The sequence below is a fragment of the Amborella trichopoda genome, chromosome 8 (assembly GCF_054954075.1).
Source record: "Amborella trichopoda isolate Santa Cruz 75 chromosome 8, AtrichopodaSantaCruz75HAP2 v2.0, whole genome shotgun sequence".
Lineage (NCBI taxonomy): Eukaryota > Viridiplantae > Streptophyta > Magnoliopsida > Amborellales > Amborellaceae > Amborella > Amborella trichopoda.
The window spans coordinates 31,123,023-31,195,111 of record NC_142343.1 but is presented as its reverse complement, the minus strand read 5'-3'; the positions used below and the strand labels follow the sequence as shown (position 1 = coordinate 31,195,111).

Sequence of the window (72,089 nt, the reverse complement as noted above, 5' to 3'; positions counted from 1 at the left end):
ATTTGAAGCCCCTATAAACCTGGGCCAGGTTATCACTGTAAAGAGATGATGGAGAGGAAAGTTTGAGGTCCATATCTTTGAGGAGCCCAAATACCTCCTAGTAGGAGAGGATAGGTGGGGGCTATTATTTTATGCATGAAGGGAGTCAATTATGCTAGTGGGTTTTCTAAGGAGGTCTCGATATTTTGTGGAGGTTGGACTAAGAGTGACACTGTTCTCTATCATATTTCAGTGTTGAGTTTCTAGTTGGAGGAGGTAGGGGTACAGAGCTGTTGCCTTAAAACACAACAAAAAGAACAATGTGACACAATTTAAAGTTACTGGTTAACAACACCGACAAAAATCACCGCGTTTAAGAGTGAGAAATAAAAATCGTGAAGGAAATCACAAGAAGAAAGAACAAATGCGCGGGTCTGAGTCATCCGCTACGGGCCCATAAGCACAAGAGGGAAGAAAATACCCACAAAGGGGCCACTCTCTCTCTACACGATCTATAAAGATCAATTATTTTTCATTAACCAAAAATCATCTGTTTACATTGTATGATGCACCTTTTATAAACTCAACTTCGTTTACTTCCTTGGATAGCCACATCACCCCTAAAGATACATCTCTTCCTACTAAAAGGAACCTACCAATTAATACCCTACCATTTATAACCAAAATATTTATCTTACCAACTAACAAACTACACTCTTATCTCTTATTCTCACTACCAACAACTACCCTAATACCAAACTATTGTAGTATTTATCTTTTGTTTTAAAACAAGACTCCAAAAAGAAATATTCTAACTTGCTTAAATAAATCCCACGTAGAAAATACAGACACCTTCCTAAAATATAACTCTATCAAGCCAAACTAAAATATCCTTACTCAATCCTATTTCTAAAAATTGATCCTAATAAAATAAAAAAATACCCCTAACTTCTGAAAATAACAATAAAAAATATAAAAATTTTTTAGTGAAGGGACAAGTCAGCTTGGTCCCAGCTCTTTTTCAAAAGGTTACATCCTTGGTAACCTTTTGGACGTCAAACCATCACCACTTCAAAGGAATCCCAACGAATTCCTTCATATCTCAATGGGAGAATATTCTTCTACACAGACCAAAGGAAAAGAAAATCTCAGGCATCTGGAAACCACCCCCTCAAGGAGCAATCAAACTATGGGTGCTCTTTGGGAAACCTTGGCCATGCAGGTGCGGGTGGTGCCCTTAGAGACCACCAACACAATATCCTATTCACCTACTCAGAATACCTACGCGTCCAAGATTCACAGTATGCTGAATCATTGGCTCTTCTCAAAGGCCTGCAGAGCTTCGATTAATCTTGGGGACAAAATCTTATAGTGGAGGGAGATGCCCGAAACATCATAACTTGGGTCTCCGGAAAGCTACTCCTCCCTGGTACCATGTGCTTCTGTATGACGAGATTGAACACCTTTGCAGGGATATACCCGTCTCATGGATGCATACGTCGAGGACGTCAAATGAGCTCACGGATCTGCTGGCGAAGGGCGGAGCCAACGTTCATGAGGAAGACTAGGCCTTCAACTTTTTTTGCATTGGGCAGGCCGCATACCATTTTGCAAGGATAACACTTTTCCTTGAACGGGCAATTTTTTTGTAATTTTGTGATAATTGTTTACTTTGTAAGGGGGCAAACCTATAACCCCATTTTTGTATACTCTGTAAAAGGGAAAACCTATAACCCTATTTTGTATAGGGTCTGCTGGCCTATTCTTTTTTGTCGAGAGTCCCGTCTAGCAGGGCACTCTCAGGCTAAAACTTGTAACTCTTCTCTTACAGTAATACAATCATCAACATTTAAAAAAATATATATATATAAATTTTTTTTAATCAACTAATTCTTGATATGCATCATTATCCGTTGGTTGGAGAAAACTTGACCTCGAGTTTTAAAATGCGCTAAGATCAACTTTGTATTAGCCCCGCATCCTTCTTCGACCCGAATGTTGTAAACACGATCCTGAGACCTGTGAGTTACTGCATTGATCAAAACACAATGATTGTGCACTCTAACTGCTAAGCCCTCGAGGAAAGGGTCTTTGTATGTTGATTTTTGAGCCACATAGACTTACTGAAATTGGTCAAACTTCACCTTAGGGTACATCACGTATACTTCTGTTTCTTTGACATGCATCTCCAAAAGCTCAATCTCCTCTAGGTTCAAGTCAACATCTTGAGTCTCTACCTCTCTTTTGATAAGAAAATTAGATATTCTTGCTGCCTCAGGGATAACTTCTTTTCTTTGATCTTGCTCTTCTTCAAATATAGGAACTTCATCAAAGATGAGATCACTTTCATCTGGCTCTTCATCAAATATAGGACCTTCATCAAAGATGAGATCATTTTGGAATGATGATTCCAAATGAAGATCCAAACCTACTGGTTCTTCACCTTGAACTGGTTCTTCATCAAACTTAACTAGATCGCACTCCTGACCATGAGGAATTAGATCACTCTCTCGACCATGAGGCTCCCAATACAGATTATTGGCATGGAACGGGTTCTTGAAAATATCATCTAACTCACTACTGTCATCATAGTGTGTTGGGGCTAGTTTTTACGCCAAGCGCAGGGTCAGCTCCTTTACTTGCCTTTGCAAAATTTTGTTCTCCATCTCTCATAGAGCTCGGAAGTTTCTTTCTCATCTGATGGGTTGAGTCCTGATACCTGATGATAGACCTTGTCCACGAGCCATAGTGCTTATCGACGAACACCACGATTCACAAGAATCGCTTATGCTCTAATACCACTTGACGCAGTATAAAATTATCGGCGAACAAAACACCCTGCAAAAATAACCGCATTTTAGAGAGAGAAATAAAAACCACGAAGGAAACGCAAGAAGAAGAGCAAAACGTGCGATTCGAGTATTCTCTATCTCAATCCCTAATTACAATTCACGTGCTCCTTTTAAAGGAGTTTGTTTTCACAAACATAAAAATAACTACCAGTGTTTCAAAAAGCACTAGGCGGGTCCTAGACGGCCTGGGGGGTCCAGGCCGCCCAGCGCCTAGGCGGGCGCCCAGAACATGGGCGGCCCAGTCGAATCCAAAAAGGATGCCCAGTCAAAGATGGTTTTAAGGACTCAAACTCTTCTAAAAACCTCCCCCAATAGATTTATAAAACATCAAAAATTAAATCTAATATCAATGGGTGATGTTTTGATCAATTTTTGTCAACTTTGAAAAAAAAAAATTTCCGCTTCTGGGCAGGGCACCCGCCTAGGCGGGGCGCAGGCCCTAGGGGGCCTCCTTGGGCAGGGCGCCCGCCTAGGTGGGTTCCATACCGCCTAGGCGGCCGCCCAGGGACTGCCGCCCAAATTGACCGCCTAGGCCGGGGCGACGCGCCAAGGCCTTCTGGACAGCCTAGGCGCTAGGTGGTCTGCTCTTTGAATCACTGATAACTACTAAAAAAGAATATAACTAACAAAAGACCATTAATCTATTCCTACCCATGCCACTTTTCAAAAACATGAACCTTTCCTTTCTATAAATAAAAAGATAACTTCCTTGTAGATTTTCCTACTATCCTCTTTCCAACTTTCGAAATAAGATAATTACTAGTATTTAAACCGTTATTTCCTATACTTAAGATAACTTATGAAAGATATTTCAAAAAGGTTATTCCATGCACTCCACGTTTATATCTAAAGACCAACTCTTCAAAAATGGATTCAAACCTTCCTAAAACTACTCCATTCTTTTAATAACCTAATATATTCATTCTTTTAAGATAATTTCAAATCCACGTGCCTACCCACACGATAGGCATCTATTCAAGATTAAAAGATGGCTACAAGAAAAGTACCGACCTACCAAAAATAAAGAAATACTTCCTAAAATATGGACTTTACCAAACTAACCCAAAACAAATCTCTATTAATCTTATTTCTAAAAATTGATCCTAATAAATAAAGAAAAAGACTTCCACATCTCTAAAAATAAAATGAACAAAAATTAAAATTAAAATTTGTAGCAACTAGATCTTGATCTGCCTAACCCCCAAGTTGCAGGATCGTGTTTACAACATCCGGGTCGAAGAAGGTTACATGGCTAATACAAAGTTGATGTTAGTGCACTTTAAAATTTGAGGACAAGTTTTTTCCAACTAGGGGAGAATGATGCATATCAAGATCTGGTTGCTACAAATTTTGATTTTGATTTTTGTTAATTTTATTTTTATAGTTGTGATAGACTTTTAATTTACTTTATTAGGGTCAATTTTTAGAAATAGGATTACTAGGGATTTGTTTTGGGTTAGTTTGATAAAGTCTATATTTTAGGAAGTATAGTTTCTTTATTTTTAGTAGGTCCGTACTTTTCTTGTAGCCATCTTTTAAACTTGAAGAGATGCGTATCGTGTGGGTAAGCATGTGGATTTGAAATTTTCTTTAAAGAATGAATAGATTAGGTTGTTAAAAGGATGGAGTAGTTTTAGGAAGGTTTGAATCCATTTTAGAAGAGTTGGTCTTTAGATAGAAACGTGGAATGCATGGAATAACCTTTTTGAGATATCTTTCCTAGGTTAGCTTAAGTATAGGAAATAGTGGTTTAAATAAAGTAGTTATCTTATTTAGAAAGTTGGATAGAGGATAGTAGGTATCTTTTTAGTTATAAGAAGGAAAGGTCCATGTTTTTTGAAAAGTGACGTGGGTAGGAATAGAGTAATGGTATTTTGTTAGTTAGCTTCTTTTTAGTAGTTATTTTTATGTATGTCAAAACAAACTCCTTTTAAAGGAGCACATGAATTGTAATTGGAGATTGATTTTGATTGAATGAAAAAGAAAGATTTTTTGTAGAGAGAGAGAGAGAGAGCCCTTTGTGGGTGTTTTGTTCTTCTCCTTTGCTTGTGGGCCCGAGCCGGAATACTCGGATCCACACATTTTGTTCTTTCTTCTTGTGTTTTCCTTCGTGGTTTTTATTTCTCTCTAAAGCGCGTTTATTTTTGCCAGGTGTTATTCACTACTAATTTTATACTGTGTCACAAAGCCTCGTTTCTTTTTGGAGTTTCAAGGTGTTTCTTGAAGAGAGACAGGAGTAACAACTCCCGGGTGCCTGCACCTTATGTGGGACATTGGTCTTTTGTCTGCCTGCAGTCACTGGTTCTTGTGGTGGCCTTCTTGTGATCCATCATGAAAGGAAGGGGTACCTCAATATTTCCAAAATGCAGTGTTTCAAAAAACGGACTGCTCAACCCTTAGGTGGCCTCCTAGGCGATCCAGAAGACCTGAGCGCATCGCCTAGGCCTAAGCGGCCAAATTAGGTGGGTATCCTCGGGCACCTGGGAACCAGCCTAGCCCAGGGCCTGTGCCCCCGTCAAAGGGTAGAAATGCTGCTCGTTGAGGCCATTTTTGGGTCATTTGTTTTAGTACTAAAGGTGCAAAATTGTGGGTTTTAGGTTTCAAATGAACCTAAAACCCATTAGAGGCTATTTTTGAGAGAGAAAAACCCAAAATTTTTTTTTTTTTACTAAGCCGCTTAGGTTTTGGGCGCCCGCCTAGGCTCTGAGCAGCCTGGACCCCCCCGACCGCGTAGGTGCCTCCTGGCGCTTTTTGAAACACTGCCAAAATGGTATAGTTATGAAGAAGAGTTGTTAAAAGACTGATATAGTCATGGTTTGTGATTCAATATCAGCTCGGGAAAGAAGGGGTGAGCCTCTTAAGTTGCACAGAAGACAAACAGTAGGGGCACTTGTCTTCACCTTGAGACATAGACCACAGGTGGTGATTTTGGAATGTTGGAATTTGTTCATCTGAATGTTGAAAAAATTGTTAGTCTTTATAAAAGCAAAATTTACTAACAGAAAAAAAAAAAGATTTCAAAATCAATGATATTTCTTTTGGAACAAATGGTTTTTCCTCCATAGTATGATTGTGCCGGTTAACTGCTACAGTTGCATAGTTTTTCAATGTAGAAAGGAAGCAACTGAACTTGTGCCTTACTTCCAATATGACAATGTCGCGGCTTACTTCCAACATGACAATGTCGCTAAGACTTTCTTCAGATTGGGTGACACTGTTAAGGTCTTTCCCTATGGAGAGGGTGATTAGCTAGTATGTCTTTTGTGTAACTCCAGTCGCTATTTTTTCCACAAATGGAGATTTGCTTTCCATCACCATTACTGCTTCTGGAAATTAGATTCAACTTATGTTACCATTCACAAATTGCTCTAACAAATTTATTTGTATATTTAATTCTGTTTCTTTTGCAGCTTTGCAAAACATTTTGTCTAGTTATTTGTCTTATAAGCCAAAAGATAAATCATCTTCTATTCCTTTTGGAAAATAAGGTTGTCGGTTATCTTTCCATCTTCCATAGACAAGTACTATTCATTTATTGAATCTATTGTTTTCTCCTGTTGTTTCATATATTTAAGTGTGGCTGCAACTAGGAACTGAGGAACAAGTGCATCTATTACTACTACATTATAGCTGTGCATCTATTACTACTACATTATAGCTGTGGCTGTATGCTTATTGAAATTACAGCCTAGTTAAGGTCCCTGTTTCTGAATCAGGACTGATAGCACAGAATGTGGCTTATGAATGCAACAGATTTAGAAAATGAATAAGTTTCAGTGTCCATGGATGGTTGTAATTTGCAGATTGTTGATTATAGCTCACACTTGCATGAGCGTGTCAGAGAGAGAGAGAGAGAGAGAGAGAGAGAGAGAGAGAGAGAGAGAGAGAGAGAGAGAGAATCTTTTAGGACTTTTTAAGACATACTCTTCATGGACTTCTTCTTCTTCTTTTTTGGGTTTGTTTTGGGGTGGGCAGGGGGGGTGAACATAATTAATTCTTTTATTAATTTTCCAGTGAATTTAGATTTCGGTCTGTAGATTTTCATTTTACAGCCTTCAGTTTTATTTGTTTTGATGGTTGGAGTAGGAGAACGTATTGGCTGAGTCAAGAATGATGATTCCTGATTGCCGCAAGCGCCTAGAAGCTGCGCTGTCAGATCTACATGCAATTTTGGTTTGTGCATCCTTATCACATTGAAACTAGTGGGGTCTTTTCCATCTACGGGTCCCAATATGAACTTGAATACTCCAAGACTGAATTGCTGACATTGGTTTCAGGCTGAGATGAAGGAATCAGATCAGCAAGGAGTAGAAGTTAAGGAAGCTGAGAGCACCGTTGCAGAGGTTGAGGCTCTGATTCAAACGAACGAGGCTTAGTATATTGATGCTCTCCACTTAGTTTTTTGGCATACAACTCATGAAACTTGAAGCATGGAAAAAGTGGTTGTTGTGATCCACTAAGATCCTTGTATGATCATAGTAAATGCGCTTTGTACTGGTTTCCATGATACGATATAGCTAGATTTGGGTCGTACTTGTAAAAGAAACAAAAAGGGGAAAGTTTTTGTTCATTGATCAGCATATATCTCCAGTGTATCAAAAAGCGCTAGACAGGTCCTAGGCGGCCTGGGGGGTCCAGGCCGCCCAGCAACTAGGCGGGCACCAAGAACCAAGGCGGCTGCTCAGTTGAAAAAAAATACCAAACTACCAAATACCATATTTCAAGCTGAAGAAAAAGATAGGTGTCGAGAAATTTTTTTTGATAATCCATATTGTTAAAACAGTAAACTTTAAAACCATACACGTGTATGATGTAAAAGTCAACACTCAACATAACAGTAATATACAAAAATTTAGAAAATATAAAGTCTAACAAAAATCAACATTCATGATATAACACAACAGTCAACACTCTAACACTCAGAACCAAGAGGCAAGAGTCTTCAGTTGTCATCATCATCAAAAGGAATATCGATAGGGCAAGTTTTATCATATGTATCAGAGTTGAGGCCATCATCATCAGAGTCATCTTCCTCTTCAATATAATGCTCGTCTTCCTCTGTTTCTTTGGAATCTGTCTCTTCGTCATCATCTTTTTCTATCTTCTTGTTACTAATATGTGCAGTTTGTGTAGATGATGCCTTAGGACTCTTGGCTGCTCCATCCTTTTCTTTGTGCTTCTTTGAACTCAAATATTGTATAATTTGCTCCCTAGTAGCTTCGAGAACATTTTTACGCGGGGTAACATTCCTCTTAGTACTGGCAAGGTGTTTTTTAAAACGGTAAATGACTCCATTAGTATTATTTTCACAATAATTATATTTAATATGATTTTTATCACTTGGATTCGGGTTATAACCATACTTCCAATCCGGATCACCACTCCAACTAGAATCTGGAGAAGATACTTCAATTACAAGGCTTATTTTTATTTTAACCTTTTCTGGTTCTTCTAAATTCAGAAGATGTCTAATCTCATCTTGAATTACTTCAGAAACCTTGAACAAGAAGCAACGTTACCTCTAACACCAGCAAGGTGTTTTTTGAATTGGCTAATACCCCTATTGGTATCTTTTTTACAAAAAGTATACCTTATAAAATTTGTATCATTTGGTTTTGGGTTGCATCCATACTTCCAACCCGGATCACTTCTTCTAGAAATAGCAGAAATAGATCTAAGATAAGGATTTTGTTTTTGTTTTTGTTTTCCAGGACTCATATATTGCTTAATCTTCTCTTTGATAGCTTCAGGAACATTTTTACAAAGGGCAACAACCTTCTTAATACCGGCAAGATGTTTTTTAAATCGGTTTATACCTCATTTTGTATCTTTTTCACAAATAATGCATCTAACGCAATTTTTGTCATTTAGATTCAGGTTGTATCTATATTTTTAATCTGGATCTCCACTCCGACTAACTCCTAAAGAACACATCTCAAAATAAAATAATCAATCTAAAAATAAAGTTTTGCACTTACTTTGCGCGAACTTTAAACTTGGAGACACTTCGATCCAATGAAATGTAGTTTTTTAGAGGTTTCTTTCTCTCTAAAATGGGTTATTGTGGGTTTAGGTTTCAAATGAACCTAAATCCCTTCCTTCTATCCTTTTTATATCTTTTAAAAAAATAAAAACAAAAGAAAACATTTCCACCTCTAGGCGGGGCACAGGTCATGGGCGGCCGCCACCCAATTTGGCCGCCTAGGCCTGGGTGTTGTGCCCAAGCCTTTTGGACTTTCGTTGTGCGGTCCGTTTTTTTTAACAATGGATATGTATATACCTAATTCTTGGGATAATTTTCTAAGACCCTCTAAATTACCAAATGAAGCATTCTCTTCTTGAAACATCTGAGTTAGTTTTGACGCTCTCTTGAGACTTCCTTGATTGAAATCAAGACCATTGTAGGTTGCCCTAGGGTTTTTTTGTCTAGCGACTTAAAATCACGCCAGAAATAACTTTGTACCCCACATCACAGCCACAGAACAAGTGGAGCTGCTCAGCCTCGAGTTCAGCCTGCCGGGCTGCTGCCCTAGGGAGGGATGATAACAATTTCATATGTTAGGCTTGGTAATCATAACTCTTGAAAAATTCTTTCTATGGCAATTCGCTTTCATTTCAACATTTCAGGATCTTGCTTTTACTCTTAGGATTTAATATGCCTTACTGCATTTGACCGACATCCATCATATCATAAGGTATCATCATTAATGGCTTGCATGTGTTCTCATTGTGGCTTCCTCCGTGAACTCATTATGTTTTTGCAAAAGCATAAAATCTCGTATTAAATTGTGTATGTAACGACATTTAGGTTGAGGAAGGTGGAAGTCTAATTCCTAGGTTAAAAGGGAGAAAACAAGTAATGCTTTGTGACGGGAGGAAACACCATATTTGTTGATGAATGAGTAAAGTCGTGTAAAACCTTACCCCACCCAACAAGGTGCCGCCTTGTGACACTAGGAGTTCGAGTTTTATGACGTTTGCAGACACCAATATGGGTCAGAGTTTTGGTGTTACTATGAACGCTCAAACAGACCCTCCTGGGCATTCTCTAAAGCATCACCAAACCAGGATTCAACAAAATGATGTGAAAGTAGTTTTTATATGAACAGAATATTGGAAGGTTGTATGCAGTGTTTTAAAATACGGGATGCGGTCAAAAGCGGGGGGCCGATGAGGCTCGATGCGGTCCAGATGCAGGTATATCGCATTGATGCGGTCAATAAATGTAAAAAAATTCTAAAAACTCTAAAAAAATATGTTAATGAATAGAAAAAAAATATGGATGTGATATATGCGATAGTATGTATTTTAGTTTAATGATTAACTTCAAAATTATTAGTTGTCGGAGATTCTATATCCACTATTCCCAATTTTAGTGCTTAATTTCTTCACAGAAACCTTCGATTTCTTGTTACAAATTCACCTAAACTTCCCCAAATCAACAATCAAAATGTTCTAATCAATATCCAAGCATCAAATAATCCCCAAATCCAAAATCTGAATGAAAAACAATTTCCTTGATTTGATCCCAAAAAAGCCATGAAAGTGGTTGTAAATGATCGTTTAGGGGGTTTAATACCCTCCCAAACTGTTTTCCCCAATTTTTAATGGTCAAAAAGATCATTTTGCCCCTCCTCGAGGGGCACAATCGATATTTTTTTTGCAGAAAACAATGCGGCAAAATGCAGCCGCATAACTCAAAACCGCATATGTGGTCTGTGCAGATGCAGTACCCACCGCATATTGCATGATGCGGCCGGCGAAGTGGCCGCATTTTAAAACACTGGTTGTATGGGTCATACAAAAGGTTACTTGCAATAGGAACAAGTTTAAGTTGTCTTAATTTAAGGTGCACATAAAAAATCCATTGCAAATGACTATTTGGATGCTAGAAAACCATCTAATTGATAGTTTCGATGTCGAGATGTATAGATATTAAAGAAAAAAGTTTCAAGTCTAAGGATTAATTGTGGTATCTTATTCTTGGTGCTAGATATGGTGTGGACCGTTTTGGTTTCTAGATTGGAGGGGGAAGAAGTAATTTGAAGAGATTTGTTTTTGGAAGGATATTTTTCTTTGCAAAAACCTTGTGTCAAGGAATGTTTGATGGTGTGTAGATGTGGGTTTTAAAGTATCTTTTTTGCATCACAAGTGAGTAGGAGCCATGGCACTAAAATTTTCATATCCGAAACTATTTGAGAACGTGGTAAATCCTGAGGCAAAGGTGGCTGATATCTATAATATCTTGGGCAGTCAAGTGGTATGGACTTTGCAGTTTCCGCACAATAGATGATAGACTACTGTCACATTATATCTCATTGATGAGGGAGTTTAATGAGATCTTCTTCTCTCGAGGGATGGAAGATGAGATCATTTGGGATGTCGAAATGGATGGCCAGTTCATAGTTAAATCGATCTACTCTCTCTTATTTCATGATAGATGGAGATGTTCGTTGTCCCAAATAGCATAGATCTGAAAATGGCTTGTTTCCCACAAGGTGCAAATTTTTATTTGGTTGGTTGCATAAGAGAAAGTGCTTACAGTTGACAATCTTATTAAGTGAGGTAAAGTTTTGGCCAATGTATGCTTGTTATGCAAGTTGGATGGAGAGTCTTGTGCCCATTTATTTGTTTAATGTTCTTTCGGTACTAAGATTTAGTATGTTTTTTTGAATTAATTGGGAATGAGTGCAGCTCTACCTCGAAGTGTTTTGGGCATTGTCTCTCACTTAACTTTTCTTTGTTTATCAACTATTGGTGGTCTAATTTGAAAAGTTGTAAGATGCTGTTTAATAGGGTTCTCAATAATATCAATCATGCTATTTGGAGTTGGCGGACTGTTACTAAAGCGTGTCAAGATATCTCGAAAGTGGATGTATTGTTGAACTTCCCCAATCTTATCCATCTAAAAGTTCTCAAGAGTAGGCATGTGGATAGATGGATACCACCAATACATGGTTCTTTTAAACTAAACTTTGATAGGAGTTATTTTGGTAATCCAGGAGAAGCAAGAATAGGAGGAATAGTGAGAGATTCGAATGGAAGGGTTATCTTTGGTTTTATTGGGCTTTTGGGTCATGCTACGGCCAATCATTATGAATTAGCAGTACTTCTACAAGGATTAAAGCTATTTAAGTCCAAGGGTGTAGGTGCTTGTTGTGTGATTGAGGGTGATTCAATGAATGTAATCAATTGGTGCACAAACAAGCAATGCCTTGAACCTTAAAGGCTATGTGGTGTGAGATCCTTGATTTGGCCGGAGGGCTTACGGTATCCCTCTAACATGTCTATAGGCAGATTCTTTACCTAGAAGGGGGTTGCCTTTGTCTATGCTTTTGGTTTCTGATGATGTAAATATGTTGTAATTCCTATTTTAAAGCAGTAAATTTATTAATATTGGTAAAAAAGAAGAAGATTGTAACCTTATATAGACTTTTTCCTTTATTAATAATGGATGTGAGAGAATATTAAAGCTTTCCAATTATTTCCAAACCTTGAGTTCAACTGACACCACTCCCACCTCCCATCAGGTCTTGGGTTCGGATCCATTGCCGCCCCTAATTCCAAACCTTGAGTTCCACTTACCACTCCCACCTGTGGAAACCTATTGCTTTCTCTTTAAATCTCTACAAAAAAGGGTCCTTCAGAACAATGTGTAAGGCTTAGGTCTACTCTCTCTCTCTCTCTCTCTGATATAGTTTTGAAACAGGCTGGTTTTTCTATATTTAAAGGTGGTTCATGCTTTCACCATCCCGGCTTGATTCCAATACTAAGCAAGCTACATTAAGAAGGTCACAACTAATTGGATGCTTGTGTGAAAACTTCCACTAATTGGTTAGGAAAATTAGTGATCTCATGTGTGTCAAGGGTCAATAGTTGTCTTGCCCGAATAGGTGTCTTAATGGTATGAGCTCCGCGAAACCAACCTTGCTGCATTTCCATTAGAATTGAGAAAGGGGAGATTTACAATTCAGCCCATCAAAATGATCATGTTTGACCAAGTCTTAGTTGATTTACAAATGCCATCCTGAGTATGTCAAAGGGAAAAGTTTATATGGAGCCTAGGCTCTAATTTGATGCCTAGGCTCCAAATAATCAAATTAGAGCCTACGTCAAAAATTTCACTAGAAGAGGTTTTTTTGATGCCCAACTATCATCAAATTAATTATCTTGACATCAAGATGCATGGACATGAGAAAAAAATGGATTTCAAGTTTTGGAAATAGTGCATCTTTTAACGCATTTTTGGACTGTCAATTTTCAAGATTTTCAAATTTTCATAGATATGTCGATCTACACTATTTTTGAAGTTTTAAACTTTATAAATAAAAATAAAAATATATTTTAAGGCTATTACAAAGATTTCCAGTATTGAAACCACATTTCTCGATACTATTTGAATGTAGGCTCTAATTTGATTGTTTAGAGCCTAGGCTCTGTATAAACCGCACCTTTTAAGCAATGTATCTTAAAATTGTTTAAAAATTGGAAGTTTTATAAGGAAAGCAAAATTTCAATATTTCAAGAGTCGAAATCATAAGATGTTTAGAGCAAGGTTAACAAGAACCGACTGAACTGGTGGTCCGTCTGGTCGGATTGTTGACCGATGTCTTTACCGGTCTGGTCTATGGTATATATATAATAAGATGCATATTCTTATCATGAGTATTCAAATGGCGTATTGGTAAAAGGATATGAGCCTCAACAAGAAGTTAATGTATTTTTTAATAAAAAATGGAATCCTTCTTAGATTGTTTGATTAAATTATAATGGTGCTTATTTTTTAATAAAAAAAGAAAAGAAAAATTACATACATATCCGTTATAGTTTGTATTATTACGGATGTACCGAATGGTTTCCGTTATTACCATCCTGTTCATTTTTTTCATGTCAAAATGGAAATTTAAAAAAAATACGACTTTACTCTTTTTCGGTCGTTGAACAAATGAATTCAAAATACACCAATTTCGATTATTTAAGAACCGAAAATTTACGGATTTTTAATAACTGAAATTTACTACTCCTATCCCTACATTTCCGTAATGTAACGCCTGTCTATGGTTATGGGCAGGGCGGCAGTGGTGGTGGTCATTTGGCAAGGGAAGGAGCGACACGCACCCTGCTGCTTAGCTTGGTGCCCATCGATGCAAATGGGGCGGCTTTGAGGCGGGAATTGTAGGTCCATGGGCTGCTGAGGGCACTGTATATGGAGAGGATGAGGGAGGCGATCTACGGCATGCTCAGCGCGCTCTAGCGGAGATACAGGCCCAGGCCCAGCATGTCGCATACTTTGCTATGTCGCAAAGGGCGACTGCAGCAGGGCAAGGGTTTGGGCATGGGGTTGGCCAGGGTCAGGGGCATGGGGTTGGCCAGGTCCAAGGGCATGGGGTGATATTTTGGAGGGGAGTGAGGGGGCAATATGTGGGGGCGGGTGGGGAGGGGGTGGAGAGGGGGAGAATCAAGGGGCGCTGGTAGTGTTCAATTTGGCGGAGGAGGTCACCATGGGGAAGCTCAAGGAGAATTTCGAGGCTTTTGGTAAGAGAGAGAAGATTGGTTTTGTGCTTTTTTAGAGAGAGAGAGAGGATTGATTTTGTGTTTGTTTAGAAAGAGATATATGGGAGATTAGTTTTGTGCTTCTTGTTTAGAGAGAGAGAGCCGCGTTAATTTTCTTGCTTAATTCTCTGGCACAGTGCTTTGGCTTTTATTGCTTTATGATGCCAATTGGCATTTTTGAGTGTTTTGCCTGCAGGTTGTGTGTTCGAGAGAGAGAGAAAAATGGGGAATGTATTGAGGTTAGGAGAAGGATTCATATTTCAGATTCCTTGTGAATTTGATTACGGAGTCTCCACAGATTGATTGGTTTTTTATTTCTTCTATGTCGTCCTAGATTGGCTTCCTGTTCTTGGCGATGTTTGGTTTAGGAGAGAGAGAGAGAGAATTGACTATGTAACTTGTGTGGTCTTTGTACGTGGGGTGTTAGAGAGAGAGAGCGCTTTCAAAATCGTAAATTTTCGGTTCTTGAATAGCTGAAATTGGTGTATTTTTGGTTGTCGAACAATCAAAAACATTGAATTTGGTTGTTCAACAACCGAAAAAAGGTAAAGTAGTTTTTCTTTTAAATTTTTGTTTTAACACATAAAAACGGATACGGAAGTAATAACAGAAATTATTCGGTACATCTGTAATAACGTAAATTATAACGGATATATATGTAATTTTTCCAAAAAAAAACCACCCTCTTGATTGAACCCCTTGTTTAAACTAACCAATAGTGTTTATTTTTTAATAAAAAAAAAGGAATTCCTCTTAATTGTTTAATTAAATCAGAATGGAGTTTAGTTTTTTAATAAAAAAAAAAGAGTCCCTCTTAATTTAGGAAAAAGTTTATATAAGGTGTCCACTTTGTACTGCACAAGTAAAATGCACATCAAAACCCATTGGAAAATATTGTTTTATCATTAAAAAACCCTCCAAATGATCATCTTCACTACGATATGTATGAATATGTAAGAAAAATTGAATTTCAAGTATCAATAATAGTACATTTTGTAACACATTATCTAGACCGTTCATTATCAAGATATTTAAGTATTCATAGATTTGTTAGATCTGTATCATTTTTTGAGCTTTCAATTTCATAATAGGGGTAAAAATACATTTTGGGCTGAAAAATATATTTTAGCGTGATTATAGGAGTTTTAGCTCCTAAAATACATCTTATAATGAGCTTTTGAGGCGCACCTTACCGTGATTATTAAAGGTTGGCACCTTATACAAACCTCACCCCTCACCCCTTAATTTAACCTAGTGTTTAAACCTCAGCTTAATGGTGCGTATTTTTAATTAAAAAAAAAAAAAGGAACCCCTCTTGGTTGTTTATAAACCATAATGGTGCTTATTTTTTTTATTAGAAAAAAAGGAACCCTCCTCTTAATGTTTAATTAAACCATTGCACCTTAAGTAGGCTTATTTTTTAATCGAACCATAGATGTGAGACTGTGGAGTAGGGGTGGCCATGGACCTGGACCTGACTTGGGACCCACTGGTATGCTTGACACAGGTCTAGGTATAGGTTCAACATTTGGACCCGGTGGGTCGGGTTCAGGTCCAGGTTTTAGACTCAAACACTATTCGGGTTCGGTCCCCGTTCTGATTGGACTCGCCCGTACCCGTAAATTGATGGAAATAAAATACTTCAAGCCCTATCCATTTGGGTGTATTAATGATCATATACAATAAGAACTCGTAGTTATCTTTAGCTATTAAACGACAAATCTGATGGCTTGAAATTTAATGGTAGGTGATTATGACATTGTTACCAATAATATGGGTATCTGATGGTAAAAAAAGTGCAAAAAAAATAAAATGATGCTTGAGGCTGGCAATGGACCGGATCAGACCCAAGACCCGATGGGTGTGGGTATAAGTCTAACTTTTAAACCCGACGGATCAGGTCTGGATCCAAAACTTGGACTCAAATACTATTCAGGTCTAGATCCGGGTCCAAGAGGACCCAACCCGTTGCCACCTCTACTGTGGAGGCATGCATAATAACGAATAAGTCAATTTGACCCCTTGTGATTATTGCTGGGGATATAAAATATCTATCATAATTGCTACATGGTACTCACTACTCAGCATTGCCCATAGCCCAAGGCCGAGTGACACGGCCGATTCCCAATCTCCAAAAACAATGCTTAATATATTAGAGGTGTGGCCAGAAGGCCAGAAATAAACGCTGAAACCTATGCTCAAAGGAGGCATGGACAAAAAGCTTGAAATAAATGCTAAACCTGTGTTGAGAATCTATTTAAATGTATGCTATAGTTTTGGGTTAGTCTATGTGCGCTTGTGAAAATACTGGGGAACTCCGCACATGACCTCTCATATACCTATCCATTATTTCATCTCCAACCTCTTTACACCACCATGTTTCACGTAAGACAATTTGGCCATGATCACATTGTAAATCATTTATAATATTTTTCTATCTTAGATTGGGCTAGTCTTGTAGGCGACCTTTAATTAACCCATTGACTTCGATAATTCAGTAAGAAAACAAGGTGACTTTTCATTGTATTCTCCTATTTCATTTTATTATCATGTAAAGCTACCTGTTGCCTGATATAGCAGCAAGTTTGTATATTCCAAGATATTGAGTTTTTTATAGTTTTTTATATTAAGTTTTCTATTTTGTGGGATTACAGTTGTAATGAGATTTGTTTATTAAAATATAAGAATTATATATATATATATATATATATATATATATATATGAGTAATGATCCTATGAGACCCTCCCACACCTATGTGTGTAGGACCTCAAAAGATCACTATTAAATTTGGTACAGATCTTTAAAAAAGTTATCACATGACTGTGGGACTTGACTTTTTTAGAGATATGCACTAAATTTAATGGTGATTCTTTTAGGCCCTACACACATGGATGTGGGAGGGTCTCATAGGATCATTACTCATATATATATATATATATATATATATATATATATATATATATATATATATATATATATATAGGAAAACTCTTCCCAACACCTATAGACGAAATAAACAGTGATTTTGCTTACCCTCATCATCATCCAAACTTCATCGCATGGTCACAGTTGTCTAGTAGTATTTTATTTTTCATTTTTTTTTTACAAATCCAAATTACTTGAAATATGACACATGTGTACATCTTAGTGAGTTGCACCTAATAAAAATATAAAAAAAATAATTTGTAAAATATAAATTGACCAAAATACCCCTAAAATTTATGGGGTATTTTGTCAATTTATATTTTACAAATTATTTTTTTCATATTTTAATTAGGTGAGCCTCACTAAGATGTACATACACTCCAAATTTCATATTACTTGGATTAGTAAAAACAAGATTAAAATTGAAACACTACCAGACAACTGTGACCATACGATAAAGTTTGGATGGTGATGAGGGTAGGTGAAATCACTGTTCATTTTTGCCTATAAGGGTTTTGTAGTATCTTATATATATATATATATATATATATATATATGGGAAATATTAACTTAGGCCATATGAGCTCAATGGTCCAGATTCATTCTGGGTTGATCTGACGGACACAACCTCATTTCGTATATTAATTTTAATTTTTTTTCTACAAATTCAAATCACGTAAAATTTTAGGTGTCTATTTTTCTCATCAAAGCGTGCCTAATAAAAATATTAAAAAAATAATTCGTAACCTATAAATTGACCAAAATATCCCAAAAATATTTTGGAGGTATTTTGGTAAATTTATTTCTCACGAAATAGCTTTTTGATATTTTTATTGGATTCTCCTATTATTAAAGACCACACTCCAAAAAATTCAAGTAATTTAGATTTATAAAAAAAAATTAAAATTAAAATACGAAATGCAATCGTAATCATTGGATCAGCCGAAATTGAATTTGAACCATTGTGTTCATATATAGCTATATGCCCATTGGTCTACGCTAGCATTTCCATCGATCTATATATGAAATACTATTTACCCTCCGTAAACGTAAGCACTATTGTCGAACCATATATATGTCTTGTTTATCTTTCTCTCTCATCATTATTACCTTTATTGTAAATTCTACATGGTATCAGAGCAGATTGATTTATCAGTTGCAATTGATTACTCACCGGTGGTTGCTTCGTCTCTCTTGATTGTAGTACATGTCTTGTGGGTTCATCCATAGTCATGGAGCGAGTTAAATAAATATTGATTTATCTGCTGTGAACATATGCACCATTGTCGAACCACGTATATATCTTGTTGATATTTCTCTCTTTCATCCTTATATCATTTAATGCAAATTCTACACTACTTCTTTTAAGTGGACCTAACGAAGAGTTTTGAGCTCTAAATTCAATGCTTTTTCTACTGATCCAAAACTAAAAGAGAGAGATGGCGAGCTTGAAAGGGTGATCACGAATATAGCAATCTTGTAAGGGGCTTATGATGGAGAGAAGCTACGGGGAAAGAAGACAAGAGAGAATAGAGAGGATGGCACACAAAAAGTTCATTCTAGGGTTTGTGATTGAGAGTGAAAGCGAGAGGGAGATAGAGAGATGGAGATAGTGACCAAGTGAGAATTTATGGAGGGAGGGAGGGAGATTGAGACAGGCACAGGAAGAGAAAGGGAGAGGGATAGCAGGTGAGGTTAGAGAGAGAGAACTTGGACAAAGAGGGAGAGTGATGGTTTGAAGAGAGGGAGGTTATATCAACTATAAGGGAATATAAAGGGGTCCAAAACTAATAATAATTCCTTCGGAATTTTTTTGTTGGGTAAATCAGGTGGGGGGGAAGGTTCCCTGCTCGTTTTCATTAATAAGGATGAAGAAAATATAGATCATATTCATAGGGAACTTGTGTCAAATCATAAAGTAAATGAACGTAAATAAAATATGGCAGTCTAGAATGCCAAATTGCAGTATTAAAAAATGATGTAGCCTTCTTAACAAGTGCATCTGCTATGGTGTTGGCATTGCGATAAATGTGGAAAATGGGGCAACAATGGGTTGAATGTTATGTCAACCGTTGGATGCTACCATATGGACTGTCCATGGAGCTCTACAGCTGCCTCGAATACATTGACGAGTAGAGATGAATAAATTTCGATTTGAAGTGGGAAACAGTCGAATTGAATGGCCAAGTCAATACCCCTTCAAAACATAGAATCCACATGGTTGTTAGTTGTAATACCAAAAGGTGTGGTAGAAACAACAGTAAAGGCACCATTGCCATATCTAATACCACCACCTCCACCTGTTATTCTTGGATTTTGAAAAGAAAGCCCGTTGACATTAAGCTGGAAATATTGAGGGTGTGGGGCTAGAAAAGTGTTTGGCACCGCTAGTTTCAAACCACTCAAAATATTGGTTTAGTACTCAGTTTCGAGCTAGTTTGTCTTTGAAAATCAAAGCCAACTGGTTCGGAACTATACATTCTAAATCAGTGTTTAAAAAATCGGTGATCTGATTCAGAATCAGACGATCTAGATTGCGTATTGTCGAAGACGTTCTGGATTCGCTAATAAAACAAGATCCGACTATGTCTTTACAGTGAATCATGGCACCATGAAGTGGACATGTCATCGATTCCTTTGTTGGAAGGGACACATCATCCGTATTTTTTGGAAAGTCAGCGCATATGGCCCACCCCCCTCTGATCACATTCAAACCTTTGTCAGCTTGCGTATGTACACGTGGCTAGTGCGCATGGCATAGTGCACGGCTACGCATTTTATAGAGCATTTGCCATTATCATTTCTCAGCTCGCGTTAAGTGCAATAATACAACTCGCATTAAACTATCTTATTTAATAAATTTTGATTGTTATATAAATTTCGTTATTTTTATATTTAGTATTGATTGTAATTTTATATTAATATATTTATAATTTTTTAAATATTAGTAAATCATATTTTTGTTAATTTGTTATTTTTACAATAACTTATTTTATACAACAATAAAAATTTAATATAATTTCGAATTGTATTATTAAATTCGAATTGTATTAAGTTGTTATATAGAAATTCTTGAATCGTGTTTATTATAATGTTATAATTAATAATTATACATTGATAACCAAATCTTGTATATTATTTATTAATTTATTTGCATTATAAATTATGAAATGTATTTTTTTTCTTATAGTTCTAAATAAGATTTTTTTTAATTAGATGTTATTCTAAGATATTTTAGATTTGTTTTTAGTTGTATAGTAAAAACAGTTATAAAATATAAACCAACAATTTCAAGTTCAGTATGTGATACTATAGTTAGTTAAGTTGTAATAATTTTGGATGAGTAAAATGAATTAATTAATGTTTGATACTTTGATGTGATACTAATTTTATTTTATATAGAAAATTAGTATTTAATCTTATAATATGGAGGAAAAAGTTTATATAGAGCCGAGGCTCTAAACAATCAAATTAGAGTGTACCTCAAAATTTTCACTAGAAGATGTTGTTTTGATGCCCAAATATCTTCAAATTGATCATCTTGACCTCAAGATGCATGGACATAAGAAAAAAATGGATTTCAAGTTTTGGAAATAGTGCATCATGTAATGAATGTTTGGACCAATTTTTAAGATTTTCAAATTTTCATAGATTTGCTCGATGTACACTATTTTTTAAGCTTTAAATTCTATAATTAGATATGAAAATATATTTTAAGATTATCACAAAGATTTCCAGTATTAAAACCACATTTCTCAACACTATTTGAAGTCACGCTTTATTTTGATTGTTTAGATCCTCGACTCTATACAAACAACACCCTAATATGGAAGGAACTGTTTATAATATTTGTAAATTATTTTGATACAATATTATAATACTATATTGTTGTTAATAATTAGGTAGATATTCAAACATGAAGACATCGTTTCAGTATTCACCTATTTGTATAAAATAATGAAAGTACGTAATGCACCACTCACCTATTTGTACAAAATAATGAAAGTACGTAATGCACTACTTTTAATTTTTTTTAGAAACTAAAAAAACATTATTTTTAGAGATTTATAGTGATTTTTTTAAAAAAATTTGAGACAAAAATTGCCGTTTCGATCCAACATGAGTATGGGTGTGAATGATTCGGGGTCATTGATATGCTTTTTAAAACCTTGTTATGAAATCTGAACCAAGTCACTTGGTTATTTTGGATAGAAAAACCAGTTTTTAATGGATAACTGGAAACTCATCCGAATGACTCTTCGGACTATGAAAAGGAACCACCCGGTCCAAAAACAGTAATAGTTTCAAGCTGCGATGATAACGGGAAAAAGCCACCCGGTCCAAAAACAGTAACAGTTTCGAGCTGGGATGACAAAGCCAGAAGAGCTTATCCAATAAATATAAATTCCGATTGACCTTGATATCAAGGGCGCCCCAATCGCGCCGTCTGTGGGGATCGAACCCACGACCACGTGGTTAAAAGCCACGCGCTCTACCTCTGAGCTAAGACGGCTTGTGGTGTCATACCATACGAGTAGTATTAATTGACAAATTACATGAGAAAATGGACCCTTTCTAACATAGGTTTAGTAGTGGACCATTGTCGTCCGTGGTCATAGACCAGAGAGAGATTTGGTTTCTACAAGGTTGCAACCTTAAACGATTCAATTAAGGTGCTCCCTAAATTTTATCATAATATGTATTTTTGATATAATTTTTTTTAAAATTATCTAAAATTTATTTTTATATCTAATTATAAAATTTTAAACTTGAAAAATGGTTAAAATTAAGTAGATCTATAAATATATGAAAATCTAAAAAATGGACGATCTAGATAATATGTTGCAAGGTGCATTATTTTTTAGATTCAAAATCTTTTTTTTTTTTTTCCATATTCAGATGATCAATTAAATGATTTTTTAACATTAAAACAACCTTTTTCGATGCGTTTTTGAAATGCATATTCAATTATGCAATTTAAGGTTGTAACCTTATATAAACTTTTTCCTTTACTTATGTATGTGCAACCCATTGATCCAACGGTGATAAAACCTTATAACATATTCAATCACACGGATAATACTTTCCAAAAGAACGTGATTGCTACTCCAGCGAGAGCATATTATCGATATGATCCTTCACGTAAAATCCTAAAAAATTGGGATGTAACCTTTGGAATCTAGCTGCCAACTTCCAAAAAAATGAATAATAAAAATTTTATATTCCATGCGAGAAAATAACATCCCAAATTGTACAGGGACCTCTTTTGTAGGGCAATAACTATTGAAGAACTCAAAATCCGATTTTTTCTTAAAAATTAGCTCTTTTGCCTGAGGGAATCCTTTTTGGAGGGCAATAACTATTGAAGGCCTCAAAGTCAATTTTTTTCTTAAAAATTAGGTCATTTGGTTGAGGGAGTCAATGTATAGTATGTTCCAGTGAGGGCGGAAGTGAAACTTTTTTTCTTAGGGAGCATTCTGCCCATTTGCCACATCAGGTAAACCGAAAGTAAAACTTGCAAAAAAAACTTGGGTAAAATGACTAAAATAAATTAGGACTTTTGCTTGAGGGAGTCAATGTATATAGTATGTTCCAGTGAGGGTGGAAGTTAAATTTGTTTTCTTAGGGAGCATTCTGCCCATTTGCTCCATCAGGTAAACCGAAAGTAAAACTTGCAAAAAAACTTGGGTAAAATGACTAAAATAAATTGGGTCTTTTGCTTGAGGGAGTCAATGTATATAGTATGTTCCAGTGAGGGTGGAAGTGAAATTTGTTTTCTTAGGGAGCATTTTGCCCATTTGCTCCATCAGGTAACCCGAAAGTAAAACTTGCAAAAAAAACTTTGGTAAAATGACTAAAATCCATAGTAAACTAGAGGTTAACCATATGTCAAGTATCCTTTTGTTAGTATTATGCTCACACCACTGTTTACTGTGTGGAAAAAAATAAGGTCAATGCTTTGAAAGCTTTCGAGTTTTTTTTGTTTTTATCCTTTTGGAAAAGTATAAATATCTAAATCATTTGGACGCTTGAATGATACACAATTACTCACCAATGGTTCAAATTAGAAGGGAAGGAAATGAACAACCACGATTACATATAATGCTTTAATTTTAACTTTTTTTTATAAATTAGATTAACTTGAATTTTTGGATTTTCAATCAGGCGGAACTAAAAAATATTAAAAAGGTAATTAGAAAAACTTAACTTGAATGGTGTTTTGATTAGATTATTTCTTAAATTAATCTGTTGTACTCTTTTTGGTGCACCTAAGCGCATACCAACCAAATTTCTTGTAAATCCAATACGCAAAAAATTTTGGCCCTTTTTATAAGAACCGTTCTTTGGTGTTTGTGCACCATTTGAGCTGTACCATTCCATTATTTTTGGGCATGTAGGGCTGGATTTCAAATTTTTAATCCGAAACAAGGGAAAATGAGATGGCCGACTTGACTAAAGCTACAACCACATTAATCATGAGTAATAAAGTAATGAGATGGTGGGAGGATCGAAATATGTGCAAAATTTTCGAGAGATCTATGAGAATATACAAATCAGAAAGGACAGCAAGCTTGATATAATATTTGGTTTAAGTTGGGGTAGGGATTGACATTTGAGAGGGCATGGGTCCCATATGTTCCTTGAAAACCATCAGAATCCACCCAAAAATTTAAAAATTTGAGAATAAAAATGGTTTGTTATGCCTGTGGTTTTTGGAGTTTATGATGGTGATACATTCCCAAAACAACACAGAATAACAGCCTCATGGTGGGTTAGATCTCAAGCATTAACATTTTAGGCATTTTGATCCTTCAAATCACTTTTGTTTTTTTGCAATTAAAATATGTGTACTATAGGATTCGAACCCTACAAAGTTGCCTATATATGTCACCCCTGCTCATCTCTCTCACTTCATTCTCCTACTCTCCAACCTTCTTCACCTGCTCGCCAGACCATGCTGCACGACCAAAAGCCGTGACAACATCTTTGCACACAGGTACTCTCTTTTCTCATACTTGAGATATTCAATCTCAACATATCCAAAATGTATGGTCACTTTCATATTTTTCAAGAAAAAGGAATTTATTTTTGTTTTAAAAAAGGAAGGACGATTAAAGGTGTCCAAATGGGCTTTGTGTGTGAGAGAGAGATTTAGTATTTGTAGAGCAAAAGTATATAATGAGATCATTTATCTTTGGTACAAGATGATCACAATTAACCTTGACCATTGGATGTGAAATTAGATGGATGCATTTATTCCATTGTCCAAGCTCAAACTTCAAAAGAGTTTTTTTTTTTGAAACACCTAAGCTATCAGATTTCACATCATATGGTCGTAAATAGTTGTGACCTCCTTGTATAAAAAATAGGGAAAATATCTTCATACCATTTACTCACTGAGAAGCGAAGAGAGAGAGATGGAGTTTTAGAGAGAGATAGAGTTTGAATAGATGTCATTTTAGTGTTTGTTTGGGTCAAAAATTTATGGTCAAAAGGTCCATGAGGTTGTAAGATTGAAAATATGAAGACCTTTTGCTTACAAGTAATATTTCAATTTTTGAGTCTCATGAGATATGAAAGTTAAAAATAAGGGATAATGAGATATTTTCTCAATATTAAATTGGGTTTTGCCTAACAAAGTAAACGGAAGAAATGCTACATCATGAGCATAGACTAAATAATCATATTGATGGAGGTCTAAATAAATAAGAGAAAATTACATATATATCTGTTATAGTTTCCGTTATTACGGCTCTACCGAATAGTTTCGGTTGTTACTAATGTGTCCGTTTTATACATGTCAAAACGAAAATTTTTTAAAAACGGTGACTTTACCCTTTTTTTCAGTTGTTCTGTTGTTCAACAACCGAAAACGGGTCAATTTCGGTTTTTGAATAACCGAAAGTTTAAAATTTTCGGTTCTTCAAGAACCGAAATTATTTTATCTCTTGTGGGTTTGCGTATCATCTCTCTACCTCTCTCTCTCCATTATAGGGGTAAGTTTATAATCCTTGAGATTTCTCCTAAATTTAGGGGCTCATACTAGCGGTTCCCCTTGATTTTAAGGGATAACTATTACTTCAAAGAGGTAGAAACAGAATACACCACAAGATTTCTCATAATCTTCTAATATCATAATCCCTAAGATTTCTCCTAAATTTAGGGGCTCAAACTAGTTGTTCCCTTTGATTTTATCGGATAATTATGACTTTCGAGAAGTAGAGAAAATCCAAGGGAAAACATTTGAAAATTAAAAAATTTCGGTTCTTCAGCAATCGAAAATTTTAAATTTTCAGTTCTTCAAAAACAGAAATTCGTGTATTTTCGGTTTGAATTCAGTTGTTCAAAAAAAAAAAAAAAAAGAGGATAAAATCGTTTTCTGTTTTGGCATGAAAAAATGAACACGATGGTAATAATACAAACTATTCGGTAGAGCCATAATAACAGAAACTATAACAGATATGTATGTACTTTTCCTAAAAAATAATTAAGGTTTTGATGCCACCCTTGACTCGCCTATTCTATTGTGTCCAACTTTCATAATCCGTCTTGGAGATGGATTGAGCATAAACAGACTCACTTCAATCACCATCGTCATGATCATGACAAATAAAAAAATGAATATTGAACCTAACAAATAAATCATTTTGTATTTTATTTTTTTGTGAACGGTTCATTTTGTTTGAAAAATTGTTGATTCAGATCAAAATCGCCCAATACAAACGCAAAATCATTATGAGCGAACCCGATTTGAATAAAAAAGCCTAATTGTATTGGTTCGGATCGGTACTGACCATGACACCCCCAAAAATTTAATATTTTTTAAATCATTTTCAATTTTTTAAAATTATAGTATATATTGGGCCCCATTTATTGACACGTATGGTCATGAGGCATGGCATACACTATATAGGCATGGCAACATGTGACTTTAAAGCTAAGATGTGACTTTAAAGCTAAGTTGTTAGGGTGGTGGGGCACTTTAATAGGACATATTGAGTTCCCTTCTTACCTTAAGTAGGAGACTCCTTCCAATAAAAAACAAAAAAATACAATACTTTAACTCTATGCTGTGCATGATCTCGCTTTTCAATTCTTTCTTCAAATTGGACGGCAAATATTGTTTTTTATTCCTTTTAGTTATTGGGTAGGAAAGTAACGTGACACCTATAGTAACGACAACGACCATTTGGCACATTACTTTCTAATCGTCAGTTGGAAGGAGATTGTGAAGAACTTACGGCTGGCAACGGGCCGAGCTCGGGTTGGGCATTGGGCCCTAGTCTCCCATGGGTTGGGCCTGACCCTAATCAGGCCAAAGAGGCCTTGGCCCAAGCCTAGCCATGCCCTATGAGGTCAAGCTAGCTGAAAATAAATGAAAAAGAAGAAGAAGAAAAACAGATTCAGACGTGGCCGAACATGGCTAGCCTTAGCCCCGACTTGGTGCATCCTAACCCTGGGGCCGTAATAGCTTGGTCCAGTCCTACACAGGGGCCGTAATGGCTTGCCCAGGTCCTACACAGGGGCCGTAATGGTATGGTCCCCGGGCTAAATATCATAGCCCAGGCCCTAGTTTCTTAGGGCTGGGCCAACAAGGCAGGCCGGGCTACCCGGCCAGCCCATTGCTAGCCCATTGAAAATGTAAGGGTGTGTTTGATAAATGGAGGGTAAACGTTCATTAGAAATTGGAAGTTCTTCTTTGCTTTATGCTGTAAAGGAAGAAATTATTTAAGGAAGTTCTGAGTGTATATGTTTTGATAACTTGCTAGAATGTAGAAGGAATTCTAGGTATTTGTGTTTGACAACCTGTTGAAACATAAAGTTATGTGTATTAAAATATTATATAAAATTTATTTTTATGTTAGACATAAAATAATATAATATATATTGTATTGTAAATATATATTATATATGTAAAATATATTATATAAAAATATATATTATATTTTTATTATGTTATATATTATACTACATTAAATAAATAAATATTATATATAATAGTATAAAAATATATGGTAATAAGTTAAATATAAATATACGATATTTATAACATATTATATTATATAATATAGTGTATTTTGTATTTATTTTATTATATAATATATAATAAAATATATTATATTACATAAATGTATAATATATATAAATATATATTACATAATATAGTGTATTTTATATTTATTTTTAAAATATGTAAAAATTATATTATATAAATATATATTATATATAATACATAGCATAGTATATTTTGTATTTATTTCATTATATAATATATAACATAATATAATATATAACATAATGTACTTTATATTTATTTTATTATATATTATATAATGTATAATAAAATATGTAATAAAATATATTATACGCATAATATATATACTATATATAATACAAATATATATTAATAATATAAATATAAATATATAATATATAATATATTATGTAATATATATAAATATAATATAATACATAATACATATAACATAATTATAAAATATGTAATATATATAAATATAATACATATAACATAATAGTCTACTTTATATTTATTTTATTATAAAATATAACCTAATATACTATATTATATATTGTATTTTATATTTATCCTATGAATATATATTTTTATTATATATAATATTATAAATATCATATAACAAAATATAAAACATCAATTATATAGAACATAATATGATATATAATATAGTGTATTATTTAATATAATAAATTATTTTATTAATATTTATTTGCATTATATAATATATCTATATAAAATAATATAATATAATACAAATACAAGATAACAATGTAAATATAAATATAAGGAGGAAGGCATAATAGGGTGTGCAGAACCAAGTTCTTATTTTAAGTTCCCATTTTAGATGGAGTTCTTTTTTCTTAAGCTAAAGAAGTTCTAGGTGAAACTCCTCTACTGTATAAGTTCCGTGTATCAAACATTCAACTTGTACAGAAATGGAGAAGTTCCTCCGTGACTTCCTGTTATCAAGCACGCCAAGGTTACCTATTTCCCTCCATCACCGTCTAAATACGGGCACGTGAAAGAGATAGTGTTGGAGGGTGAGCTGGTTTTGTTTCCATCTCTTTAGAGAGAGAATTCACACTCGACGCCAATTCCTGTTGAGGCAGAAGAGAGTGAGAGAGAGGGATGGCGTTTGCCAGCGTTTCTGACACACTTTATTCAAATTTTCTCCTAATTCACTTGTACCAGTGGAGAGAGAGAGAGAGAGAGAGAGAGAGAGAGATAGAGAGAGAGAGAGAGAATGGGGTGCTGGAGGATAGCAGCAAGGGGTTATGTCTAAGCAGAAATGGTGGGAAGATTTAGGGCACCATCGTCAGTGACATTGGGTCATCTCTCTAAAATTGCAGGAGGATCTTCACTTCACAAACCCATGCATTCCTTTTATTCTGCTTGCTCTTCTTCTTGCATGTCTCCTCCTTCAAAGGCCGTCATCTATGAGCAGCAGGGCCAACCAGACCAACTTACCAGGTCACTGAGAAATCTTCGTTACCTTCTCCTTTTCATGAAATTTCGTTTTTGTTAAGTTTTTTTCTTCCTCATTCTAGCTAATTGTCTTGTATATGTGTGATTCTTTGCTTTCTTTGGAGGATAGCCACAAGTTTAGTTTACGAATGCCGATTGATTCCTCTATTGAACTGTAGAACTTTGGATAATTTATGACTGAATTGGGTTTAGTAAGTGTTTGAAACTTTGTCAAAATTAGTTTTTGGGTTCTTTAGATAACTTTGTAATTATTCAACTTTTTAAACACACAAATGAAACCATGTACTCCGAGTAATTCTCCGTTGCGTTTATATTTTTTAACTGGAGATTGCCATAACTTAATTTTCTCATGTTTATTGTTTTTAATTTTCTCATGTTTATTGTTTTAGCCATTTATTTGGAATAAAGTTCTCCTTGTCAAATGCTTGATCTTTGACATAATAGATTATATGTTTAGTTAATGTGTTTGAAAGTAATGTAAATTTCAAAGTAATAAAAACAAAATCCAAAATAGGAAAGTGTATATTACAAGATAGGAAAGAGATATCTCCAAATTTCTTCACAAAATATTGATGGAACATGAAGAACTTCACCACTGTTTGTTCCTTACATTGACTTGAATGAGAAAAACCCAGAAAGTTCCTATCATACTTTCCATTCGACATGCCTCGAAGAAATGCAAACTACAAAATGTTCATGAACAGCAGGTCTTGAACTTCGCCACTCTGTCTGTTCATTAGTACCAAAACAGGTCTTGAAGTTTATCACTCTGGATGTCTCAAGTGCATTTTAATTCTTGAACAAGGCTCCTGATCAACTTGTTACGGTTACTTGGACATTCTTTCAAGAATTATAAAATGGGTATTGGTTGTTATAGTTATGAATATTTGGTAATGCATCCTGATGCGGTTCTAATTCAATACGTAGATGACCAAGGTCTTACATATGCAGATCTTTGGGTGCATTTCTCTAGAACTCCTTGTTGCCGATCCTGTGTTATGAAACGATGCACCATATAGTCTTATTAAATTGCTCAAAAGGGTTCCTTGAAGGATACCTTGTTTTTTTTAAACTAAGAATCTCTCCCTAGTTCCTCACTTAATAGGCTGATGAATTAGTCAATATACATATCCTTGGAAACTTGGCGAGGAATAGTTTTGTGATGTTGGCTTGGGTTGCGATTGTAGGACTTCCTTTCAACGATAGTTTTTTTCTTGGTTTGAAAATTCGGCGGATTGGATTTGCCCAATCCGGATCAGGAACCGTTCATAGCGATCCGTATCCCTTAATATATCGGGATCTGGATGACTCCCCCTAGAACTGGTTGGGTCAGACCGGTTTTGTCAGAAAAAAAGGACACATCACTGACACATCACCAATTCATTTCCGAGCACGCTGACAATTTCGCTTTTTAACTTATAAAAAGTTCCATCTTTGCTATCACGTGGGCCCCCTTATAAGAACTCCCATCATTGCTATCACGTGGACCCCTCGAATACACATCCAACTCACCCACACTGTATTATGTGAAAAGGTATAGCATGGGCCCCACCGTCATACACCTCACTCTTACCATTGTGTTGGTGAAGCTGTCATACCGGCCATCCAGCCATCATGTGTTGATTACTAATTAAGGCTAAAGCTTTTATGCAACTTTTCCTTGGTTAAATCTCCGATGCGGGATTGGTGGCAATAACTTGGCACTCTCTCGCTCTCTTTATTTCTCTTTCAAACCTTGTAAAAAATTAAGCTCTTATGAGATATAGGTTAGTTGACGTACTCTCTCTCTCTCTCTACTAACAACCTCTCTCTCTCTCTCTCTCTCCCACCCACCTTGGCATCTTTCTCTACAAACAATCAATTCTATTAAAATTCTCTCTCTCTACAAACAATTTATTCTACTAAAATGTTCTCTTTCTCTATTTTTCTCTCTTTCTATTAACAACCTCTTCCACTAAATTTTTTCATATAACTTAGTTACAAAATCAAAACTCCTACGTTAATACAAAAATAAAAAAATTAAATTTTATTATCCTGTTGCATTTTAAACTTTATTTTGACTATAAAATGAATTTAATAGATAAAAATACTCAACATGAGATAGGTTCTTAGTATTTGTATATTTTTGACACAATAATAAAAAACCATAATGCAATTGCCATTATTTCTTTTAGAAAGCTAATACACTAGATATTTGAGAAATTATAATATTTTTTAAAATCTTTTTAGGCCGAAACCGCCCAATCCAGCCGAATCTCCAATCCGGATCACCAATGTACCGATCCGACACGGTTTTTAGGGTGGCCAATCTGGGTCAATGATCCATTTTTTTAAACCTTGGTTTTCCTTTCTTTTTCTTTGTCTCCCTTTGCATTGTAATTCTTTTAACTAAAATTCACTTCAAAAGAAAAATAGGAAATCTTAACCAAAAACTTGAGCTCATTGGATCGCTCGCCTATTGGCAAAACTGAGCAAGTTGGTTGAGTTAAATAGTTAACTCTAACAAACTTAGATGAGTTTTTCAAATTTCTGAAAACTTTAAAAAATTATAAAGTGTTTGTAATGGATTCCATGCCTGGTTGGTAATATGTTAAACCTCAATCTTACGATGTCATAAAGCCCTATTCATGTTTGAAAACAATGCAAAAAAAAAATCTATATAACAAAACATTTGGACACATCCCTAGTTTTTCATATTCAACTATCAACATTTTGCCGATTTTCAACTATTCCAATTAATAATCATGTGAATTTTGATGGGCTATTTGAAATTAGATCAAAAGAAATGAGTAACATATAATGTAGTTGATCTTTTAAGGTATTTTGATAAATTCCCCTATCAAATGTTATTTTCATGAGAGAAGAACTTGACATATATACCTTCTCGATTCTACGGAATGCTGATATATATACATGCGTTTCTATCACATTGGATTAGACATTTCGCATATGCATATTAATCATACTGTACTTAATGGCTATTTTAGATATTTAAGGATATGTTGAGTACTTTGGTGATTTTATGTGATCTGCTCATGCATGTGTATTAACTCCTAGTTATCGCTATCAAACACTTGTACATTCATCATCATCGCAAACATCATCATCAAAGCCTTTTCTCAACTAATTAGGGTCGACTATACGAATCTTGGTCCGCCATTCTGCTCTATTAAGGGCTATACCCTCAGTGAGGCTATAAGTTCACATATCTTTTCCAACCATATCCTTTTGGGCTTTCCCTTGCCTCTTTGGAGCCTTCCACTTGAACTAACTTGCATCTTTTAACCGTTGTTGTACTGGGTTTGTGTTACACATGACCAGCCTACGTAAGTCTACTTTCTTTCATCGTATTGCCTATTAATGTCGCACTTAAATTCTCTCGAATTTATTCATTTCTAATTCTATCCTTTCTTGTCCTACTTACTCGTCCATCTCAACATCCTCATCTTAGCTACACTCATTCTATGGGTATGTTGTTTCTTGACCGCCCAACATTCCGCCCCCAAAAAGCAATGCTGGTCTCACAGTTGTCTTATAGAACTTGCTCTTCTGCTTCATTGGTATGCGGTGATCACATAAAACTCCGGTTGCACATCTCCACTTTGCTCACCCAGCTGTAATTTTATGTGCAACATCTTCTTTAATCTCTCTATTATTGACCCAAGATATCGAAAATGCATTCTTTTCGGCATATCTTGGCTTTCAATCTTAACTACTTCCTCGTCTTTAGTCTTATTATTACTAACTTGCATTCCATATGGTCTGTCTTAATCCTGCTAATTTAAAACTTTTAGATTTTAGCGCATCTCTCCAAAGTTCGAACTTAGTATTGAAGTTTCGGGTCTCATCAATCAAAACTATGTCGTCCATGAACAACATATACCATGGCATCTCATCTTGTAGGTGCCAAGTTGAGTCGTCCATAACTAAGGCTAAGATGGGCTCAATGCTGACCTCTGTTCTAGACCTATTGTCATTGAAAACTCACTTGTCTCTCCACTAGTTGTTCACATGTTAGTTAGCGCTCCCTCATACAATTGAAAACCAATATAAAAAGGCAACTCTCAAATTATTTGAAATAAAATATTTAACATCCATAGGGCTGAAATGTTTGTTGCTACAAAAAATTCATGGCTTTCTTTAAAGAAAATTCATAAGTTAATTGACAAGAGGTTTTTAAGTGTTTGTTTTCTTCAACTGAGTCTTACTATCATATCTATGAGGTACATTGTTGCCTTGGTTAGATAAATTTAAGGATATTCTATAGGGTTTTGAAAACAGACTGATTTTTATTATTAGCAAAAATTAGTAGAGAAATTTGTGCACATATCCTCAAATTTCCCATTATTAAAAAATTCCCCTTTAGATTTTACACCTTACATTCATACCCAAACTTTTTAGGTTTTTCTTTCTTTGTTTTTGGTGTGTTCCAAAGCTACCCCTATTTCAGACCTTGAAAGCCCAAAATTCTATAAAATCGAAAAGTCTGGTTATTGGATGGGACCTTAAGCACCTTACTTTCAATAAGGCAGAACTTCAGATTTTCAAAATTTGAAAATTCCAAAGACTCATGTTGAAAATCCAATTTGTTTTCTTGTCCCAGGGCAACTACATACCCATGACCAACGGAACAATATTGGATTTTCAAAATCCGAAAATTCTAAAAAATTTGGGAATTCGAAAATCTGAAATATTGTTTTGAAATCAACTTATTGTATTTCAAAATTTCAAAATCCGAAAATTAGGAAACTTTCACAAATTTTGGACACACTAATTTCAGATTTTCAAGATCCAAAATTTAAAAACATAACTGAGTATTTATTTTCGGATATTGAAGATCCGAGATATGGGTGATTTGGTCATTTAATTTTTTTTTTAAAAAACATATGAACGAAATAACGGAAAACATTTTATGTATTAAATAACATAAATATTTGGGGATATTCTCGTAAATTTCTCAAATTATTACTTTACCATTTAGTATTACGTCCTGCATGCTTAAAGTAAATTTGAAACTAACAAGTGAGAATTATTCTCAATGGTGGATTTTGCAATAATGACTTTCTACACATTCTTGGGGGTCATGTCCAGTTAAGGTGTGTTTTGTGCGATTTTGCAGGGTGGTTACACTTTAGTATTGCAAGTCAGTGTCTTAAACTCTGTGTTTGTACTATGTAGCATGTGTTTTCTACACCTTGATCCCTGAGTTGAAATTAGTTATCCATACAAGTACATGTAATGAAATACATTGCCTTGAAGACAGTAGCTGTCCTGATGACATGTATTTAACTAGAATTTCTCAACGGAGTACTGATTAAATTTAGGTAGGATTTTTCTCTTACTTTATATAATTAGAACCTCTGTACGTTATGCACAGGGTTGTTGATCTTCCTGCAGTTGAACTCAAGGATAATGATGTGTGTATCAAAATGCTTGCAGCCCCTATAAATCCCTCTGACATCAATAAGATTGAAGGTTGAGATGATGCTTCTTTAAGCTTATTAGCTTATATTTGATGTGTCTTTTACTTATTACTGACATAGTTGCATGTTTCGATTCATTTAAGTGCAACTTTCTTCCCTGGTACGTTGATTGCACTTCAGGAATTTGAAGGAATCAAAATCCATGACTTTCCTTGTTTCATATTCATCTTTGCATGATTAAAATGCTTTATTGCTGTGGATATGTCATTTTTCATGATTCATCAGTGAGTACAGACATTGAAACTTGGTTTTTTATTTTATTTAAGATTAGTCGAAAGCTTGTAACTTATGTCTCAAATTGGCATTTTCATAGTATTTGATGTGGGAGTGACGAGTCTCCTTGTTGACTCTTGAAGCGGCTTAGCAATCTTTGAATTAAAATTGTTTCCAAATAGGCCCTTCTTATAACAGTCCCACTTGGCTCTTCTTGGCTGTCCACAGCCCAAATCATCCCCCTCTCATAGCTCTTCATTGGCTGAATTAGATCAAGCTATCTCATGCTTCCCTCCACAGTGGTGCATTGGTGGGATTTCAATGTCACCAGGTGGTCGTTTGGGAAAGGAAAAAGAGGCAGAATCACAGCCAGCGTGGCTGACTTCTTGGATTTCATGCATAAGCACTCCCTCATAGACATCCCCCTCAAGGGGCCTTCTAACCTGGACCAACAGTCAGTCTTCCCCAATTTTTTCCAAATTGGATGGATTCCTTATCAAGGTGGATTGGGAGCACCATTTTCAGGAGGTATCATGCAGTTCCCTTCTAAGCCCAGCTTGGACCATTTTCCCATCCTACTGGATACCCAGGCACGCCCTTCAGGCCTAGAGTGTTCATTTTCCATGCACATGTGGTTGGAGAACAGAAGCACACACACCTTCTCCACTTTGGTGGCCCTCCTTTGAGGTTCATGGTTGGGCGGGCTTCAGGGTCTGCATGAATCTACAATTCCTTAAGCAGAAGCTAATTGCCTGGAATATGGATCATTTTGTCTCCCTCCAAACCAAGAAACAGCAGACCCTGTTTGAAATAGAGTAGCTAGATATGGTGGACGCAGAGAGAACTGTATCCTTGTGTGAGATTAATGGTAGAACCCTGGCAATGGCAAAATTCCAGGATATCTTGAAACTAGAAGAGATCTTTTGGCATCAACACTATGGGATTACATGGGTCTTTGGTGGGGACCTCAACACCTCATCCTTTAACAAAATGGCCAATTGCAGCTGAAGTTCGAACTCTATTGTACACATCAAGGTCGAAGATCACATTTTCGAAAGACAGAGATGATATTTCCAGGTCTATCGTATTGTACTCCCAAGGGCTGTTCTTTGTAGAAGCCCTTTTATTATACCATAATTGACCATAATATTTATGAAAATAATAAAACATTATAAGGGTCGGGGCATGCCCCTATGGTAATTTCAAAAGGGTATTCCAACTGGGATAATATCTATAGTTCCCCGCATCCCTATGACGGTAGCGATTCTGTTTCGGAATCTCGATTCGGCGTTTTCCCGGGCGAAAATCGATTCTAAAAGAAAGGAATCACGTTTCCATTTTTGCGGAAGGCGATTCCACCTAGTTTGGGAATCTCGATTCCTGGATTCTTACGGAATCAAAATTCCATATCGAGGACTTTCTGATTCTTAGCTATACAAGAATGTGATTTTGCTTGTGAGAAACGTTGATTTCAAATTTTGTGGAATTGCGAATCCATGTTGTTTGGAATCAAGTTTCTATATCATAGACATCGTGATTCCTTACTACACAACAATGCGATTCTACTTATGCTAAACGTTGATTCAAAGTATTAAGGAATTGTGAATCCATGTTGTCAGGAAGCAATGTGAGCATAAGGAGAACACAAACCCTTCGAAGGGTGCTCAATCATGAGTGAGCGCGACATGTATGAGAGTGTGAGAGAATTTGAAGTTGTTGCACACGGCAATAAAATTAAAATTTAAAATATGAATAATATGTGAGCATAGGGAAAGCAGAAACCCTTCGATGTGTGCTCTTTCATGAGTGAGCGCGACATGTATGAGAGCGTGAAAGAATTTGAAGTTGTTGCACACGGCAATAAAATCAAAATTTAAAATATAAGTAGTATGTTAACTTTTTTATTTTCTTATTTACTAATTTCCATCTTTCATTCCTTGTTACTTTTTAAGAACTATTACCAAGAATAAATAATACTAAAAAAATATGTTACTTCTAATTTAATAGTGTTTGGTAAATGGTGTGGGTACTAAACTACTAATGTTATAATGTTTAATATATGATTGGCATCGTCATTTCTTCAAGTTGAATAAGAGGATAAAAATCCTTTTCTTTAAGTAAAATAAGAAGATAATGAGGATATGAGTAAAGTGCCCCGTGTGGTGTTTTAGGTTAAATTAATCATTAAATAAAAGAGAAATTGACTAAAAATTGAATAACTCAATTTTCAAAAGTCAAAAAACTCAAAACTACATTTAACAAAGAAGAATTACTATGTCATGTACTTATTTTATAATTCAAGGAAAGGAGATAAAGAGAGCTTGCCCTTGTTCTCACTTCTTATATGCCGTAGATTAGCTCCAGACCTTGTAGGCATAATAAGGTTATCGGTAGACCGAGTCCATTGTATGGGATTGTCCACAAAGATATCATAAAGGTTGACATTAGTACTTGGAGTCTTGGGCTGAGTATATACATACGAAAATCCGATCTTGTAGTAATGCGTAAATTTATATATTTTCTGAATACTTCTCTCATATATCGGAGGGAATTGGTTCGTAATTCTAGTAAGGGGAGAATCACGATTCCGGAATGGTGAGAATGTTGATTTCAAGTTGATGGGGACAACAATTCTAGAATTTTAGGAATTACGATTCTTTATTTTTAGGAATCACGATTCCATATTTTTAGGAATCACGATTCCAGCAACTACCGAAACAAGTGGGGTCATGTGTGATTTGGTATAGGTATGAAACACGATCCCAACATGAAGGGATATCGATTTTTGGAAATAGGAAACACGATTCCTAATTTTAAGAATCGTGATTCCGAAATAGTGAGAATCATTTTTCTCAAATCTGAATCGTACGGACAATGATTCTTAGATTCCGAAACTTCTGATACATGCGATTCCGCGATTCCGATTCTAGAAACGATTCGAAATCATAGACGTTTCCAACAACTATAATAATATCCCATAGATTAGCCAATCACAATATGCTATTCTATAAACTTCACATGGGCTTAGCTAAGGAGATGATGCCAAACAAAAAGCTACTTTAAATTTCATTTTCTCTCATGAATTAGTGTTTAAGCCAAAATATCATGTCTAGCCTTGGCCCTTGGTACATGCTATCTAATTCATGCGTGACAAAATAATTTGATGTAACGTAAGTTATAAAATAAATTTTTATTAAAAACTATACAACTTAAGTGAACAAATAATATAATTCCAAAAATAGGACTCCCATTTGTGATGGCGTCATGATGATGTCATCGACATGCGGATGACATGGGGAGCCATGTGGCCCACCCTAAGGCCACTTGGGTGGCACATGGGACTGCCCCACAAGCTATCCTTCATTGGAATGTTTTTGGCTCTGAATGTTTTTTAAAAATTCCCAAAAATTCTTTGAATGATTCTCCTCCATAAATACATATTTTTGCGTCATAATAAAATGGGGCAATTGATAAATGAGATCTCTAGGCTTACATCTAGGCATTGGACTATTCCATTGGGGTAGTCCAGAATGGTGGTCCACTTTATTTGGGGTTGACCCAACGGGCCTATGCTCCATTGTCTATAGTAGGGACACATAAGCCAGCCTCATTAAAGTCACCGCAATCAACCTTTCCATCATCTGTTTCTCAATGGATTACAGGTGCATCATTGTGGGACATAAACTGGCTCACATACAAGGTCCTCTGAAGCATCGTGTGCACTGGCTCTTCTTAGTCGGATCATACATCAGAAGAGTGACTTCCCATGTGACTGTGAGTGCACATGTCGTAGGGTGGTCTCGTATCAGGGTGCAGAGTCATATCCCATAAGTCATGACCGCCCCACACAAGGCCGATACTCAAAAAATACTCAGGTTCTTTTCTACTCTTTCGGTTCTCCTAACCTTGGCCAATCACACTAACTATGAGGCATACTCATCAACATAGCCCTGACTCAGACGTGATCCTCATATCTCCCTGAGAGATTTCTCTCTCTTAAATCGTAAAACAGTCATTGCCTCATGTTCTCGGTGTATTTAAATATGGGCCATAGTACGCCAAGTACCCAGATTCATTATCACTCGCTCCCACTGAGCGAGAGAATTTAGCTTTAAGGCATTGAAATACCATAATTCCAACAATAGGAACACTAGAGTGATATAGTTATTGGGGACGCCCTTGATAGGTAGAGATGAGTTGTTGCAATTTTTATTCCTTGTGTCGGGGTGCATCTTCTTAATAAATGAAGATTGATTCTTTTGTAGAGGATTGCATGATGACATCGTGGTAGTTTCTTACTTAGCACAAATATATTTTAGACATTGTTGTAGCAGCACATCTTATGGGAAGTAAAATGGTAGTTATGTACTTCAAGTTGAATTTTATGTTACCTGCTTATGAGGGTATTGATAGATGGTGGCCGGTGGGTGGTCACACTCATCTATCTGACACTTGTCCTGACATTGCCCCCACTGTGCACATTTTTAGTAAATCTATGATTAACACCTAGTGACCTCTGATGATGGCTTTTTTTGGATTTAAGAGCTACACCTGATTTGGAGAACTGTCATCATCATCTTGCATGACATTTTATGCCTTGTTGACTCCTTGTATCTGTGCAAAGCATTGATATGCTTCCTCTCCGTTTTGAAAATTGTTCTGGAAGCTGGGGCATACATTACTCAATGATCCTCTTGACCATCATCCGCTGCATGTCTTTATCGCTAGGGTGTAGGCCTCATCGCTGCTTGAACTTTTCTTCAAATGCACTATTGTCTAATCTGATGTCAGATAATATGCATGTGCTATATCTCACCAAAATTTCCCTGTATCATCTGTGATATTGAATAACACACGTGCTATGACTCTCAGATTTTCTTTATTTATCATCTTTCTTTTAACATTGGGGTACTGTGTTGTAGCTGGATTCTTGTCAGCAAGCCATGCGTGCATGCTGGTCTCTCCTTTCCATTTATAACTTCCTCTTTAATATTTTGAATGTTCCTATGGAGTCACTAATTGTCACACCCCAAGAATTTACGATACTGTTATTCCTGAGATGTGACAGACAAAACATATATACATCTATTGATAGGACAAATTTACAGTGGCGAGGTCTTACAAAGTAAATAAAGAAAGCTAGTACAACAACAATATCTTCCAAGGTTGATCTTGACTAGCACTCAAAATGAATCCGCAGTTATCCTGAAAAATGTTTACCATAGTTTGATGAGTTTGGCTACTCAGTAAGTGATCATCATAATCCTAAAAATAATCATGACTGAAAGATATCAATATTTTCCAAAATGAGATCTATTAACAGAAATGCATCAACAGTTTCACTTTCAATAAATGCATAACTAAGTATAATTCGAGTAATTGAAATGCTTATAACACTTTTAACGGGAGTACATAATTCAAAGGATTTCACAAAATACCCTACTGGCGTCCCAAGTAGGTCACCTATATACCCCATCAGCGTCTTGATGGGTCCACTTAATCCCTCTCGACGTCCCAGATAGGTTCACTTAATCCCTGCAGGTCCACTTATACCTCACCGGCGTACCGGATGAGTCCATTTAATCCCTACCGGTGTCCCAGATAGGGCTACTTATACCTCACCGGCGAACCAGATGAGTCCACTTGCATACTTAAATTATTTCTAAATCTCTTTAAACATTCGAAAGCAGCAATAGCATGTACTCAACATATCACTGAAACCATTAATATGAATTTCACTTAAACCATTAATAACAGTCACTCTCTATAATATTTCAAAAACAGCCAATCAAATATTTTGGGCTCAAATTTAGAAAGGTAGCAGTTTGTAAAGGCATTCTAGCATAATTGCCAATTTAATATGTATAGAAAAACTCTTATAAAAATTCAAAAATACGGAATTATCACAATTTATGGAATATCAATTCACAATATAAACATTTCACAACAATACTATAATCAATTGCAAAAATGTCAATTTTTAAATAATAAGGCAGTCATTTGCACATGAATTTTACAATGTCTAAATATTCAAAACAGTAGGAAGAAATATCACAATTTTACTAAAAGCAGAAATATCACATTTATTTCTAACAATAGACAAGAAAAATAAATAAATTTATTTTTCTAATTTACAGCATTCAAAATTTCTAACATGGATAAAATATCACAATTTTTATTAAAAAGATTATTTTTCAAGATAATGAGGTCACGTGCGAATAAAATTTATCGCGTCTAAAATTCATGATAATAAGCAGAAAGAATTATTTCATTTTATTTTTAAAAAGAATGGATTATTTTTCGAGACAATGAGGTCACTTACATACAAAACTGATAAAATAAAGATCCTAGATGGAAATATCACTATTTATTAAAAATAGACTATTTTTCAGGAAGACGATGTCACTTACCCACAACTATTTGAGAGGGAACTTCGATAAAATTCGGCTAGAGAGAGAGAGAGATCTCAAAATTTTCTAGGGTAGGAGTGCTCACCTCCCCTATTTAAATTCTTATAACGTATTATTATATTATTTTATTACGCTCTACCTCATAACTGAGGTGTCGCGTTAAGCGTCTGCTTTCAACATACGAAAACCACGTCCGCTAAAGGACGTGGCCAGCTGCAAGCAGCAACTGCAAAGGCTGCAAACAAAAGCAGCAGCAAAAGTTTAACCAAGTAAAACTTTTGAAAATAGTGATGGTCCCCAAGGGACCATCATACTCAAACAGACCATCACCTATTTAAAAGCATCTTTTCTCTTTTTTTTTTTTTTTTTTGAAATTTTAGGATTGTTACATTCGTCCCCCCTTAAAGAAATTTAGTCCTCTAAATTTGTGTACCTGATTACTGAAAAAGATAGGGGTATTTTTCTCTGATTTCGTCTTCTCGTTCCCAAGTCGACTCTTCTCTTGAATGGTACTGCCATAATACACGGACCAAAGGAATCTCCTTGTTACGCAACACTTGCAACCTTCTATCCAGTATCAAAATTGGCTGCTCAATGAAGGATAGGTCCTTCCTGATCGGTAAAGGTTCATATTTTAAGATATGGGACGGGTCGGGCTGATATTTTCGTAGTGAAGATACATGAAAGACATTATGGACATTTACCAATTCGGGTGGTAAGGCAAGTGTATAAGCGACACCTCCGATTCTTTCCAGGATTTCAAATGGTCCGATGTAACGTGGGCTCAACTTTCCTTTCTTGTCGAATCTCATAATACCCTTTATTGGTGAGATTTTTAGGAAAACTCGATCACCTTCCTCAAATTCAAGATCTCTCCTTCGGTTATCGGCATAACTCTTTTGTCGACATTGAGCTATCTTGAGCCTTTCACGAATTAATGTTATTTTATCTGTGGTTATCTGGACAATTTCGGGCCCCAAAAGCTTTCTTTTACCAACCTCGTCCCAATATATGGGTGACCTGCATTTCCTTCTATACATGGCTTCATATGGTGCCATCTGAATACTGGCTTGGAAGCTATTATTTTAAGCAAACTCAATCAGGGGTAAATGGTCATCCCAGCTTCCGGTAAGGTCAATAACACAGGCCCTCAGCATATCTTCCAAGGTTTGGATGGTCCTCTCGGATTGTCCATCAGTTTGAAGGTGAAAGGCAGTACTAAAGGTGAGTCTCGTCCCCATGGCTGACTGTAGTCTAGCCCAAAATTTAGAAGTAAATCGAGTATCCCTGTCCTATACAATACTGATAGGAACTCCATGCAACCGCACTATTTCCTTAATGTACAGCTGAGCCAGTCGATCCAAAGTGTACGTCGTGTGAATCGGTAGAAAGTGGACAGCTTTGGTTAACCGGTCCATAATGACCCAAATGCTATCATGTCTTGAATTTGTTCTAGGCAAGCCAGAGACAAAATCCATAGAGATGTGCTTCCATTTCCATTCTTGCACCGGTAAAGGCTGCAACAACCCAGCGGGCCTTTGATGTTCAGTTTTTACTTGCTGGCATGTTAGGCATTTAGACACAAATAGTGTTACCTCTTTTTTCATATTATTCCACCAAAAGGTTTTCTTCAGGTCTTGATACATTTTAATACTTTCGGGATGTATTGTATAACGAGAATGATGTGCTTCTTCTAAGATAGCTTTCTTTACACTCTCATCATTCGGGACACAAACCCGACCTTTGAATCTTAGCAAATCCTCACTACATATAGAGAATTCATCTCTCTTTCCTTGCTTCACCTCTTCTATAATTGTTATAAGCTGAGGGTCTTTCTTTTGTGCCAATCGAATCTGTTGGATTAATTGGGGTTCCGCCTTAATATTGGCAATCATACTTACCACACCATTAATGGACGGAGTTGGATGTCAATCCACTATTTCCTCTAACAATCGCATTTCTTGGATCATTAGATGAGCTAAGACTCTCGTAGATTTTCTACTTAGAGCGTCGGCCACAACGTTAGCTTTTCCTGAATGATAATGGATTGTACAATCATAATCTTTTAAGAAATCCATCCATCTTATCTGCCGCATATTTAAATCCTTCTGAGAGAAAAGGTATTTCAAACTCTTATGATCCGTGTATATTACGAATTGCTCACCATATAGATAATGCCTCCATATTTTCAAAGCAAATACTATTGCGGCTATCTCCAAATCATGAATTGGATATTTTTTCTCATATTCTTTCAACTGTCTGGATGCATATGCCACTACTTTCCCATATTGCATTAATACACAGCCCAAACCTTTATGTGAAGCATCACTATAAATCACAAATCCCCCACTCCCCTCAGGAATAGTTAAAATAGGTGCTGAAGTTAACCGAACTTTTAGTTCTTGAAAACTCTCCTCACATTCACTTGTCCATTCAAATTTGACATTTTTCTGTGTCAATCGAGTCAATGGGGTTGCGATTCGAGAAAATCCTTCTACAAATTTTTTGTAATATCCTGCCAATCCCAAAAAGCTTCGAACTTCAGTCACATTGCTTGGTTGTTTCCAATTAACAACGGCTTTAACCTTTGAAGGATCAACTGATAGACCTTCTTTTGATATGACATGTCTTAAAAATGTCACTTGTTCAAGCCAAAATTCACATTTACTAAGTTTGGCATACAATTTATTCTCTCTTAATATTTGCAATACCATTCTTACATGCTCCTCATGTTCCTTCTGATTCTTGGAATAAATTAAAATATCATCGATGAATACCACAATAAATTTATCCAAAAAGGGCTTAAAGATCCGATTCATCAAATCCATAAATGCAGCTGGTGCATTGGTTAATCCAAAAGGCATGACTAAATATTCATAATGGCCATACCTTGTTCTGAAAGCTGTCTTGAGTACATCTTCACTTTTAATCTTAAGCTGATGGTATCCAGATCTGAGATCAATTTTTTAAAACACTTGTGATCCTTGTAATTGATCAAATAAATCAATTCTAGGTAATGGATACTTATTTTTCACTGTCACTTGGTTCAACTGTCTATAATCAATACACAATCTCATAGTCCCATCTCTCTTTTTGACAAACAGTACTGGAGCACCCCAAGGTGACACACTGGGCCTGATAAAACCTTTATCTAATAATTCTTCCAATTGTTGTTTCAGTTCTTTAAGTTCTGCAGGAGCCATTCTGTAAGGTGCCTTAGAACTTGGTGCTACCCCTGGCACTAATTCAATGGAGAATTCAATTTCCCTGTCCGGCGGTAATCCTAGCAATTCTTCAGGAAAAATGTCGGGAAATTCTCGGATAACCGGAGTGGTATCCAAATTTATTTCTTCCTTCCTATCTTCTTTGATATAGGCAAGTAAGCCTTGACATCCTTTTCGAAGGAGGCGATTAGCTCGAATACAAGAGATTAAATATGATGGGGAGTCTTCTTTGACACCATTGAAGTAAAATACTGGTTGATTCGGAATATTAAAGGTAACAATTTTCTTATAACAATCAATACTTGCATGGTATGCAGAAAGCCAATCCTTGCCTAAGATTACATCAAAATCTTGAATTTTCAAGAGTATTAAATCAACCAACAGTTCCTTTTCTTCAATCTGTATTACACATGATTTGTACATTATATTGGTGTTAATTGAATCTCCCATCGGTGTGGCTACCTCTAGAATGTATTCTAATTGTTCTGGTTCTACCTTTAAGTGGCATGCAAAGTGTTGTGACACAAATGAATGAGTAGATCCAGGATCAATCAAAACATGAGCTACTTTTTGGAAGATAGTAAGAGTACCTTGGATCACTGATTTTGAGGCCTGAGCGTCTTGCTCGGTAATCGCAAATACTCTTCCCTTCATTTGAGGCTTTGGAGCTATCTCTCCCTGCTTTGGAAGCTGTTGTGTCTGTAAGCTAGGACATTGTTTAATCCGGTATTCCAATAACAAGGGCTTGATCCATGATTTTTTCCACATTTTCTACATGGTTCTATTGGGTTTTGAAATGGTGAGGGCCTTGGCTTCTTGTTTGGCCTTTCAAACTGTTGTCGATTAGATGATGTAGGTCTAACATGACTGTTCTGATTTTTCGTCTTTTGGTAATCTTCAAAATCTTTTTCGACAATTTGGGCACGATCCACTATTTCAGCATAAGTTCTTAATTTCAAGACTGATGTTCTGCTTCTAATAGCTGGGCTGAGACCCCTTTCAAATTTCTTCACCTTTCTTGCCTCATTGTTAATCATATGTGGTGCAAACCTGGCTAATTCAGTAAACTTGGCCTCGTACTGTGCTACTGTTCTATTTTCTTGGATTAATTCTAGAAATTCCATTTCTTTTTGGTCTTGAATAAAATCTGGGAAATATTTTTCATTAAATGCCTCTAGAAATACTTCCCAAGTCAAGGTTTTATTTTCTTTGACCAATACTCCTTTTGCCATTCGCCACCAGTGTTGTGCCTCACCTTCTAACATAAAAACTGCCAAGGCCACCTTCCTATCATCAGGACATTCCATAACCTCGAATATTTTTTCCAATTGCATAATCCATCTTTCGGCTTCCAGTGGGTTTACAGCACCCTTAAAAGAAGGTGGGTTTAATTTCTTAAATTGTTCGATATTGCTCCCACCATTTCCTGTAACTGACTGCTTGGGTGGATTGTTGTTTTCCATCTGATGTTGCATTAGAGCAACCATTTTCCAAGGCTTTGTGAATTCCTTCCATATTGGCTTCAGCTATTCTGGATCTTGACTTTATCCCGGTCTGTACACACAATAAATGTGATTTTTAAGTACATTCTTTTTGAATTTCCTAAGGATCTTAAACCTATTGCTCTGATACCATAATTGTCACACCCCAAGAATTTACAATACTGTTATTCCTGAGATGTGACAGACAAAACATATATACATCTATTGATAGGACAAATTTACAGTGGTGAGGTCTTACAAAGTAAATAAAGAAAGCTAGTACAACAACAGTATCTTTCAAGGTTGATCTTGACTAGCACTCAAAATGAATCCGCAGTTATCCTGAAAAATGTTTACCATAGTTTGATGAGTTTGGCTACTCAGTAAGTGATCATCATAATCCTAAAAATAATCATGATTGAAAGATATCAATATTTTCCAAAATGAGATCTATTAACAGAAATGCATCAACAGTTTCACTTTCAATAAATGCATAATTAAGTATAATTCGAGTAATTGAAATGCTTATAACACTTTTAACGGCAGTACATAATTCAAAGGATTTCACAAAATACCCTACTGGCGTCCCAAGTAGGTCACATATATACCCCATCAGCGTCCTGATGGGTCCACTTAATCCCTATCGGCGTCCCAGATAGGTTCACTTAATCCCTGCAGGTCCACTTATACCTCACCGGCGTACCAGATGAGTCCACTTAATCCCTACCGGCGTCCCAGATAGGTCCACTTATACCTCACCGGCGAACCGGATGAGTCCACTTGCATACTTAAATTATTTCTAAATCTCTTTAAACATTCGAAAGCAGCAATATCATGTACTCAACATATCACTGAAACCATTAATATGAATTTCACTTAAACCATTAATAACAATCACTCTCTATAATATTTCAAAAATAACCAATCAAATATTTTGGGCTCAAATTTAGAAAGGTAGCAGTTTGTAAAGGCATTCTAGCATAATTGCCAATTTAATATGTATAGAAAAACTCTTATAAAAATTCAAGAATACGGAATTATCACAATTTATGGAATATCAATTCACAATATAAACATTTCACAACACTATTATAATCAATTGCAAAAATGTCAATTTTTAACTAATAAGGCAGTCATTTGCACATGAATTTTACAATGTCTAAATATTCAAAACAGTAGGAAGAAATATCACAATTTTACTAAAAGCAGAAATATCACATTTATTTCTAACAATAGACAAGAAAAATAAATAAATTTATTTTTCTAATTTACAGCATTCAAAATTTCTAACATGGATAAAATATCACAATTTTTATTAAAAAGATTATTTTTCAAGATAATGAGGTCACGTGCGCATAAAATTTATCGCTTCTAAAATTCATGATAATAAGCAGAAAGAATTATTTCATTTTATTTCTAAAAAGAATGGATTATTTTTCGAGACAATGAGGTCACTTAAATACAAAACTGATAAAATAAAGATCCTAGACGGAAATATCACTATTTATTAAAAATAGACTACTTTTCAGGAAGACGATGTCACTTACCCACAAATATTTGAGAGGGAACTTCGATAAAATTCGGCTAGAGAGAGAGAGAGATCTCAAAATTTTCTAGGGTAGGAGTGCTCATCTCCCCTATTTAAATTCTTATAACGTATTATTATATTATTTTATTACGCTCTACCTCATAACTGAGGTGTCGCGTTAAGCGTCTGCTTTTAACATACGAAAACCACGTCCGCTAAAGGACGTGGCCAGCTGCAAGCAGCAACTGCAAAGGCTGCAAACAAAAGCAGCAGCAAAAGTTTAACCAAGTAAAACTTTTGAAAATAGTGATGGTCCCCAAGGACCATCATACTCAAACAGACCATCACCTATTTAAAAGCATCTTTTCTCCTTTTTTTTTTTTTTGAAATTTTTTTTTTTTTGAAATTTTAGGATTGTTACACTAATAGAGGGCCTGGTCTAGGTGCTGTGGCCTTAACCACCTTTGGAACTGGTTTTTGCCTCACATCCACCCACCCATAGGCTCAATATAATTGCTTTTAGAGAATCCTTGCTAGGTTATCACTCTCTTTGACGATGCTGGCTAGGTGCAGAGTACACAATGAAGGTCTTCTCCTCCCACCAATGTTAGTTAGACTTTCTTTCCCGTATCTGAAGGTGCCAGTGATCCCCATATTCTGCATCTGTTTTCTGAAATACTATAATCCTTCTGGCAACTTTTCCTTTGAGTTTCTCATCACATACTTTACTACTTGGTTCATGAACATTTTCTTGTTCATGAGCGGTTGTTCATATGTATCTTTTATTTGAAGGAATTATTCATAGTTGACAGATATAATATAGATCTATACTAATCAGCAGGTATTAGATAAATACTTGGAAGAGGAGAAAGAAGATGTGACGAGGAAGAAGAATAAGATGAAGAAGGAGAGAGGTGTGTGAGAGAAACGAAGAGAGGCGAGAGAAGAGAGAGGAGTGCGTGAGATAGAGAGGGAGGGAGACAAGTGACGTGCCCCCAACTTTGGGATCAGTCACATATTTACGTTATGGAAAAATTACAAAAAATACCCTTATGTAACTTACATATTACTTATTGACTCAGAATTTCCATTTTTGTCCCTGACTTATTGTTATACTTCCATCATTACTATGTATCTTTATCTTTTTGAGCAATGTAAGTTTTTAGGTTATCCTCAGCTTTCCTTAGCTTTTTGCTTCCTGTTTATGCAGGTGTTTACCCTGTTAGGCCTCCAGTGCCAGCGGTTGGAGGATATGAAGGGGTTGGAGAAATTTATGCTTTAGGGTCTGCAGTGAGGAATCTTTCTGTTGGTGATTGGGTTATACCCTTACCTCCATCTTTTGGTATGACAAATACAAATACCCTTTAACATAGAATATTCAATTATTAATTTCAGAATAATGTACGGCTTTTGTTAATCTGCTCCATTTGGTCTGCTATTTATGTAGTTCTATGTTGTTATTTGCATTTTGAACTATACTTTACTTATAAATGATGAAATATATAATGCATAGGAACTTGGCAGACTTACGTTGTCAAGGAAGCGAATGCATTGCACAAAGTCCGTAAAGACATTCCTATGGAGTATGCTGCTACAGTGACTGCAAATCCTTTGACAGCACTACTCATGATGGAGGATTTTGTTAAGCTGACCTCTGGTACTTGCATTTCATTTGGTATACAGGGTCTTTTAGTATCAAGTATTGTTTATGTCCCTCATACTCGTAACGTTTACCTTGTGTTGTACGTGCTGTATGATAACTATTAGGAGATGTTATTGTGCAAAATGGTGCAACGAGCATGGTGGGGCAGTCCATTATTCAGCTTGCTCGGATTCGAGGCATCCGTAGCATAAATATTATCAGGGACAGGTACACTCTGATAATTTCGTATTTTATTCTTTAATTTTTCAATCAGTGAACAAAAGAGATTAAGGAATTACGTTGATGTAACGACAAGTGTATTCACATATGTACATCAATTGGCATATGAGAAGAATTCCCACACGAGGCATCCATAGCATAAATATTAACTGGGAGAAGTGGCATTTAGGAAATCAATATTTCAGTCTAACATGATTCTTTCGAAGCAGTGGTAAAACAAAAGCATGAATTACATTGATGCAGTATCAAAAGTAGCATAGATGCATACATCAATAGGCACACAAGAGGCATATCCTAATCAATTACCAAATGAAAGGAATCCCTTATATCATCATCAAAGTCTTTCCCAACTAGTTGGGGTTAGCTACACGAATTCCTACCATTCTGCTCTATCAAGGGCCTTACCTTTAGTGAGGCTATAAGTCCCCATATATTTTCTCACTACTTCCAACCATGTCCATTTGGGCTTACCCCTTGCCCTTTTTGAGCTTTCCACTTGAATCAATTCACACATCCTAACATGTGTTGTATTGGGTCTCTGTTGCTCATGGCCAGCCCACCTACTTCTACTTTCTTTCATCTTAGTGCCTTTTAGAGCCACACCTAAGTTCTCCGGAATGTATTCATTTTGAATTCTATCTCTTATTGTCTTGCCACTTCATCTATCTCAACATCTTCATCTCAGCTACACATCTTATGAGTATGTTATTTCTTGACCGCCCAACATTCTACTACATAATGCAGAGCTGGTCTCCTATTGTCCTATAGAACTTCTCCTTTAACTTCATTGGTATCCGGCAATCACAAAAAACTCCAGTTGCACATCTCCACTTCGCTCACCTAGCTCTAATTCTATTTGTGATATCTTCCTCAATCTTTCCATTTTCCAGGATTATCGATCGAAGATATTAAAAGGGTGCTCTTTTTGATAGTTCTTGGCCATCAATCATAACTTCCCCTCGTCTCTACTTCTATTATTACTAACCTTCATTCCATATACTCTATCTTACTCTAGCTAATTTTAAGATTTTAGGGTATCCCTCCAAAGTTTTATCTTGTGTTGACATTGCTCTGGGTCTCATCAATCAATACTATGTCGTATGCGAATAACATACACCAAAATACCTCATCTTGTAAGTGCTTAGTTACATCGTCCATAATTAAGATAGAGTTATGGGCTCAAAGACCCGTGATGTAAACCTATTGTCACTGGTCTTTCCACTAGTTGTTTTCATACTAGTTAACACTGCCTCATACATATCTCTCATCAAGTCAATATTCTTTTATTTTCTAACACCCACCAAATTGAATCTTGAGGTACTTTATCATAAGCTTTCTCTAGATTAATAAAGAACATGTGGAAGTCTTTGTTCTTCGCCCTAAGCTTCTAAAACAGTTGCATAAGTAGGAAAATAGCCTCAACTATTAACCTCCCAAGCATAAAACCGAATTAGTTTTCTGATACACTTCTTTCATGCCTTAATCATTGCTCAATCGCTCTCTCCCACAGCTTTATAGTGTGGTACATAAATTTGATCCCTTGATAGCTCATACAATTATGTATCTCATTTGTTATTGTAAATAGGTAACGTAGTACTTTTCCTCCATTCGTCTGATATTTTCTTTGTTCTCAACACCTTGTTGAATAGCTTGGTCAGCCAGTGAATGCCAATCTCTCACATGCACTTCCAAATCTCTATCGAGATACCATCTGGTGTTAAAGCCTTTCCTTTCTTCATCGTCTTCAAAGTTTCTTTCACTTTCGATATCCTAATCCTAAGAATGTATCTATGACCTCCTCCCTCATTTATGTCAAGGGTTCCTTCTACCGCTGCATTCCCATTGTGTTCGTCATTTATTAATTCTTGAAAATAAACTCTCCACGTTTTGTTAACTTCGTCATCTTTCACCAAGACCCGTTAATTCTCACTCTCATTGTATTTATTATGGTCCAGATCTATACTCTTTTTCTGTCTCATTTCTTGCTAATTTGAAGACATCTTTTTTACCTTTTCTTGTTCTCGCTTTACTTTATAGATTATTATATCCTTAAGTTTACCCTTACATACTATTTGTTTATCATTTTTTTTGGCATTTTTATATTAATCTAAGTTGTGATCATTTCTATTACTTTGCCAAGTTTTATAACATAATAGAAGAATCCCTTACATGCATGTGTTAAATAATATCTGTAGCAGGGAAAAAGGGAGGGAGGTGGGGGGAGAAAAACATAAACTCAACTAAGTGATAGCTAAAGTTAGATGAGAAATTGAATGAAATGAACATAATGGAAAATACCTTTGTGACAGTAGGGTTGTTGCTAGAGTCAGGAATGTAGAGCCTAATAACTTATATATGTTGTAGTTAGGCAAAGACGATGGCATTGTGGCATATAAAGCATAACTAAGGATAACTTGTTCTATGCAGCTATATGCATCCTGCAAAGAGGGGAACTAACCATGCGTGTTTGTTAATTGACTCTCATTTGACCAAATAATCTGGGCCCTCATTTGACTATTGATGCGTGATATACTTTGGGAGGAGACCTGTCATGTTCTAGTCGAAGGAATGACCCATCAATGGGTGGCACAAACTGAGGAAAAGAATATTGACAAAGATATTTATCTGTTCATGATAAGGTTCATTCAAAATTGTTCTTGCGGTCATTATATGCAAGCATTCACACGAATGTGTAATATATATATATATATACACACACACATATATGGACCCGGTTTCTATGTGGCCAAGCCCACATATGTAGAAATGCAGGCCTCTTAATAAATCTATCTTTTGAGATGGAGATTTGGACTTAATTTTTAAGGACATATAATCTCTAACATGGAGATCATGAATATGAAAAAATAAATAAATTTTAAAAACTAGAAATAATAATTCTAGTAAGAAAACATTTGGACCGTTAGTTTCCATTGTTTTTAGATGGAACACCTACTTGCATCCATCTTTGAGATGGATGCTTTACACTTTTTGGACCACATATGTAGTTCTGCGGTCCAGCCCTCATGAAACAATTTTCATATATATATATATATATATATATATAGGGTGCTGTTTGTATAGAGCCTAGGCTCTAAACAATCAAATTAGAGCCTACTTTCAAATAGTGTTGAGAAATGTGGTTTCAATACTGGAAATCTTTGTGATAGCCTTAAAATATATTTTCATCTTTATTTATAAAGTTTAAAGCTTCAGAAATAGTGTAGATCGACAAATACATGAAAACTTGCAAATCTTGAAAACTGATGGTCCAAAAATGTGTTACAAAAACACTATTTCCAAACTTGAAATCCATGTTTTTCTCATGTCCATACTTCTTGATGTCGAGATGATCGATTTGAGGATATTTGGGCGTCAAAACAACCTCTTCTAGTAAAAGTTTTGAGGTAGGCTCTAATTTGATTATTTAGAGCCTCGGTTCTATAAATGTTTTTCTCATATATATATATATATATATATATAAACATGTATAATATATATATAGACACATGTCTGTCATGTATGTAAGCTAAAAATGGTGTTGCCCCACCTCATCTGTCATTTTTGATTGTGTATGGGGCCTATATGGCTAGAAAAAGCCTCCTTATCAGTCTCCTCCAAATAAGGAGGATTTGAATCTCTATGAAGTTCCAATCGCACAAAGCCACTATCCACTCAAATGGATGGTGCAGATCTGATTTTGGAGAAGCAATGGATTTAGAACATTTTTTTAGGTCCAAATCATCTTATTTGAAGGGGACTGGTCAGAGGCTTTCAGGAGCTTTTTGGGTCCTTACCCAAGGAAAAATGTAGATGAGGTGAAGGAATCTCGTTTTCTTCATGATCATAGGGGTCCACAAAATTTTTCCCTAAATGTGCATGTCAGGTATGCTCTGTGTGTGTTTTTGCTTCTTGTGAGGGTCATTTGTATTTCTATTGATTATGAGTTTCTGAGATTTGACAAGAGCTTTAGGAGAAAAATTCCTTGTTTGTACTGGGAAGATTAATGGCAGATACAGTGTAACTTGTAATGATCAAAGTGCCATGGATAGCTTCATGAACAGTGTCTTCCACAGCATCCTTAGGTCCCCAGAATCAGAAGGAATGCTTACCACAAGTTATTTCTGGACTAGATATAAAGTTGTAAGATAATAAATACCAAGTCGAAGAGCCAGAATCTGTGTGACTGTTTTTGGTGCTAAATTAGCTTGTGATCTCATGCTTGTCTGGAGGGAGGCTTCGGATGGCTAGTTGGTTGGAAGTTGGAACCTGTTCTATTTGTGTTTCCTTATTTCTCGACCCCATATCTTGGCATGTGTTGAAGGAATCCCATGTCATGAACTCAAGTTGGCCTCTGCAAACACAGACAGCCAGCTTCTTTCATTCCTGATCTACTTTTTGTTTTGTCAAACAGGGGTTTCAACCTTCCACCTAGGTGCTGATATAAAGAACTCTAGCACTTAGCCATACTGGGAGGCCACATAGCCAGTAGTTCGCACAAGTGAGAGGCACCTACAATTCGAGGATCAACATTTAAATTTGGTTGAAATAGCTAGTTGATTGAAATGAATTATTATTTTTTGGTTATTGAGTTAAAACTGGAAGGAAATTTTGGTATGCAAATTAGTGGAGTTAAATAATAAAATGTTTGTTTTGGTAGAGTTTTATTTACTTATATTGAAGTTGAATGACTCTCTGAGCTTCCTATGAGTATTCTATATTTCCTTTTTACATAACCATCACAATTAGTGTTGTAGGATTGGAGCAGAAGATGTCAAAAATAGGCTCAAGAATCTTGGAGCAGATGAGGTGTTCACAGAAAGCCAATTGGAAGTGAAGAATATGAAGAGTTTTTTGGTATCACCATCCTTTCTTTATATTTCTCTTGAATTGAGTACCATTTGGAGATAAAAGTAGTCTTTCAAGTGTGAGGTTGTTCTTTTAACATTTTTAACTTAGTTGATCTGCTTTGCATAATTCACTAGGATGTTGTTGTTTCTATCTCCTCCACTGAATTTCTTTCTTGTTGTTTCAAATTCCTTCAGGGTAATCTATCTGAACCAGTGTTGGGATTCAATTGCATTGGTGGTAATGCAGCTTCTTTAGTCCTTAAATTCTTAAGGTACCCTTATTTCTCTTTTTCTGATCTTCCAAAAAGAATATGTGCTCGTGAGCACGCATGCATAATCCCATGTATGGATGATAGATCAAATTGATGAACGAATGTTACAGGCAGGGGGGGACGATGGTGACCTATGGAGGCATGTCGAAGAAACCAATCACTGTTTCTACCTCCTTTTTCATATTTAAGGTAATGAGGTCACAAATATTAGTTTGGTGCAAGTTTCTTCTCTTTATATGCTATGGGACTTATTGGTAAATAACCCTAGACACAAACCACCTAGAAATAGATATTATGGAAATTTATGGCGTCCACTCTATTTTATGCTTTGGGCCATAGTTACCGGGAATAGGAACAGGAACGGCTCCGGTTCCGGGAGCGTTGGATCGAGGGCTGCCTAAAGCTCTGGAGCTTGGGGAGCGAGTTCCGGTGAGGGTAAAAGTTGTAGATCGAGATCCCATATGAATAGGGAGCACGTTCCCGATACATTGGGTTCGAGATCCTTATTTAAAGGGAACACGTTCCATGTAAAATGGGATTGCATTCCCATGTTCATTAGGATTGCTCTCCCATAGACAACAGGAACGAGATCCCATTTAAAGTTGAGTCGCGCCCTCATCTAAAAAAAATGCATTCCTATTTGGAATGGATCGTGCTCTATTCAAGGTTGGATCGCGTTCTGCTTAACTTGGAGCCAATCTCCACCTGTCCTCTCTCTCTCTCTCCCTCTCTGTCTCTATCTCTCTCTCTCGACTAGACATTCACCACTTCATCACATTCATCACCTCTTCAACCTCCGCACCCCTGATCCAATGGACCCATCTGCCAAGATGCGCCCCTCTCCCTCTCTAACTTCATGAATACATTCGTCGACTTCACAGTGAGTGGACTCTTTCTCTCGCCTCAGAAAGCACAACAACAACAAAGATCCACATACCCATCTCAACTTCTCTTGCTAGCAGTTGGGGACCTCCATGGCGATCTCCAAAGGCCAAACAAGCTCTGAAAATGACTAAAATCTTCGATGAAAACGATCACTGGATTGCAAGCAACTCCACGGTTGTGAAGCTTGGTGATATCCTTGACAAAGGAGGAAAAGACTTCAAGCTCCTTTATTTTTTAGAAAAACTCAAGCAAGACTAAGAGAAATCAATGGGAAGCTGTTGATTTACAGGGAAACCATGAAAGCCTGAATATACAGATTTTAGGTATGTTATAAAAGATGGCTTGATGAATTCAAGAATTGGGGTGACTGGTTTTCTATAGAAATTCAAATGAAAAGCCTTTGTAAAGGAATGGAAAAGCAAATTAACATTTTAATAGAGTACCAAAAAATTACCCATCTAGAATTAGGGCTAGAATAGCTGCTTTGAGTCTTGGAGGCCCAATTTCTATGCATTTTTTAGCCGATAACGCTACTGTTTTAATGGTGGGTGGCTCTATTTTTGTTCATGGTGGGATCCTCCCTTAGGATGGAGTTCTGGGAGCGTAGGGATCGTGATCCTAAAATTCTGGGAGCGGGAATCTAATTTGTTCGGGAATCACATCTACAATGTTACGGATGCGTTATGTGGGATAGTGGGAGCGAGATTCGTGCGGTAGCGGGAGTGAGCTCCGTTGTGAATGGGTTCGAGAATTAGGAGCGAGCTTCCAAAAAGTTGGAAATGGGTTCCGAACGGGATTCCTGCCACGAAGCGCCGTAGCTGGGTTTTGGAGCGGGAGCGCTACCCTAGTTGGGTGCTCCCTGTAACTATGCTTTGGGCATCCATAAGCATGCTGCACACTGTTGGATCTAAAATTTTGAGAGATAAAGTGGCCTATTGGGATTCTTGTTTTCCGAATAGGTAGCTGCAACCTCTCTTAAATCTTCCAGCTGTAATTAACGTATCTATTCCACCTTGATTAATACAAAGTTCTCCATAAACTAGAAGGAGAAGAGGATGACCAACAATAGCCTAAAAAAAGAAAACAGAAAATGTAGAAGCTGAGAAAATGAGAAGGGTGGGTCAACCCTGACCTGGCCCAACCCGACTAGTTATAAGTTGGACCTGCCTTGTTTCGAGTCCAAGTCAATTGGGCCCGGACCAATCAAGTCCGGGTTATAAATAAAAAATGTAACGAAAACAGATAGTATGTAGTTTATATTATGTACTTAATATTATTAAAATGTATTTATACTAATATATACTGGGTTGGGTCAACCCTGATCCCTAGACCCGACCTAGGCCAGATCTCAAACAAATGGACCAAGGCCCAACCCATCAAGTCCAAAATCCGGGTTCAAACCCAATCCCGGTCAGGTTGACCTGATCCAATTCCCGCACCTAATGAGAACAAAAGTAGTTAGGAGGAAAGAGAAAGTGGAGGATGGTAGCTCAGAGGGGCATATTCAATTTTGGGGCATACTTTTATTTCGAGAACTCAACTATCTGTCTTTTTTCCACTCTCCGAACTTGGGCTTCAACTTATTCTGCATCTCTCTCTAACTTAGCCAGGCACACCCACTCTTTCAATGTTCTCACATCCGTACAACCAAAATCCAATGCATCTTTTTCTAAATATATGTCTGCTCAGTAAGTATGGTGATTCATTTTTTCCCAATACCTCCCAAAAATAATAATTACACGTGTAAAAATTTGGGGGTCTAATCTTTTGCAATGTTTTAAAAACCGTCCGCCTTGCGCCTTAGCGCTCGCCTAGACGGTCTGAACAAAAAAAACCACACGGCTCGACTCAGGTAGCCCTACGCGGGCGGTTGTACCTAGGCGGGCGCCCAACGCGCAGTCCTGGGCTGGCGCTCAGGGCCGTATGGCGTTTTTCGATTTTTAATTTCACCCAAAAAGGCAAAGGGGGTCATTTTGACCCCCAAGTTTGGATGTTATTATGGTTTATTTTATGGATATGAAATATGGAGAATATGAAAGTTGGAGGCCTTACAATAGCCTATTATACTTTTAAATGTTTTGTATGGTTTCAAATTTTGAATAAGTTTATTCTCAACCTGACATATGTGATATGTTTGTATAGAAAAACGTATGTTGTGAACTTGTGATATTTTTAAATAGAATAAATTACAAAATTTGACACAAATATATGCATATATGTACCTTTGGATAGCAAATATATAAAAAAATGCTAAGAATTTGCACCACAGGGCGCTCGAGGTTTTGGGCGCCCGCCAAGGCGCTGGACGCTAAGCAGGCCGCCTAGCGGTTTTTGAAACCTTCATCTTTTGAATTTATTTTTTCTAGGAAAATCAGCTTAAAGAATATATTTGCCACTTTTTTGCCAAAATCATCCCAAAAGAAACTATATTCTATTATAAAAATGCAGAGTATACTTAATAACTTGTTCCCCCCCAAAATCTCTCTAGGAGAGGGGGAAAAAAACCATCTCTTCTGAAAGGGCATTGTGACATGATGTCATCATGGGTGAGGTTTCATTCATTATATAACTACACCCTTTTCTAAAGAGGACATTCAATATATGTTTGCCTATTAAGATCGAGAGAGAAAAGAGAGAAAATCTAAGCACAAGATAAACAAAATAAAAATGTCTTTTTACTCCATTTAAATTGTGGCGCAATGCCCCTATATATATGCAGATAAAGGAGTTACAAACCATTATGCATAACTGTTATATGGCTATTGCAACCTATTCTGCGATATTGTTATGTGGCTGTTGCAACCCATTATGCAAGACTGTTATATAGCTGTTACAACCAATTATACAAGATTGTTATGCAAGATTGTTGCATGACTGTTATAGTCACAACACTCCCTCTCTAGCTGGAGCATATATATCATAGATACCTAGCTTATGCAAAGTTTCCTTTAGTCGAACTTCAATAGAGGCCTTAGTAAGTATGTCTACCAATTGATTCTCAGATCGAACAAAGGGAGTGATATTGTATTTGAAGCTTTGACCTGACTCAAACCCCGGAGGATTCTTTACCTTTTCTCTGACGAAGTAGCAGTCAACTTCAATATGCTTGGTTTGTTTATGAAATACAAGATTTGAAGTGATATAAATTTGTTGCTTCATTATCACAATATAGAGGAATAGGAGTTGATATATTAACACCCATAATAGAAGTGTACAAAGCCAAATTATTTCACACGTAGCACTTTCAATCGCTTGATACTCGGCTTCTACTAAAGATCGAGCTACAACACTCGGCGTCTTACTCTTCTAGGTGACTAAATTACCACCCACTATCCTAATGTAGCCACTGGTGGATCGTCGATCAAGAGAAACCCAGCCCAATCTGCATCTGCAAAGCCTTGTACACCAAGGTGACCATGGCTTGTGTAAAGCCCTCTTTCTGGAGCAGATTTCAAATATTGTAAAATGTCTTAAAAAAACATACACCAAGATTACTTAGAGGCTTTGACTGCTGATCATACAATCTGTGGTTAACCTCAATAGTAGATTCTATTGGTTTAGCTTCAAGGATTTCCCATGTCATCGAGATGATCGGGAGTATACTTCTTTGAGATTAAAATATTCCTTGTTTTGACAATTTATAGACCTTCCCTCCACCCCCCCCTCCCCCCACGAGGATAAAACCCAGATGGTAATGCCATACACACTTCCTCTTGCAGATCTCCATGAAGAAAGGTATTCTTCATGTCTAATTGATGGAGTGGCCATTTCCTGTTTACTGGAATAGATAAAAATACCCCCACGGATTTCAATTTTGAAAGAGGAGCAAAATTTTCCTTATAGTCAACCCCATATAACTATGTAAAATCCTTAGCCAAAACGAGCTTTATCTCTCAATCGAATCATCTGGTTTGTGCTTCACAGTATGCACCTACTTGCATCCAACCACATGTTGTCTTTTTGGTCGATCAATTATATCCCAAGTTCACTACTTCTCTAAGGCAATCATTTCCTCAAACATGGCCGCTTTCCATTGTGGAAGAGCCAATGCATCTGCAACTTTGGGAATAGGAACAAAGGAAGTAGAGCAAAGGTTTGCATTAAACAAAGGTGAAAATGAAGCATAAGAAACAAACTTTTTTTCTTTTGGATGAGAAGTAAAAGTCCTTTTTTCGTTTCTTAAAGCAATAGGTAAATTGAGTTGAGAAGAAATAGGGTAAAAGGAGAAGTACCTAACTAGGCAATGAGTTGGGGTTTATCGTTTATATCAGACTTTCCCTTGTTCTTTTTTTGGGTGTACACTTCCAGTTGTTTCTCAGTAAATTCCACTTATTCCATTGTTGAATTACTCAAACTATCTATGACCATAGTTAGCAAATCGTCGAGTAAACGCCAATTTTTTTAAAAAATCTGCGACTTTATGGAAATCGTTTAAAACTGCAATGTTTTGAAAAATTCGGGAAAAAATCGTGTAGTTTTTCATAAAAACGTTTAAAACGCGTTTTTTTTTGTATAACGATTTAAACCACACCAAAACATCGTTTTTTTACCTGTAATTTTTTTTTGAAAGATATTGTTTTTTTTCCCATGAGAATGAGCATGAAGCAGTAGTGAGATCAATCTCCCCAACCCTAGCCCCAAACCTCTCTTCTTCCAATTTCTCCTCCTCGCATACATTTTCTTCACTCTCCCACCCCCCTCCTCTTACCACAGGAGAAGCCTCCGCGTCTACAAGGGCTAATGACCTAAAATCCCTTTGATACCAGAAACCCTAGAATTTATCAACCGCAACAAGAAGAGACCCTAGAAGTCGCGACCAAAATCCCTTTGATATCAGAAACCCCTTGATCCAGGTCGAGCAAGTATGGGAGGCCAAATCCCTTTGATACCAAAAACCCTAAAGTCTCGACCAAAATCTTAGAATTATTGACCACTTCTGAACTCCTTGAAACCATAGAGTTCACAATCCCATCTTCAACAGAGAATGATTTAGGTTTTCCAGCCCTCTTGATCTCATCTTGTGGACCTGAATCTTAGAATTATTGATCACTTTTGAACTCCTTGAAAGCATAGAGTTCACAATCCCATCTTCAATAGAGAATGATTTAGGTTTTCCAGCCCTCTTGATCTCATCTTGTGAACCTGAATCTTAGAATTATTGATCACTTTTGAACTCCTTGAAACCATAGAGTTCACAATCCCATCTTCAACAGAGAATGATTTAGGTTTTCCAGCCCTCTTGATCTCATCTTGTGGACTTAAAACCGCATGATTATCATTTGAAACCCCAAAACGAGGCCAGAGTTACTGATCAAATCCACCAACCAATAATCTAGTGTTTCCAGTCTTCTTAGTTTCATCGTGCAAACCAAAAACCACCCTCTTCCTTTTCTCTCCCTAGAAACAGAGCAATGTGAAACCAAATGGCTACGAGCCCAGCCCTGTTTTCAATTGAAGAAATGTATATAAACTTTAACCATAGTTATAGAGTGACTATAGTCACCATACCATAGTTAAAAAATTTCAATGAGGAAAAACGATTTTTGTATTTTATTTGGTACCTACTGAGTAGGTGTGATGTTTGTTAAAGTATTCAATGAGTAAATTTATATGGTATGGTATATTTTTTGATGGTTTTCACATAATTTTTATTTTTTAGAATTTCAAAATTTCTTCTCTTTAAATTTATCTGATTTTGTTACTTTGATTTTTTGAGCCTAGTACGATACATTGGCGATATATTTACATAAAGTATGTTTGCCGATCCGTATTTTTGACCCGATTTTTTCATCGAACTTTTTAAAATAAAAACGATTTGTTTTTCCGATTTTATGGTGAGCCGATTTATTGATAGTCCTCGACTTGCTAACTATGTCTGTGACCATTGGAAGAGGAATAGGATTGTTAGGTGCCATAGTAAATATTGGATATCTGTGGGAGGAAAAATAGGTAATATCCTCAATGAAGATAACATACTTTGAGACATATTTTCCTTTAGTTTTTAGACAGTAGCACTTGTATCCTTTCTGAGAGTTTGAGTATCCTAGGAACACATATCTCATAGATTGAGGTCCTAGTGTATTCCTAGTTGGCCCTAGTGTATACACAAAGTAGAAACAACTAAAGGTTTTTGGTGGACGAGAAAGCATGGGAACTTCATGATTGAGAAGTTTAAAAGGATAAGCACCATTAAGAATAGGTGTAGGCATCCTATTGATCCTATAGGTTGCAGTAGGAACTGCTTCATCCCAAGATGTCTTATAAACCGTCATTCCCTTTAAAATGCCTCTCACTACTTCTAACAAAGTGCACATTTTTGGGTTCTGCCACACCATTATGTTGTGGTGTATAGAAACACGATGTTTGAGTTTCTATACCATGTTCAAGAAAATACTTTTTTAACCTATTGCATGCATACTTTCGTGCATTATTGGAACATAATATTTTTATTTGGGTTTCAAACTGGTTTTGAACTATTTTATGAATTATTTTAACTACTGAAGGTACTTCATCTCTACTTTTCATAAGATTAAGATTGAAAAAGTCGGCCGCATGGCTGACAATACGCCTAGGCTGGGGGGAGGGGGTCCAGCAGGCTTGTTCGAGGCGCCCACCTAGGGGGCTCAAGGTAGGCACCTAAGCGGGTCTGGGCACCCACCTAGTGCCACCTTAATTTTTTCCTTTTATTTAAGGTGAGAGAATTAGGTGTATGGAAAGAGATTTTTTATTGCAGTTGTACTTTTATTCGTTTATTTTAGAGAGAGATAGTATCCTTTCTCAATTCTGGGCAGAGAGCATATGGTTTTTTATAATTTGGTCTTTAAAGATGGAGAGAGCTTTTATCGGAGTTGTACTTTTATTCATAAAAAAAAGTAAAGTACCTGGCACAGTTCTTTAAAAAGTAAAGTATCCTTTTTCTTTTATTTAGTAAAGTAGTTTTATTCAATTTTTAATAATGAGAAAAAATATCGGGACTTATAGCCTCATTGAGGGTAATGACCCTTGATAGAGCAAAATGGCAGACCATGATACGTGTGTAGCTGACGCTAAATAGTTGGAAAAAGGCTTTGATGATGATGATGACCTTTCTTTAATTTTCATTTATTAAAAAAGTAAAATACCTGGCACAGTTCTTAAAAAAGTGAAGTATCATTTTTCTTTTATTTAGTAAAGTACCTTTCTTTCATTTTTAGAAAGGTACACACGTGGCACATTTACATAATAACATATGCACATAGTCATGATATTAGTATTACTTTTTTATACAACTGCACATTGCTTGGCATTTATATTATTTTTGTGTTCATAGTGAAACCATACAAGGGAGAGAGTGCCACCCCTCCCCCCCCCACCCCAAGGCCCCCAAACCCCAAGGCCGCCTAGGTATTTGTGCGCCTGCCTAGGTACCTGTCCGGTTGTGTAGACAGCTTGGGCCCCTGGCTGCCTAGGCGGCCATCTACACCTTCTTGAATATTGCATAAGATAGGTCCAAGAATAATGAGAGTAGTCATTGATGAATACAATAAAATACAGATTTCCAAAAACAGAAATAATTCGAATAGGCCCCCAAACATCAGAATGAACAAGATGGAATGGCTTAGAGCTTTTATTTTCGCTAGAAGAAAAAGAGGTCCTACACTGTTTAGACAATTGACAGGTCTCACATTGTAACTGAGGAACATTCAAAGAAACAAACTTATTTGGAAACAACAAATTTAAAGACTTCAAAGACATGTGGCCTAAGCAGGTGTGCCACAAGAGGAGCACAAGACTCAATGCTAAGAGCAGTAGAAGTGCATCCAGTGTTGAACAGGTACACCCCATTGTCTTCATGACCACAACTAATTGTCTTTCTCGTTTTCAGGTCTTGAAAAACATGATGTGAGGCATAAAATGTGACATTGCAGTCTAGTTGTTTTGTCAAGCTGCTAACAGAAAGAAGATTGGAAGGAAAAGAAGGCACATTTATTGCAGAGGGTAAGGACAAGGTTGATGAAAGTTTATAAGTAGCACTCCCAACGGCCCTAGTCATACATCAGCAACTTTATCACTACTAGAAGCAGGAGAAAAATACAAGAAACCAACTGTCTCACCTGTCATATGGTCAGTAGCCCATGATTTAAAAATCCAGGGTGTAAAAGAGGTGGAGTTGGAGACATGGTTTGCAGTTTCATATGTACCTGGCTGCTCTACCAGTGACTTAGAGTTGAGTGAAGCCTTGGGAGTAGTTAACTGATGCTGTAAATCTTTGATGGTTTGATTTCTTGGATCATGTTCATTGGGTTGTGTTGATGAGGTTTCCTCCCCCTTGCTCGATATAGTATGGACACTTGCATTCCTTGGTTTTGTTCTCAACTGTGCACGCAAGTCCCAACAGTGCTTTCGAGTGTGTCTCCTCTTACCACAATGGGAATATTTGAGCTTCTCCTTTTCGACAGGAGAAAGTGGGGGCATGATTTGGTCCTTTTGTTCCTTCTTTTTTTTGCTTTGAAGCTTGTTGCAAAGGTTGATCGTTCAGAATGGATGCTGGAGTTTTGTCCTTCTGCAACAACCTTTCTACTAGCCTCCCCTTTTATATAATTATAGGCTGATTCAAGAGTGGGCAAGTTGTCCTTTCTTAGATCTTGTACTCTAATGTCATACACAGTGGGATTAATAGACTGATAGTGATCTAGTTCTTCCCATTTGTACCTTAGTATCCCAAACTACTCTTCCACAATAATTTCTCCTTGCTGCAAATTCACTATTTCACAATGCAATTGGTAAATCCAAACAATATTATCTCGTTGTAAGTTCGTCTTGGTTGCTACTGCCGCCCACATATCATTGCAGTCTTAAGAAGCAACAACCCCGTTGCTGGTACTTGGCTGCATGGAATGAAGGAGCCAAGCCATTACTGTCAAGTTCTCACTTTCCCATTCATGGGGTGGATCATTTGTGGGAGGCTCTTTCACGTTTCCTGTGATATATAACCCAATTTTCTCCAACTTCCTATGAACATTTTGTAGATTGGGATCATTCTAAGTAGTTTTTCTCTTCTAGCTTAGCTGTAGTAATCATCAATCATAGGTGATCAGATTGATTGCTTCCCTAGGAAACTTGATTTCTGACATTTTCCTTCTGTCTTGAACTTGAAACCCTAAGCTTTTTTTCCTTCAAGGTACCAATTCCTTAGTTTCAAATGTGAAGTTGCTTGAAATGTGAGATTGCTGGAAATATGAGGGTTTTGGAAATGTGAGGTTGCTGGAAATATGAGGTTGCTTATACACTACAACTCCATGCTCAAGAAGGAAGACAAATCATGGTCTAGATTCACCCTGGATATCCAAGGGTTTCAAGCCTTGCTTTGATACCATGTTAAGATTGAGAGAGAAAGGAGAGAGTAAATTCAAGCGCAAGATAAAGACCACTTTATTCAAATCATGGGGCAATGTGCCCTATATACATGCAGATCCCTATGGGAGTTATAGCCTATTATGTAAGACTACTACATGGCTATTACATCCCATTATGCAAGACTACTACATGGGTGTTATAGCCCATTTTGCAAGACTATTACATGACTGTTATAACCCATTATATAAGATTGTTATATGGCTGTTACAACCCATTATACAAGATTGTCACATTATCTTTATAGTCACAACATGGCCAAAACCCTGAAAAATCTAAAAAAATGTCCCTTGGGTTTTTCCATTATTTCTCTTGATTACTTGATATTATTGTTTACTGCTGCAAATCCACACGCCATATCGCAATGGAGTCCCAGGACCAGTTTTTTGTCTTGCAAAAACATCGGCTATTCAATTTCATAGAAAGCACTTCAGTGTTGGAAGATTGGTTCAACAGGTTTGGGTAAGAAGTATTGAGAGTGAAAAATAAAGGAAGATGGGCAGTGCTTAGTGGAGAGAGAAAGGAACTGTCGATGGAGAGAAGGGAAGGGCCCAGCTGAGTGGGAAGAGGGGCGGTAGGGGGAACTTGTTGCATGGTGGTCTGAACCTTTGGAAGAGACAGTTGGTCCTTGTATAGAGGGATAGATGAGCATTGCTTTTCAGAGAGAGGGCTAGCGGACTTGAGTGCTATTGAGTGAGAAAATTATGTAGTCAGAGGACAGGTACTAAGAGAGAAATGGGTGGAAAGGAGTGGTTAAAGGGAAATGTCCCAAGAATTAGGGGCGGTAGGGGGAACTTGTTGCATGGCTGTTAGAACCTTGGAAGAGACGGTGGATCCTGGTATAGAGGGATGACTGAGCATTGCTTTTCAGAGAGAGGACTTGTGTGCTATTGAGTGAGAAAAACATGTAGTGAGAAAAACATGTAGTGAGAGGACTGGCACTAGAGAGAAATGGGTGAAAAGTACTGGTTAAAGGGGCAATGAATGTCCCAATAATTCTTGGGCGCTTATCTCAAAAGTGTAGGCATGTACTTTGTTGGATGTTACTATAATTATGTTTTGAACGCTTTCACTTTAATTTATTTATTTTTTAATGTTAGCTTGGAACTTGGTGAGAGTGGAAATGTAGACATCGTGTTGTGGCACCTGACATCCTGACCACCTCTGCGTAAAGCCTGTTCTCTCTTCTACTCAATTATTGGAAATGAACAATAAACCACTTTTGCCTTCTAGAGGCTGCATTTACCCTCCAAGCCCGGGCACAGAGCCATGAGAAGATCTACGAGATGCTAAAATTTTTTATCGTCGTACTCCCTTCACGTCTTCTTTGGTCACTAACCCACTAACCCAACTGAGAAGACCATAACCGATCCTCATGACTCCATGGCTACCTAACTAATAGTGTACACATTTCATCTCAACACGCTCTAATACAATCTGTTAATGTCTTTGCCTTCATGTTACGGCTTACCATGCCAAAGCTGTTTGCTGCAGGATCTTTCATTGAGAGGCTTCTGGTTGCACAATTGGCTGACTTCACACAGGGCATACCAGTATAGAGTGATTATAGACTACCTCCTGGACTTGGTTCATGAAGGGAAGTTAAAATATGAGTAAGCCCCTCTCCTCAATAAGAAATGTTATTCTGTTTGTCTACTAGTAAATTCAGGAATTACTAATCATTCCCTTGACACTTTAGACTCTCTCTCTCTGTCACACACACACACATGTAGGTCCTCAAATGTACACATGCCACATGGGCTCAGCCACTTGCAGGCCAGTGTGGGGGAGAGAAAGAGAGAATAGGATACCAGTCTTTGTTGGAATTTGTGACATTTATGGATTACATAGTGTCTATCATCCTAACTGCTTGATCCACACACCCCCCCTTGGTATATGGCATTAGTTCGTATTGTTTTCGATGATGTCCTTCATACATATTTATATGTTTCTGATTTATTGATCCTTTCAGGATGGATCTGGTCCCGTTTCAGGATTTCCACAGGGCTCTAGATAAAGCACTAGGGAAGCTGGGAAATCATCCCAAGCAAGTTCTGAAATTTTGATGAAACAGAACTTGCAGCATGGAGTTCAAGAAGGGTAATTTTTGAGTTCGAATGGGTGTTGGTTTCCTAGTCTGTATAGTAAGAAAGATACCAAGCGAAATAAGCATTTGCTTTGGCTCCCTCCTCCCATCCCTGGACGAGGGCCCAAACACATGTATCGTATGTATTGGTTTTATGGAAACTGTATACCTCTAGTGTTGGAAATCAGGAATGAAAATGCACTGTTCTTTATCTGGAAATACTCTCTCTCTCTCTCTCTCTCTCTCTCTCTCTCCACATGCATGTGAGTGTACCATGGGCATCCATGTATGCACAAACCAAAAATCTCTCTCGTACAACATCGATTTATATCTTTATTTTTCTTTAATGAATGCGACTTGTTGGTGGAAACTTTGAATCTGGGCCCCTGCAAAATTGTTACTCCCAATATGGAAATGAAGTGAAAACCAAAGATCCAGCGTTCCAAGTGACTGGCCCAAAATTTACAAGAATTTTCCAGAGAGCTCTGAATAATTCTCTAATGGCTCCTGAATTTGGGCCAAAAGATTGAGGATCGGCTAATACAGTGACCTTTTGGATGCGAAGTTTCATCTCAGAACACTCGGATCAAGCTCTTGAGATCAAAGGCTAAAGAGCTCCAGGGGAACTTGTAGAGCTAGCCGTGCAAATCCGGTTCTCCTTTGAGTCTACTAGCAGCGCTAGCTTTCAGATTCATATATAAGGCTTTAAAAGCTTTTAAAGTATTAAGTAAATTTTGTGAAAAATTATAGAAAAAGAACTAAAACTAAATAAAAATGATAAATTAAATAGAATAAGAGAAATCATTTACCTTATACACCAGGAGTTTTAAGCTTGGAACATATCCTAGTGCCCATTATCTCTTTTTTGGATGCTTTTGCTTGCTGGATTTTGCTACATATTGGGTTATTTTACCTAAATTTAATAATTTAAGGCTTAGAAGAGGGTTATGGAGCTTAAGTATGAATTTCCTTAATTATTTCTATGATTGGGAGATGGTTTTCTATATTTTTTCAAGGGATTTGGGGTGTCCTAAGGTTTATTACGAAATTTGGGATTCTCTAGGATTTGTTTGGATTTTTCTTGAATTTCAAGGATTTATCTAGAGTTTTTCTTAATTTTTGGAATTTATTGGGATTTATTTAGTAATTCCAAGGATTTTCTTGGCTATTTTTTTGGGGCTATTTCAGTGACATTTCCTAGGATTTTAGAGGGGGTATTTATAGGTTTTAACTAGGGTTAGGCTTGAAAATATTTAATTTAATCCAAGGGCTCAAATTTAATTGAAAAATATGGTATATTTTGGATTTTTTGAAAGATTTTAAACCACCTTAATATGGTTATCAAAAAAGAAATTGGGAAGAAAATGACTGCCTCGGGCCCATCGGTTCTCGCAACTTGCGGCAAGTCGATTGGCCTGACGCACAGTGAGGCATGCGGCCCGTGCACGACATGCTATATGTCATGTACAGAGGGCATTTTGGTTATTTTCTTGAGCCTATATAGGACATTTTGGTTATTTTCTTGAGCCTATATTTTGTTAATGGTGGGTTCGATTTGGGTGATTCTTAAACGCTTAGAAAATTGTTGGGGTCTACTAAAGCTTGGGATAGGTTTTGGACAATTTTGAGATAACTAATCTTGGTCAAAGTTGACTGTAGTTCACTAGGGTTTGTATGGTCCAAAAGGTTCAGAATCAGGGTTTCTAAGAATTCCCTAAGCCAGAATTTCAAGGGGTGTCTCTATAGTTGTGTTTCTTTAGCATTCACTTGGGATACCGTGTGAATGGTAAAGAAGAAGACACACAAGACATGATGGACTGAGTGGTCATCTTTTGAATGTCAAGGACTTTTTGGGAAGGTGGTACATCGATGAATATTTTTAATTCGTAAGACATCTAATTGGCATTGCGCTAACTTTGAGGCAGTAGCATTGAGAGGTATTTGACAATTGAGATCCAAAGTGACAGTCAATAGGAACCGTGCTATATTTAAATTGGTGATTTATCCTTCGGCTTTCCACCTTTTTCTTCGGGTTTGGTTTTCAATTGAATGATTTTGATATGAGAAGAAATGATGATCATGATTTATGGCTAATTGAAATTCTATTGATCTTTAATTCTAAATTTTTAAGATCCACAAGTTCGGGTTGAAATTTTCGGAACCTATGAGTTGTTTCTTCCTAAGTTTGCAACATAACATTCAGGATTTGGTGGCGGCCAAACACCATGTATCGAGGCCCCTTTTGAAACTCATTCGTTTTTAAAAATACTTTTAGAAAAACTTTAAAAACAGGGAAATGTTTTTGAAACAAATTAGGGTTTCAGACCACTAGAAATTCAATTCTTGAAAAACTTTGTAGCATATAAAAGAAACTTTTAAAATTGGTAGAAATTTTGGAAAAACAAATTTGGTTCGATTTGCCTTTTAAGCTCATGCAACCATGGGATCCCTCTAAGAAGGTTTACGTCGTGCAACGATGGGCGGATCTTTGTTTTTGTCCTGACTCTTTTACATCTCATGGGTTTGACGTTGAATTGAGATTTTGGATACCCAGTCTTTTTTCGGTCATATGGGTTAGACGTCTTCCTATCTCGACTCTATTATGTAGCACGAGTTTAACTTTTGATTGATATTAGTTTCTTGATTATTTTATGTCCATTGAGTTGGTTTTTTTTTTTTTTTTTTCTGATTTGTGGGTGAAGCAGTTTCAGCTTTTGTGCCACCACAGAGCTTTGAATTTTATGGTTTTGATGAGATTTTTGTTGAATATTTTGGAAAGAACGCGTTAGGTATGGTCGATGAATTTGTTTCTTGAGAAATTTCCCCTGACCATTCCGTACAACATCCGGGATCTTTTATTTATATATATATATATATATCAAGAGAAAGAATAATGATCCTATGAGACGCTACCTTACCCCAAGTGCATGAGACCTTGACTCGTGACCATAGGATCCACATCCACATCTTGAGAAAATGGGACAGCAGATCACAAAGTTTTTTTTTTTTGGAATCACCCAGTTCACCTGTCTAGAGGAGGTGCATACCCATTTTTCCATATAGTAGCCGACCTTCTCTCTTGCTAAACCCTTTCCCTTCGAAACATCCTCTACTTTCCATCAATGTCTTTGGTTTTCTATCCAAATCCCCTCGAATCTCTCTCTCTCTCACTCTCTCTCTATTGACAGAGAATTAGTTTTCTATCTAAATCCCTTCAAATCTCTCTGTACATGGATAGAGAAAAACCCACCAAAACAAAACCCATCAGTTTTAGAGAGAGAAACTTCGACAAAGACAACACCGATGGTGTTTCATGACCCAAAATCTTGATGAGGAGAAATAAAACGAGAGACCCCTTTTAAAATCAACAGAAAATTCACAAAAACTTCAATGGAGCTTCATTTTTAGGTGCTATTTTCAATATCTCAACAAGTGCAATAAGTGTTGGAATCATGTTCATTCCTGCAATTCTAAAGGTCTTAGGTATGAATCCTGCAATTTTCATTGCAAGTTTGAAATACTTTTCAGAGCAATTTATGCTGAAATTTATGAGTGCAGTATTTCTACTTGTGATAGATTAATGGGGAATCATTTGATAAGCTTGGGTCAGTTCTTCTGCAAAATTGTATGAGAATAAGTAATTTGGGGGCTGAGACGGTATCGATGATCATCATAGTAATTGGTTTTCGTATCCAAATGGTTTTACAACTGACACCATTTGGATCTCTCTCATCATCATCATCCGCTCTGGGGTAGAATGCATACAGGCAAAACTTTTGATGGGGGAAACCATTTGGATCTCTCTTTCATCATATATTTACCATTTGTGCAGCTCCTCCATTTTTTACCTCTAGTCCTCTCCAAAATCCATTCAGAATTTCAGTTCTCTCTCGAACCTAATAAAAATTTCATCTACCTTTGTCACTCTCATGATGACCACAAAAACCTCGCCTGAAGAGATCTATGTAGGGGAAACCAGGATAAGCAGTTTCTCTCTCGTGACTTTTACGGGTTAATCGAGTGACCTAGCATTCTGTATTCCTTGAGATATGGAAGGAATTCCTATGGCCATAAGCAAGGGTCTCATAGCAGTTGGGCTAGGGGAGGGTTTCACATGATCATTACTCACATATATATATATATATATATATATATATATATATATATATATATATATATATATATATATATATATATATATATATATATATATATATATATATATATATATATATATATATATATATATATATATATATGTCGGGTTTGTTAGGCTACATCACTTGTGGTGTAGACACTTAAAGTGCTCAACATTTTTAGACATTTAGATACATTTATCCTATAGTATAGTAACTTTTTGTTTAAGGGTATTTTAGGTAATTAGTTAATGGTAAACTAGAAATTCTTAATAGAAACAAAAACATTTATTAACAATAGTGGACAATGACATCATCGATCTGGTGTGTGACATCACGCACAAGATGCATTAATTTTTTTTAGCTACTAATAGAATGCTATTATTTTTTTATAAAAATATTCATTCTACCCTTCTAAATGACCAAAAATACCCCTTTTTGAAAAATTTTGTATTACAATTAAAGGGTCTTTTAGTGTAAAAAAATGTTGAGCGCTTTAAGGGTCTACACCACCAAGTGTTGTAGCTTAACAAAACCATATATATATATATATATATATATATATATATATATATATATATATGCTGAGATTAGCCCACTAGCTCATATGAACATTTGAGTCCAACTGCCCAGATTGAATATTAGCCGATCTGATGGCACCACTTCATTTCGTGTTTGAATTTTAATGTTTTTTATAAAATTCAAATAACTTGAAAGTTTAGGCATCGATTCTTCTCATCAAGGCGTACCTAATAAAAATATTTAAAAAATAATTTACAATAAATAAATTGATTAAAATACTCCCAAAATTTTTAAGGGATATTTTGATCAATTTATTTTTTGTAAATTATTTTTTTGATATTTTTATTAGATGATTATATTTTTGAAAAATACATGCCTAAAATTTCAAGTTATTTTAATTTGTAGAAAAAAAATTAAAATTAAAATACGAAATGAGATCATAACCGTTAGATTGGCTCAGATTCAATCTGGGCCATTGGGCTTATATGAACTCATATGTTCATATGAGTTAGTGGGCTAATCTCAGTGCATATATATATATATATATATATAGTAATGATCCTCTAGGACCCTCATCTATCAATGTGTGTAGGATCCCAAAGGATCACAATTAAATTTGACAGGGATCTTTAGAAAAATTATCACAATGGTGTAGGATTTGATATTTTTAGAGATTTGTGCCAAATTTAATGGTGATCATTTGGGGTCCTACACATATGGGTGGGGGAGGGTCCTATAAGATCATTTATTATGTATTTTGATAAATTTATATTTTACGAATTATTTTTTCCATATTTTTATTAGGTGTACATCACTAAGATGTATACACGCTCCAAATTTAAAGTAATTTGGATTTGTAGATACAAAATGGAAATTGAAACACTACTAAACA

At 36.3% G+C, this 72,089-nt stretch overlaps 2 protein-coding genes and 1 non-coding gene across 15 annotated transcripts in view; 2 read left to right on the top strand and 1 right to left on the bottom strand.

The window, feature by feature from the left end:
- Positions 1 to 7,411, top strand: part of KIS (tubulin folding cofactor A (KIESEL)) — a 23,917-nt gene extending 16,506 nt beyond the window's left edge. For all 3 annotated transcript variants that reach the window (XM_006828216.4, XM_011629057.3, XM_011629062.3), the window contains exons 3-4: positions 6,918 to 7,004; positions 7,109 to 7,411. In XM_006828216.4, the coding sequence (XP_006828279.1) occupies positions 6,918 to 7,004; positions 7,109 to 7,207 (186 nt within the window). In that variant the 3' untranslated portion in view covers positions 7,208 to 7,411. The remainder of the gene's footprint in view (positions 1 to 6,917; positions 7,005 to 7,108) is intronic.
- Positions 7,412 to 21,752: 14,341 nt separating this feature from the next.
- TRNAK-UUU (transfer RNA lysine (anticodon UUU)) lies at positions 21,753 to 21,824 on the bottom strand. The gene has a single exon. It is a non-coding gene; the product is annotated as a tRNA-Lys (tRNA).
- Positions 21,825 to 24,181: 2,357 nt separating this feature from the next.
- Positions 24,182 to 66,758, top strand: LOC18423619 (enoyl-[acyl-carrier-protein] reductase, mitochondrial). Of its 11 annotated transcripts, none has more exons than XR_016061170.1 (11): positions 24,182 to 24,308; positions 28,700 to 28,820; positions 34,213 to 34,310; positions 48,385 to 48,516; positions 48,688 to 48,831; positions 48,942 to 49,044; positions 53,811 to 53,910; positions 54,099 to 54,175; positions 54,286 to 54,364; positions 65,948 to 66,345; positions 66,426 to 66,758. XR_016061170.1 is itself a non-coding variant. In XM_020674532.2 (11 exons), the coding sequence occupies exons 2-11, from the start codon at positions 28,723 to 28,725 to the stop codon at positions 66,517 to 66,519; spliced, it is 1,044 nt and encodes a 347-aa protein (XP_020530191.1). In that variant the 5' UTR covers positions 24,204 to 24,308; positions 28,700 to 28,722; the 3' UTR covers positions 66,520 to 66,758. The 11 variants fall into 11 exon arrangements, 10 of the variants coding, with proteins under 10 accessions (XP_020530191.1, XP_088730491.1, XP_088730488.1 ...); XM_020674532.2 differs by having other exon boundaries at positions 24,204 to 24,308; positions 65,948 to 66,066; XM_088874362.1 differs by lacking the exon at positions 24,182 to 24,308 and adding an exon at positions 28,280 to 28,329 and having other exon boundaries at positions 65,948 to 66,066.
- Positions 66,759 to 72,089: the final 5,331 nt, after the last annotated feature.

Bases quoted from the DNA above. Each gene is read 5' to 3' on its own strand.
- LOC18423619 (XM_011629066.3), top strand. From the start codon at position 28,639: ATGGTGGGAAGATTTAGGGCACCATCGTCAGTGACATTGGGTCATCTC. The intron at 28,821-34,212 runs GTCACTGAGAAA...CGTTATGCACAG, and splicing joins CAACCAGACCAACTTACCAG to GGTTGTTGATCTTCCTGCAG. The intron at 48,517-48,687 runs GTATGACAAATA...TATAATGCATAG, and splicing joins ACCCTTACCTCCATCTTTTG to GAACTTGGCAGACTTACGTT.